Here is a 72,089-nt window from a genome sequence, read left to right on the forward strand (position 1 = left end):
TTGTTCAACTGCAATAAAGTGTGTTTTATATTTCCTTGCTTTTGGTCCCTTAATGGTTGTGTGTCTCAGCCACAAATCTCAACAAAAGCTTACAGTACAGACAGCCCCCCACTCCAGACTGTTGGAGTCATCAGAAATCTCTGTACCTTCATAGACAACTCTGTATCCTTTGACTACCACATAGCAACAGTAGTCAGGAAATCCTTCCCACTAGCCGAATTAATAACTAAAGGTATTTTATGTATGATAAAGAAGTTGTTTCTCTGCACTCTACCCTGATCAAATAAATTATAGAATGTAATGTCCCATTTAGTTTTTATTTATCTAAGCATATCACATAGTTAGAAAATCCCAAGATATTCCTAACTAAAATGACCACTTGACTTCCTCTAACACCACAGGCTTGAAGTTCCATCATTATATTCTGTTTCTTATACATTCCTGCAGGGCAATTTTATGTCTAACATTATGTGCTGTTTAACATCTAGCTGCCTTTGATCTTCTACAGCTCCACAAAACAAATAGCATTGCAAACACTTGAAATAAATATTTGAATCTCCATAAACAATAAATAATAAGCACTTAAGTGACATTTTTGTTATTTGAAGCTTCCCTCATCTCTGGAATAATTTTCTATTGCCTATAAAACAGAGTGATGCTCACGCTTTTGTCAAGGCTGACATTATACATATGTAAACAGGTTTAAGGTCCACTCCAAAGTAATATTACTTGCATTAGGTTAGAATTATAGGTTATGGACCAGAAGATGTACAGAATATTTAGTGCTGTGAACATCAAACCAAAGAGCGAATGCATTACTAGTATTAAAGGGAATATCTCTATTTGTTTATTCATCGCTGTTATTCAGTGGTTATGTTTCATGTTTCCTCCTCCATTTGAACTACAACTGTTGTCGGACGTATGAGCAAACAAACTACTAACCTGAAAAAGCATACGCTTCAAAATATATGCACATTACCTTAGACATTAACTGATTTCATTAGTCTACTTTCAAAATCATCCATAAGAATATAATCAGGTAGTCCGATACATGTTAGTGTGAAGATATACATCCCCCTGCTTCCCGATACATTTAGTTATATAATGGAAAACATTTAACTCACTTCAGACTGTAATATTGTATTCTTGTAAGATTTTTCTGTAAATGATTCAGACATGCTGTGGAAAATATATTGATCTAGTTCAAAGATGACCTTATGCTGAAGAGGCAAACTTTAATTTATAAATTAAAAGTGGATTTAATGAGTTCTCTTAGGTTAATTAAAATATGTCTAAGAAACGCATGATAAGTGCCTGTGAGCATACCATAGTAAAAACTGCTGCCAGTAGAAAAAGTCATTAAAATCTAATCTAAGATGTTATGCAACAAAAAAAGCCTGAAACACTTTCTTTTATTGAAGTTCATTCCCACATTCTAACCAATTTACCTAATAACATCTTTTTCATTGTGTAGAGAAAATTAGAAATTATTAGGTAAAACTCATACAGCGCTGTTTAGCCATGGTACCCAATCAGCTGTTTTGCTATTTCTGGCAGGATTCAACAAACCTTACATGGTTTATTGAAACCATGTGCTCATTGCTCTGCAATGCGCACATGATAGTGTGCTGATTTGTATTCAGTAAGCATCACTACATGATGTGTGGAGCTGCGGAAATAGAGTAATCCTCTTGGCATGCTAATTACTGCATAAGCAGTTGTATTGTATGCTAATCAACCAATCCAAGATGGTGGAGCTATTCAACAAGCTATAAAGCACTCATGCACACTTAGTGTAGCCTTTTGCCTTGTACTCTAAAACCTATTGGAATACACTGGAGGGAGAGAATGCTAGGGGCTGCTGCTGCTCTTCTACATGTGTATGTGCAGCAGGCTCAAGTCTATGCTGCTGCTGATAGACCTCAGGCAGGGAGGAGAAGGTCATGAACTGCATCAGGTAGAAATAGTAGAGCACTACAGGGTGGATAGAGACACACTCCAGTAACTCTGCAACCTCTGTCATCCTTTCCTGACAGCAAGGGCACACTGAGGGGAATGAATACTTGTGGAGACCAAGGTATGTGTAGCACTTAGCACTTAGGATATTGGCTACAGGAATCTTTCACTGACCCAAAGGGGACATGCAGGGGGTGTCTCAGGCATCAGTATCCAGGATCCTACACCAGTTCCTGAATGCTATGCTACAGCATACCAGTGACTATATATATATATATATATATATATATATATATATATATATACACACATACATGTATATTTACCCGCACCCCAGAGGACTGAAGTCCCAGGTGCCACAGACTGCACTCACATTGAGATCAAAGCACCACCGGAGGAACAGAGAAGGGTCTACATCAAGAAGAAAAGGGCTCTACTCCATTAACTGGCAAGTCATGGGTAATGCTAGGGGAATTATGCCGAATCTGTGTGCTGGCAACCTCGTCAGCAACCACGTGTCCCATATCTGGCACACCTCACAGTTATATCAGAGGTTTTCCAGGGGTGATGTGCCACAAGGCTATTTACTGGGGGATGCTGTATTTGTATCACACCTTGTAAGAACAATTAGAATATGCACTAGAGATTGCATGTCTAACAGTAAAGCAGAGATAAGGGAATGATTTCCAGATACACAGAGAAGACAGAGCTGCAGTTTTGCTAACATATTTTTAAATAATGTGTGAGAACTCATTCCACTAAATATGTTATGCACACATTTACAGTCAACTAAGAAAGTCCAGCTGTATGAACTGTTTAACACTGGCTATGAAATGTTAATTGCTTGTATGCATTATTTGACTGCTATTGTAAAGTTGTGCCTTTGGCAAGGAGAGATAACCCACTATAATAGTTTTGTATAAATGCAGTACTCTGATGGTTCAAATCCAGAGCTACATAATTTTTAAAGTTTGCTTTTCATTTTTTTTACTTTTTCCATGTACACAGTATGTGGCAGCACAAACATGGTTAGCTGCTTAAAATGTGAAAATTTAATTTCATTCACCTTACAAAATGCAAACATGCTTAGCAGCATTGCATAGAGGTCAGCACCAGCAATGGTAATGGCTGCAGAAATTCCACATGCAAGCTGACTGTCTCTGTGGCACATGGTGTAAATACTGTGAACTAACAAAGCAAGAAGGTTTAAGTCCCACAATAAATATTTTTAGTGAGGGGGTCATAATGAGTAGTCACACAATAAATATTGCATTTTCCATGTGCACATTTCTACCCGTGTGCAAACACCATTCACTACTTAATAAAAAAGTGAGACGTTTAATTTGGTTTGCTTTCCTTTTCACAAACAGGCTTAACAATGATACACAGCCATCAGCACCCTGGACAGCATTGAGTGTGGAAAATACATTTACTGTATAGCTGTCCCTGTGGGGTCTATATCACTTCATTGAAGTGACTAACCATTGAATCCCTACTCAACAATCTTAATCCATTGAAAGCTAAATCCATCGAACTTTAATTTATGCAAATTTTTCCCAGGAGAAAAACTAGTTGGCCATGATCAAGAATTTGCACTTTTCTCCACTGTAGTACGATCTTGTAGTTGGTATATTTAGTTAAGGGGGAGGGGAGGAGCAGCTCCCCACCTTGGTGGGTTTTAAATAATGTGTTTTTTGTAACGGTTGCTAGGTTGGCCCATAGTTTTTTTTTTCACTTGGGAAAATATTTGCATAAATGAACTTTCAACATATTTAGTTTTCGATGTTTTCGATGGATTGAGTGTGATGAATAGGGATTCGATGGTTAGTCATTTCAATGAAGTGATATAGGCCCATCCCTGTGGCACCAAGTATAATTGCAGCAAGTTCATGGTCCAAACACAGGTGAGCCATGGTACAAATCCAGCACAGTCCACTTTCTAGTAAGGGTGCCCCATTGTAATTCTAATTGATAACTCTTCAGCGTTATCTCATGTACATTTTGTATACATTGTATCTAGTTTGCACTCTTCAGCATTATCTCACGTACATTTTGTATACATTGTATCTAGTTTGCTCTCCCTGTTCTGTTATCTCACGTACATTTTGTATACATTGTATCTAGTTTGCTCTCCCTGTTCTGTTATCTCACATACATTTTGTATACATTGTATCTAGTTTGCACTCTTCAGCATTATCTCACGTACATTTTGTATACATTGTATCTAGTTTGCTCTCCCTGTTCTGTTATCTCACATACATTTTGTATACATTGTATCTAGTTTGCACTCTTCAGCGTTATCTCATGTACATTTTGTATGCATTGTATCTAGTTTGCACTCTTCAGCATTATCTCATGTACATTTTGTATACATTGTATCTAGTTTGCACTCTTCAGCGTTATCTCACGTACATTTTGTGTACATTGTATCTAGCTTGCTCTCCCTGTTCTATCTCACGTACATTTTGTATACATTGTATCTAGTTTGATCTCCCTGTTCTATCTCACATACATTTTGTATACATTGTATCTAGTTTGCACTCTTCAGCGTTATCTCACGTACATTTTGTATACATTGTATCTAGTTTGCTCTCCCTGTTCTGTTATCTCACGTACATTTTGTATACATTGTATCTAGATTGCTCTCCCTGTTCTGTTCTCATGTACATTTTGTATACATTGTATCTAGTTTGCTCTCCCTGTTCTGTTCTCATGTACATTTTGTATACATTGCATCTAGTATGCTCTCCCTGTTCTGTTATCTCACGTACATTTTGTATACATTGTATCTAGTTTGCTCTCCCTGTTCTCCTTTCCCTATCATTTTGTACCTGTTCTGCCATAACTACCCAAACAAGACACATTTTCTATACAACCACTGGAACATTTTCCTCTCAACATGACATATGCGAAGTTACCAATGTACCAGTTCATGTTTCTAATTTTATACTGTATCTGCACCCTCAATATTAACTGTAACTTACTTATCTTATGTATCTGCATCTTGAAGGGTACTTTAATTTGAATATTTAACGTTTACTATGTAATGTGGAGCTTTACCAATGTACCAGTTCATGTCTGAATCTTGAATGGTAAATTTAATCTGAAAATTTAATGTTTACTGTGTAATGTGGAGCTTTACCAATTTACCAGTTCATGTCTCTGATTTTATAATGTATCTACACCCTCTATATTAACTGTATTTTGCTTATCTTATGTATCTGCATCCTGAATTGTAACTTTAATCTGAAAATCTAATGTTTACTATGTAATGTTGGAGCTTTTCTCCCCGGGTCTCCACTGAGCCCAGTGGACCCCCCTCCCAGGTCATCAAACTGAAATAAAATAAAATAAAATAATTTTCCACAAAACTTTGACTATAAAGGCAATAGTACATGACAATAGCTATGTTGATTGACAGAACGCTATTATTACTGATTGCATGCACATACTTTTGTAGGTGTCTTATGCATTATGTGTGTAACTGGTTTAGCATGACAATGATGATTATGTCATAAAAATGTAGTTGCATATCTCTGACGGACACAGTAGTTTACTGAAAATCATCTACACCTCTCCCATAACCCATGTATAACTGCAAAACAGAAAGTGTTGTGAAGTACGTATCATAACTCCAAACTATTACTAAAGTTGTGCATGTCTATCCATTTCCATTATATTATCAAACATTAGTCCTGCATCACACCTGAGAATGCATGACCCAGGACCTTTTAATGTCACACACATACAAGCCTAATTGAAATACAGCATCAGTCACCATTTAAGCTGTATGGCTTTAATGACCATGGTAGACAAATATGTATTATGTGGCAATGAGGAATAATCACCTATGTGGAAATGTTCTCTTTTACACTGGTGTGCGTCCCACATTGTACAAATTACTTTTAACAGTGTGTGAATCCTCACAAAGTATGCGCCAAGTCATCCCACTGATCCCTCCAAAGTCATGTCTTAAAAGCCAGGTCATGTAGCATTTCAGTGTGTTAACCAGTGGACAAAGTGTGACCAGGTAAAGCAGTACAATGCCAAATGTCACATCATCATTGCTGTTTCATAAACTTCCTTCCTGTCTGTTTGACAAAATTTCTATTTGCTTACAATCTTGTAAATCTGATTAGCATGGTTGTGGGTGTTTGCACACAGGTCATAAAACACAATATAACAAATTAGCTGGAAAACATTGCAACTGTTGTTGGAGGACCTTTACAGACATGGCAGGAGATGAGAAGGATGGTGCCAAATTCAGGGCACAGAGGTGGCGTGTGCAAGAGTCAAAAATATCTGTTGCATTCCTCATGAAGCACTGCAGCTTTAGGCTGCTGCAGAGGGACTGTACCAGGTTTCAGTTTAAGGCTTAAGCTTGGAACAACCTAGCCAGGGCTGCCTATAGTGCACTGGCATTCCATGTACCGGGGAGCAATTTAGGCATCACTACAGTGATGTAAAGAAATGCAAGCAGGAAAAAGTCTACCAGTGGCTGGATGAGTTTCAAACTGCTGACACCCCCCTGTTGCGTAAATATACAGATCTAGCAAACTGAAATGATATAGAATGCTGTAGATAGCCAAGACTAGTATGCATAATGCTTTTCATGTCTCTTCTTTCAATTTCTATTTTACAGTTGCAGAGGAAATCTTGGCAAACAGAAGTCCACTGAATGACAGCTATCACTCAGTTCTGCAAAATCAGCCATCATATTGACTGCCTTATCAAATGTGTTGTCTGCAAAGCAGAAAAGGCCACATTCATCCTGCTTGAAGTTCAGGACATGTTTTGTATTAGGAGATGGACATGTATATGCAATGAGCACAACACCTATGTCTGTGCCACCTGGGTGTGTTGCACCTGAAGATGTAAAGCGTGCATTACTAGTGAGACATATGTTAACAGTCAAGTCCCAGTAAGTGTGTGACCATGTGATCTCTGAGTCACCATTGAACACGTGCCTGACACATTGCTAAGTACAATGTACAAATGGGAGACTGTCACAAGAAAACACAGCACAATCTTGCACTCTGACTCTATGAAATAAGCATTCATTTATTTCACAATGCAATCAGCCAAAAGAGAAAAAAAACTTAAGTTACTGGTATAAAATAAACATGTTTGCACTTGGGTTTTATGCCCTTTAAGAAGGTGAAAATCAAAAGCTAACCAGCATATTTACAGAGTAAGAAATGAATACATGTTAGGTCCAGTAATTAAGAATTGCTCAAGCAGTCTAAATTAATATATACTATTTCCTTTCAATACTGAATTAAAATGCACTCCAAATACTAACACTACATGAATTTTCATGCAAAGGAAAAAGAAAGTCTAATCTTCTTAATAGCTTTTCAGCATCGTACATATCCATCTGTATTTTAAATAAGGTGTTAAGCTGAACACCTCATTAAGCCCTGAAGGCTTTATTCAATTTATATGAAAACTAGAAAACATTTTTTCTGTGCTCCATAGGACTAATGTCACTCTTCTTTGAAGTGCATTGATGTAATGTAATGTATTTTGAGTCCATAAACTTAAGTGAAGAAACCTGACTACATTAGATTCTACAAATTTCAAACATTCTCAGTCTGCTCAAAAATTAAAAAATTCTGGCTTTTAATTTCTTTGTAAAGTTTTGAACATCATACCCAAGACATTCAAAGAATAAAGTACATACACATTTGGGTGTTATCATGATTTATTCAGTTTACATGCTCAATATTCACTAGATGTAAAATTTCCATAGAGATATTTACATGTCTGTAGCAGTGTGCTTTAGCAATCAAAAAGGCAAAAGGCGTTTTAATCCCACAGTTCTATGATGCCTCAGCTGTTACTGTATAAGTCTATTTGAATGAGTCAAATCCTGCTAAGTTTTTGGAATTCACAAATGTAACCGAAGATGAATTATACAATAATGGTTGAAAACAAGAGTCAGTATGTAGAATTCTCTTGTTTCATAGATTATATTGCCCAGTACCTCTCAACCTTTTAGCATAAGGAATTCTGACAAAGCCTAAAATAACGGGATGACAAAGGCCCAAAAATAGGGACAAATTTTAAATATTGCTCTTATAAACTTAGGAAGTTGCTAGAATAACAGGATGTGTGTTAGGATGCATTTTCTAAAGGACTGGAAGTTTGAAACTGAAATGTATGTCACTATTACTAATGACATCAATCCTCAGTGATTTGTCAGACAATCACAAATTTTATGAGGAACAGACTAAAAATATGAGGTAAAAATACTGACATTATGTGAAAATTTGGACAGTTCAGACATATGTCCTGCCCATATCACCAACTGATTCCTTATACTTGACAGAGAAAACTTTTATTAACTTATTCTCTGCAAGTGTTTTTTTTAACTTGTTTTCAAAGATGTGTCAGAAAGTGACTAGTACACTTTAACATAGATCAGAGAAGTGGCACATTCAGTGTGTGGGACCCAAGCAGATAGAATTCTTTAGGGCAGTCCATGGTAATGTGTCCTTTTTCCCCAATTCACCTTCATTTAATAGGCCCATCCCTCATTCTTGGTACCTTAGAGGTCATAGTATTTATGACAGCAATGCTTATTTATTTCAATTGCTTATGCCAAGAAACAAAACTTCAAGTGAAGCTTTTCCAGCATATGTTCTAAATGAGAAACTTTAGGAAGAACGGAGACCATGTCTTGTCGGTTGGCACATTTCAGCAGTTGGCCCTGGATGTGGCAGCTTTGCTGACAATGATAGCAGATGAGTTGTGGTTGAGTGGCAAGGGATAATGGAGTTCATGTAGTGGAATTCCTGGTCTTCCAATACCAAGAGTTCTTATATAACAGTTTTTTAGGGGATTTAGTCACCTTTAAGGTAGCCTTCCTAGGATAGAGAGGTCATGATCAATCTGCCTTTTAGTTCATTCTGCTGTACAAAGGGGGAAACTGCTAATACAGAGAAGATACACTTAGCTGAATTGAGCCTGCTTGCAGGAACACATGGTCTCCAGGATCTTCTTAAGCATTGTTTGGTGGCCAGGCTTTTAAAAGGAAGACACAGGATGTTTGGTTTTCTTTCTGAGTCTCGTTGCCCTATTAGAAGATCTTTGATGGATGTGATTTGACAGGTGTACATCAGGTGGGGTTGGACCAACAAATTATTTTAGGCAGATACACACTTCCCTTACTTTGGCCACTTCATCCGTTCCTTACTTTGCAGAAGCTTTTCTTCCCTTGTAAGATGGATAGTTTTCTATCTTTTCTTTTCCAAGTTGTACTCAGGTGCATCCCTTAGACCTTGACAGGTGCTTAATGCAAGGCACTGTTCTTTCAGAGTTTGCCTTGCAAGGGTTATTCATCTCACTCATTCAGGACAGGGCATGGTTTGGACTTGTCCTTTGAAGGCAGATCTTTGTAATTAACTGAGAGGACTGGTAGATGATCCTCTAGGGCATACTTAGATAATTATTGCATCTCACCACATTCTTTTCTTCACGTTTATTTGTTTCTTCTGGACTACATGTGATGATACTTTGACACTCATTTGCACACCAGGTAACTAAAAGAGTCCAAGTCCAACCTTAAAGACTGAGTTTGGGTCTTCACCCACGTGTCACTTGGATTTTATGGAAAGAATTTGCCATCTTGAGCTGCGATTTTTTTTATAACCAGTGTTACGTCAGGTCTTTTATGAATTTAGACTGCCACATGTTCAGCAACAGCTCCTGACTGCTGTGTGTTTGCATATTGACCTGGCACAACTGTAATATCAGATGTTCATCATGATGACTACTGCTATGTTACCCTAAGCTGTATGGGATATATCTTGCACAGGATATAAGATATAGACAGCTTCCAAAGCTTCAGGGCACCTTCCATGTTCCCAAACTATTATGTAGCTCAGCTTGAGCTGACCAAAACTCAGGTTTGCATGCCAAGCTCTTCAGAGCTTTCCTACCACAGAGAAGAGTACTTCTCTGTGGGTTTTGAGTATCAACGGTCAGCTAATGCTGTTAAATTGCTGCAGATATGTTCTGTTTTGGGAAGGACCTTTAACTTTATATTTTTCATAAAGAAAACTTACTTTCTGAAAAAGAAGTACTTTTAAGCTAGGAAAAGTGCCTTTGTTGACTGTCTCATGACTTTTGTGTACTTTTAAACAGGAGCTGGTAAAATATTGTTAAAAATTGTTTAAAACTACTTTTTAGCTAGTGAAACTATAACTATTTTATTTTTTGGGGAAAGTGTTTAAAATGCCTTTTATTGTGTTTTTACTTGGAAAATTCTATTGTTTTCTCTTTTGCTACTTTCCTGTTTTTACTGATTATTGCTGCCAGCTTTCATGGTAAACAAGCACAATTTTCAGCCTGACCATTGAACAACATAATGGTTCCTCAGGTGGTCCTTCTTTCTGCCACAAAAAGATAAAAGATTGTTAAACAACCCACGTCACTACAGCATGCTGGAAATTTGCATCTACTAAAGGTGGTTGACTCTGATGTGCCCAAAGTTGGTTGCCTAGACCACTCAACTTTTTCTTCAGCTCCTTCTAATGTAGTCCATGCAGTCACAATGAACTGGAGGTTAGACATGTGCACTGCAGCTGCTGGGTTCCCTTAGTTGTGAAGGGAGAACCACTCTTGCTGTTACTAGAAGAAGAGTTATGAAATGTGACCCTGTTTAGCCAGAATGCTGTCCCCATCACTGGAGAAGTTGTTGCTGGTAATTCCAGGTCTGTTTCTTCAGAAATTCCTGTGAAAAGAGACAAGAGAACTAAACATTTGTTTTTTTTTCCTGTGTCAGTTATGCTAGACAAGAATAATTTAGTAGTCTTATCTCAAGGTGTTGTGTAGCCTCTTGACCCTTCTTATAATACTCTTTCTAGTAAAAACAAATAGGGATTCCTTATTCCCTAAAGAGGTTCAAGAAAATGAACTTGTACTGGAATGGGAAGGTAGAGATACACTTTTACTCCTGAAGTTTCTGATTCAGATTCTGATGATAGAGTGATATCTGATTATCTGTGTGAGGTATTCTCTTTCTCTGAGACTATTTCCAGGATGAATTAATTTTTTTCAATTGGGGAACACAAAAGTTTCTTAGTCCATCAAAAATATTATGATTTTTTACAGCTGGAATTTCTAGAATCTTCCCCTATTCCTCCAATTTTGTCAGCTTTGGAGGATATTTTGCCACTTCCTACAGTTTCCCTAACAGTCAGCCTGATGCCCCCCCCCCAAAAAAAAGCACATGGATTGTATAAATTTCCTTAGTCTTTCAAGTTTTTATACACCAATCCAAGACCTGACCCAGCAGGTATAGCTTTAGTGAATCCATCTACTGCTGAACACATTCTTAATTCTAATCCCTCTCCTGATAAGGATGGCAAAGATTTTGATAAGTCTGGGGAAAAGTGCACACTTCCCCAGCTTTAATTTTCAGAATTCTAAACTGCTAAACTCACATAATAAAGTTTATCCTGGCTAATTGTGAAAGTATGAGGAATGCTTTTGGCATCACTTTCATTTTGTGTGGAGAAATCTGCATATTGTCATTTAGTTTCTTCAGTTTCACAAGTCAGTACTCATTGCTTTAAATGTGTTTATGATTCTGTGAATACTACTTCCAGGGCTGTTGCCACTGGATCTGTTTTAAGAAGGTTTATCTGGCTGCATTTTCATAATCACAAAGAGGATATTAAAATTAAAATCTGAATCCTCCATTGGAAAGAGATTTTTTTCCCCTTTTTTCTGCAGAATTTATCAAGAAGTGTACTGAGAGGGATAAAAAGATACAGGGAATCTCCCAGATTTTTCAGCCCTACTTCTCTATGTTTTCGAATGGATTCTCTCCTGTCTCATTTATTCATCTAACTTTAATAAAAAGCAAAATAAACAGTCAGAGCAGAATGCTGGGAAGCAGCTGTTTAAAAAGCAATAGCAGGACCCCCCCAGAACAAAGTAAAGTCAAATAAGTCAGAATGATTATAAGATGGACCTTATCCCCCTCTCCCACCCTGGCAGTTCGTTCATCCTCCCAAAAAGTCAGAAGCTATTCCCATCTTTGACAACTTACTGTTTCAGACAGATAGGTCCTGAATGTAATCCATCTAGGTTACAGATGTCAATGGGAGGCTCTCCCTCCTTTCCAGAGGATTCTTCCTCATTCACCAGACCACTCTATTCTCTTTTCTCTTGTTTTACATCAAGTACTGTGTCACAGAATAAAAGAAGCTGTTTTGCCTTCTCTACTATGAGGAGGATTTTATTAAAGATTGGTTCTGATGGCAAAGAAGGAAGATTCTTAGAAACCAGTCTTGAATCTTTCCTTCCAGAACTAGTTTGTGATAGTACCCAAGTTCAAAATACTATCACTCCACAAACTGTTCCCTCTTATTCCTCATTTGAGTTTCTTAGTGATCCTACATGTAAATGATGCATATCATCACATTCCTATTCATCCAGATTTCAGGCATTTCTTAAGGTTTTGAGTTTCTGGATCAGATTATCAGTTCTCTGCCTTACCCTTTGGGCTATCCAAAGCTCCAAGAATATTCACTAAGTGTTTAACTCCTGCGATAGACCACTGCAGATTACAGGGTATCCACTTTTTTCAATATTTAGACAACTTGCTTACCTTTGCAGAGTCTTTTTCAAAGTGTCAGGAATCCCTCTCTTGTGTAATGGGCCTCCTATGCAGGCTGGGATACCAAGAGAATATTTCAAAGTTTTTTTTTCTGACCCCTCACAAGATTCTTTTTTTGGGTATTTGCTGGAAGCCTCAGCACAAACAGCTTTTCTTCCACAGGAAAAAAAAAAATTATCAGTGTGTAGATCTTTTATTGAGGTTTCTCATTCATACTTCAGTCTACGTGAGGGAATACCTCAGGAGTCTAGGCCTCACGTCAACCATAACTCTCATGATACCTCTTGTGAAACTCCACATGAGAAAGGTAGCTGTAATCTGTACGGTTCCAGCATCTATACCCACTGACTTTTTAAATTCCAGTCTTAGGATTTTTAAAATAGGATATCATGGTGGACACACCAACTTTCTCAGAATCCAGGTCTCCCATTCTCCCCTCCCACTCCAAAGCAGTCGGTTACAACAGGTACCTCATACTTTTCTTGGAGAGCAGTATCAATTGGCATAAAGGTACAAGGTCTTTGGGAAAAAAACAGGCCAAAACACGTAAACATAAAAGAGATGCGAGCTGTTATAAATATGTTCAACTCTCTGAACCATCTATGGTCTCTGGGACCTCTTCAAGTGTTTACAGACAACACCCCAGTGATGTGGTACATAAACAAACAAGGGGGAACCAGATCTTACTCCCTATGCAGACTAGCCATGTTAACATGGAATAGAGCTTTACAACATAATCTCACTCTACAGGCATCTTATTGCTGTCAGGGTAAAACTGGGTAGCAGACAAGCTGAGCAGGACCAGGGCAGATGCTCACCGATGGAAACTGAATGAGGGGGACTTCCAAGATTTGATTAATCTGTGGGAAACACCTTAGGTTGACCATTTTGCCTCATCTCTGAACAATCAACTGTCAAAATTCTTTTCCAAGACACCATACAAGAAGGTCTGGAAGGCAGATTTTTTTTCTTTTTCTTCGATAAGAATCTACCTGTATGCCTTTCTACCCTTTCCACTGATTTCCCGGGGACTTCAGAAGATTCAGAAAGATTGTCAAAGACTATTGTGGTGACTTCCTTTTGGCCAAGGCAACAATGCTTCTCCCTTCTTTTGGAATTGGTCAGGTGCAATTACCACAAGCTTCCTCACAGACTGGATTTACTCGCACAAGTTCAGTAGTGTTTGACAAATCTCAAACCCAAACAACTGCAACTGACTACCTGGATGATAAGAACTTAATACCTTTTTAGGCATCTTTTATCTCAGAATGTGCACTAGCTTTTAATGGAGGCAAGAAAGCCTCTTACTATAAAATCATATATTAGCAAATGGAAACGTTTTTTCAAGTTGGTGCCAAAAAAAAAAAAAAAAAAACAGCATCTATCCAGGGCTAGAGTTTCTTTTGTTTTTTATTTATTTGCAGTTTGTTAACCAGGAAAGTCCACTGGGCCATACAGAGCAGTTTTCAGTGGAGAACCAGGGAGAAATGCTTCTCAGTACAATAAAAAGCAAAATTATATACCTTGGTAATATACAATTATCAAACAATTTGGCTTACAAAGTAATAAACACATATAGCAATTCAGTGGCCAGACAAATACCAGTGACAGATTACAATATATATATATATATATATATATATATATATATATATATATATATATATATATATATATTTTTTTTTTTTTTTTTTGCAAACATAGCATAGAAGTGGTGAAAAAATATATAATTAAAACTAGATATTCAAGGAGGCTGTGTACAAGAACAGTTCCAGCTGGAAGATAGGTGAGTGTGTAGAGAAATTTTGAAGTGGGCAGGATTTTGGTTTGTTCTAACAGCTAATGGTAGACCATTCCAGTTTTTAGCTAAACAGTAAGAGAAGAGAAGTTGGCTGGGAGGCAGGTTTGGCTTGTGAACCTGAAGAAGTAGATGATTCTCAAAAATAAGAGGTCTATTTGGAGGTAGAAGGTGAATACAGAACTAAAGGCAGGACAATCAGAAGGTTTAAAGATAGGTTTGTGAGCAATAGTAAGTTGAAGATATTTGATTATTAGTAAGTTGAAGATATTTGAGGTAGTTTGGTAGTTCTAGCCACTTAAGGGAGTAAAGAGCAGTGCAGTGATGAGAGGAGTTTTTTGAATTTGTTGTGGATTTTGCAATTTTTTTTTATAACGTCTTGAACTTTGCTTTTAAAGAGGTTTGAAGGTTGGTAAATAGATGGGTGCCATACTTTAGAGAGGGGAGTAGGTAAGTGGAGGCAAGGGTTTGTTTGGTGGAGGGGCTAAGGAACTGGTTGTGCCTATAGAGCACTGCAAGTTTCTGATGAGTTTTTGGATGTTTTATTGTAGGTGAATATCAAATTTTAGATGTTCACCTATGGATGCTCCTAGATGTTTTCTGTGGTCTACAATTTCTATTTGTGCTTCAGTTTGGGAATAGATATTGAGCATGACTTTGTCCAACAGGGTTGATTTTTTAGGGGTGAAAAGCATGATCTTGGATTTATTCTGGTTAAGGGCTAGGTGGTTATTAAACATCCAGGATTCAGTGGTGGAAAAGGCTGTTTGACTTTTGAATTGGAGTTCAGAGATAGAGTCAGCTGTGCAGACAATGGTTGAGTCATCCACACATTGAATAAGGGCTCCATTGGTCATACATGTGTGGAAATTATTAATGAAAATATTGGAGAGGAGGAGACTAAGTATGGAGCTTTGAGGAACTCCAGTAGAGGTATTAGGATAAGAAGAAATGGAGTTTTGCCATTTGATAGCCTGTTGCCTGTAATTTAGATAATTTGAGAACCAGATGACAGTGGTGGGGGGGAAAGTCCAAATTTTGTGAGTTGTGATAGTAGCAAAGGGTGGGAAATTGCATCAAATGCCTTTGATAGAACTAAGACTATAGAGAATACTATTTTCCCAGTATCACAAGCTCTGTTAATGTATCCAAAAAAGATATGAGGGCAGTTGTAGTGCTGCAACCAAGTCTAAAACCATGTTGTGTAGAAGACACGAGGTGGTTATGAAGTAGACAGGGCATCAGTTGAGTGTGAATGCACTTTTCCAAAATCTTAGAGATAGGGGACAGGATAACAATAGAATGAAAGTTAGAGATATCTTTGTTTTTGCCTCCTCTGTAAAATGGGAGAACATAGGCTTTCTTTCATAATTTGGGCACATCAGATTCTTGAATGGATCTGTTAATAAGGATACTTATGGATCTGTTAATAAGGATACTTATAGGGAATGCAATGGCTAGAGTTGCTGCCTCACAGCAAGAATTCCCTGGTTTGATTCTCAGCTGGGGTGCCTTCTGTGCTGAGTCTGCATGTCCTCCCTGTGGTCGCGTGAGTTTCCTCCGGGTGCTCCGATTTCCTCCCACATCCCAAAGACATGCTGTAGGTAGATTGGCCACTCTAAATTGGCCCTAGGCCTGAGTGTGTGCATGTGTGTGCCTTCTGTGGAAGGTTGAGCACAGGGCTGGCAACTCGACACTGTAAAAAAAAACTCCACAGCCAATCATGAGCGGACAGGTGATCCGCTGTGGTGACCCATAACAAAGAAAAGCCAAAAGAAGAAGAAGAATAGGGAATGCAATGGCTTCAGCAGCAAACTTTAGAAATATGTGGATATATTGTCAGGTGTTTTAGAGCAGGTTTTGAGCTTAAGAAGTAGTCTAATAATAGTTGAGGTAAAAATGGGGTTAATAGTGAAATTAGGGGTAGAAGGGGTGTTGGGTTCAAGAGTGGATGAGGTGTTTGTAGAGATAGGGAAGGTGGAGAAAATTTTTGGTGGAGCAGTGTTACTTGTGCTGTGCCTGTCTTGAGGAAAGGTAGCAGTAATGTTGGCTACAGTGTTTATGAAGAATTATTTAAAGATACAGGCTATTTCATTAGGAGGTTTGTCTGGATGTGGACAAGGGCTGTTTTTTGTGCCAGGGTTCAGGAGAGATGTGATGGAATTCCAGGACTGTTTGAGGTTTTGATTATGGTTAGACTGCTCCCGGCATTCATGTATGGCAGTTTTTCATGCAGGAATAGTGTAGGAGCTCCTGCACAGAAAATAGCGGCCAAGCAATCCAAGAAAGTGGGGTTTTCATGTGCAGGAGCAGCCCTGCACTCTTCCTGCATGGAAAGCCATGCGGGATGCAAGTCACCTCATTGGCTGGTAAAAACCAAGCAAATTTTGCAATCCACGAAGCTGGCCTGACTCTGTGCAGGATCAGTGTCAGAGCAGAAATGTATTCAGTTAGTAACTGAATACATTTCTGCATCTGAGCAAATGGAGGCAGGACAGCTTGTGGAAAGCATGTATTACAGTCCAACACACATGCCTATGGCCAAATATAAGGCCAGTGACATTAATAATAGTTTATTTTTTATGAAATTAAACTTTTTTTTTGGCCAATCATAGCTGTTTAAGCTTAGGGCAGTGGCGCGCAAACGAGATTGTGCCGAAAATAAAAAAAATGAGAAAATTAAATTTTAAGATAATTCTGCATTTTGCCATTATAGTCAATGGCATGCAGAATGCAAACAATACGAGACAGCACTGGTTGTCAAGGGGAAAGAGTCCGTCTAAGTGCAGTAACTAAGGACTTGCACACTGGGGTATGCAAATGAGGGGAGTTATACTGAATCACAGATTTCCTCAAAGTGTCAGCTTGTACCTAACCATGTAGGTACAGCAATACAACAGTGCAAGTATAAGAGCTGAATGACTTTATAAGGGGGTGTGTAATGCTTGTTGTAAGCTCATTGGAGCTCTGTGGCCCATGTTTGCCCTTAGCTAAGCACAGCTAAGGAAGGGGGCGCGTCTTAGGCTGTATTGTCTTATTCCAAGAAATGCAGAGCGTGTTCGCATCCAGGGTGGGCCATTTCTGCTTAAAAGTGCTTACATTAGCTAAACAGGTGTGCGCGGTGTGCAACGGGCCTAAAAAAAAAAACCACAGGAAATAGCAGAACTGTTTACATTTGAGTACAGGGTATGCGCAGCGTGCCTCGGGGCTTAAATAGGGATGAAGTTGGAAGGGAAAACAAAAGTAGGAAGGCAATCAAGGAGAACTAGCATAGCTGGCAGGTGGAATGTATCAATCATTCAATTACACATGCAGCAGCCCAGCACACTAATATAAACTATGCAAACACTGTACAGATTGTTTTTTCCCACAAACTCTACACCACTGGTGTACACTGATGGGGGATTTTTAACTGTTAAAACTAACTAAAAATGTTAGAGGCTGCTGCTGCTTTACTCTATCAATATGTGCTAGAGACTGGGGGTGGTGAGGAGGAGAATGCTGACAACCAACCCACAGTGAGGATGAGGAGAAGAGTGTACAGACCCAGGGTAACCTACCAGGGCCTACATGAGCTGGAGATAGTGGAGTGCTATAGGGTGGACAGGGACATTCTACAACAAATCATTGAGCTGTGCTGGCCACGCCTTACACACAGAACTAATAGAGGGGAACCCACCCCAGTGGATGCCAAGGTATGTCTAGGCTTAGGAATACTAGCCACAGGTACCTTCCAAAGACCAACTGGGGATATCATGGGGGACTCACAGGCATCAGCATCCAGGATACTCCACCAGTTCCTAGATGCCATGCCATAACATGCCAATGAGCACATATATTTCCCCACCACCTGTGAGGCGCTGGCCACATGTATGCGTCTCTTACACCATATAACAGAATACCCTAAGGTAGTTGGTGGTATAGAATGCACGCACATCCACATCAAAGCACCACCCGGTAAATGGGGCAGAGTCTACATAAACCACAAGGGCTTCCCCTCCATCAACTGCCAGGTCATGTGCAATGCCTAGGGCATTATCAAGAATGTGTGTGCTGGCAGCCCTGGAAGCTATCATGACTCCCACATCTGGCATTGCTCACAGCTGTATCAAGCATTTGCTGGGGGGGACATCCCATATGGCCATCTAGTAGGGGATGCTGGCTATGCACTGGAGCCATGGCTGATGACACCCATCAGAAATGCATACACACCTGAACAAGAACACCATAATGAGGCACACTCACAAACCAGGATCATTGTAGAACATGTGTTTGGGATGCTGAAGTCACAGTTCCACTGCCTTGACATATCCGGTGGAGCCTTGCAGTACTCTCCAGCTACATGTACACAAATGTTCATAGTATGTGCCATGCTACACAATATGATCCTGCAGAAACAGCTGCAGCAGGAACAGCATGGGGCAGGGCCACACACCCCTCCACCATTGCCAAGGCCAGCACAGGCACAGAAGGACTCAGAGGAGGAACATCCTGAGCCTGCCCCTGTAGGCAGAAGGAGGCGTGCACAGTATGCCCAGGCCTTGGCAAAGAGGCAATGTATAGCACACACACTAACACTGTAGGGACCCTGGGACTGATACCTCTCTCCGACTTGCACATATAGTAAAAGGGATGCCAAACATGACACTACCTGAGCTTTACCATGTACAGGGAGTGTATTATGTGCATCTAACATAATCAGCCCTCCAGCAATGTCCTCAATACCGGCCCAATGACAAGGTAAGTCACCCTTCCTATCAATTACTGAATGGAGTAGTATGTTCTCATACTTGTATGTATAAAATAGATGCAAGGGTGGCTGAATGGGATAGCAGCAGACAGCTATATGGGACAGCAGGAAATTCATAACAAATACTGGTGTCAACATACTAGGCAGCACTACACAAGGTGACAACCCCCACTGCAGTAAATGTGATGGCCCAAAGAACTGTGGGTGTCAACAGGTCACACACACAGATGTCAATGAGGGTCACATACCCACCACCAGCCTCATCCAGCAGGACAGGTGTAGATGACCATAAAGAAAGGCTGGGCTAAGGCCCCCAAATGAGGGCAATGGTGAACAACCCCCCCCCATCAGAGCTACACAGATATACTACAACAGGTCTGGCAGTTGCATTCCAGTTCAGAAGGGTAAGAAGTCTGAAACTGAAATATATGCTATTAAGATCTAACATGTGTACTCTACTGATATGCCTCCTGTCTGCATGATTGGTTACAATACAATATGAAATGGAAGCCAACAGAGTAACTGATATACCAATACAGTCATTTAAAATGTTAAAGTCTACAGGTGTCCCCCCCCCGCCCCCGACAATCCCATGTAGAAATGCAGTAACAGATGGTCTGCAGCACTCTCAAATGGCCTACAGTCCTCTAGCAAAGGCCCATGCCTCACCCATAGTGCCAATGTATGGAATATCAGAGGGTCCCAACTAACAACCTAACAGTAAACAGAAAACAAATGCAAGACCATGTTGACAAATGCCAGTAGCATGCCTCCCCATGTCCTACTGCAAGGACTGTGGATCAGGCCATAAATACTACTGGAATAAAGGCTCAACTATAGGGATACCTCTGAGATATTGTTAACATAATGTTAGGTGGAGGAGAGAATAACAGACTGGGAGTGTAAAAGCATGAATTTCATGGTGTGTGTGAAGTCTGAAACTCTAATGTCCACCCATACTACTCACAACTGCAAACCCATGAATGAATAGCCACAAAACCGCTTGTAAACCACAATGTGAAGGTAAACTAACCAGATATATGAGTTCTGCCTCTGGGTAACATGGGTGTATCTGTACAGCTGATATGTATGGCCCCAGCAGGATATGGACATTCCTTGAAGTTGAGAAAAGCACAAGGAGGGGAACCCCAACCAGCACACTAACAAGGTGCTGGACCATTTACACAGAACCAGCAGTCTATTGTCTGTAGCTACCCCTCCACAATGGCAGGTGTGTGCCAGAATGTGTAGTCTATATGCCTCAGAATAATGGTCTCAGATTCATTCATCTTGTATTTCCTCGTAAATAACTGTGAGCAAAGAATGATAACTGTCAGTAGTTGATGACATGACACATCACAGTGTAAAACAGTACATACGTCAGAAAATCTATTCTACAACCAAACATGTCACACAAGCAGCACAGACAGCAATAGTTACAGTATGCCCCGTATGTTACGCCCATTGTGTCTCCATATTGGCAACCTATCTACAGATATCCTGCAGAAACAGTTTGTTAGGTGTAGCTGTAGCACACAAAACTCTGAACTGGATTGCAACACTCCCAGGAATAGATGCACACACTCAATATAGAAGGTCATACTGGGCATGCTCCTACACTTAAAGAAATGAAGCCCATGTCTCACAACACAGTGGACTACAGATATCGGTTATTTGCAGTTGTCTGTGTACACACACCAAATTGTACACCATTGATACTTCACACACACACACTGGATAGGAATACACACTCATATCTAAGGCCAACATAATGTAATATGTCAAACATACACACACAGAAACTTGGGGAAGAGAAAGACAGACAGTGACAGAGAGAATCCCATTATGAGACCTGTCCCACCTACTACACATCCCATTGGCCTATATCACATGATGTGCTTATGTCATTCACTGTAGAAATACCTTTAGTTAGCCCATGGCCCTATAGTGTCAGTGGTGCTTGTGATAACTGTGTAACACTACAGTACAAATAGGTATCCATGTTGCAGTTGTAATCTCAGTCCTGTCAAATGTAAAGTTGTCTGTGTGCTTCTAGATGAATGTGGTTGAGCCCATTCACACTCGCTAAATCTCATGTATCCCTCCTTCAGCACTGCTGCTGATGTCACTCACCTTCAAAGATACCTTTGGACAGCTCCCCACCATATAAGCTCCGTGGTACTTGTGATAACTGTGTAATACTATAGTGTAGCAAACTAGTTAGGTAGGACTAGCAACTGCATAAATGTGAGTGTTTGTGTTAGAGAGAGTGTTTGTGTCCTTGTAGAGACTTGATTTTTGTGGACATTCATACTTCCAACACTTTTCTTACCCCTCCTTTAGCACTGCTGCTGTCACTCACCTTAAAAGAAACCTTTGCACAACTCTCTAACATGTAAGCTCCATGGTGATAAATGCAGAACAATGTAGTAGCAATAACTACATAGATATGGGTTTGAATCTGTCCATAGCCCAAAGATTTTGGCCCTATTTACACCCAGTACACATCTCAGTGCCTGAATTTAGCAGTCATGATATCATCCACCTTAGAAGTACCTGTTGGCAACCCTAAACCATGTAAGGTCAGTGGTGCATGAGGTAAATGTGTAACATAATGGTCCAAAAAGATAGATAGAGATTTGAACCTCACCCCTGACAGATTTAAATGTGTGTGTAGGTTAACATATTTTTTGGAATCTCTGACCCACTACATGACCCAATGCCAGTATTTACAAGGGCTGGTGATGTTCCTCAACTTAGAAGTATCTTGGGACAACATCCATCCTATAAGCTCCATGGTGCATGCGATAAATGTGGTACACTGTAGTAGCAATACATAACTAGGTAGGGGTTTGAAACTCAGTACTGGCAAAACTGTGTGTGTGTCATCCATATTCTGTGTGGGGGGTCAGTAACAGGATCCATGGGGGGTGTTGCTAAATTATTATGTTGAGTCCACAATACAAGGCCAACAGTTGTCAAACACCATAGAGGTTGGTGAAGACAATCCACAGCCCTAAATGTGATAGTATGGATTAGTGAACAATATAGGAAACCCTTCTATTACCACTCTCCACCCATGTATCATACACAAACACACTTGGCAATAACCACTATAACTACATGCCTGTTGACCACAACAGTGACACTGACATCAGAAAGTACTTTGATGTGTTACATCTCCTGACTGAGTGTGTGTTATCCAGCAAGTAAAAAGACATGGCACCCTGTTCCAAACCCTCAGTAGCCCAATCAATATGTATAGTGGCCCATTTGCCATGTTCCCCACTGGACACCTGCAACAACTGTAGAATCTGAAACATAAACCACAAAGGGAATACCATGCCTTATACACATGCCCTGTATAGACAGATGCCACTAACTCTACTGAATACCTGTATCATACTGTCAATGTAGGTGCAATCACTACCTCAGTTACATAGCCAGGTCTCACCAAATGAGGTCAGGAATGCTACATCAGAAGATACCAATCATCCACACAACATGCACCAGACACCTCAAGCACACTTCCACATGTCAAAGAACATGCATGTGGGATATGTGCACAACCCAGACACTGTGGAATATAGAATCACATATATATATATGGAATATAGATCACATACATGGGAAGCAGTGCACATCACTGGCCACCCACAATAGAAACCTGGATAAGTGGATGGGGAATACAATACCCACCCCTGGGGACTACTCCAGTGACTATACTCCCGAGCCACACGTATTCCCTTGGGTTAGCCTTGTAGAACTTTCAGGCCCAACAACCTACTACACACCTATGAAGCAATGCACCTATGGACCTATGGATCTCAGTACTGGCAAGGTTTGTGTGTGTGTGTGTGTGTGTGTGTGTGTGTGTGTGTGTGTGTGTGTGTGTGTGTGTGTGTGTGTGTGTGTGTGTGTGTGTGTGTGTGTGTGTGTGTGTGTGTGTGTGTGTGAATAATAATCCCAGTGTGTTTGGTTGATGAATATCCCCTGTGGCTGTGTTTATTAGCAATTGGAGGTGTGTCCAAACCAGAACATGTACTATTCTCCATTCTACAACAGATGTTGTACATCAACATGTACCTATGTACAACCCTGAGCCCTATAATCTGTGAGGCATATGCGATCACTGTTTTACAGACTGGGAATTACCATGCACATATTGTACCCTGCCTATGATATGGCGGATGTTTCACTACACTGCCATACCCTGTGGCCTTGCTGCAGGGCTACATCTTGATGACACACAGATGCCTAGAATGGAAATGGGATACAGCATGTGAGAACACATTCACTCAGTACTTCACTTGTGTGGGGAGAGAGTAGTAAATCTGGCACTGAATGTGTTGCCAAAACTGTGGCCAATATCTGTTGTCTCAGGATAGGTATTGGCTTTGTGCAGTAACTCACAGCACTTGTGTTTAATGCTGTGGAGGTTGTTGATGTAACTATCAAGGCTGCTGTGACTTTTATCAATGTCTGCTGCATCTCTGCTGCCATAGATGCCTGTTGGGGACTCCATGAGGGATGCAAAGCTGTGTTTGCAGCTAATAAGGGAGTTCAACAATCATGGGACACCACCTTTCCCTGCAACAGTATCCGCCTTCTGATGTACACTTTAGTAATGGCGGGGGACCATTGCATTGTCTCCCAGTGTTTGGACTACAGGGTATGGGTTCTGTTGGCTCTGTCTAGTGCCATGCATTCACGTACCTGCTTGTACAGTGCCTATGTGCATGTTTCCACAGTCATGCAGCCACATCCCATTGCCATGGGGGCAGTGAAGACATCCACCCCTGTTTTCATGGCTGCAAAGTCAGCTTTGGAAAGTTTTTGCCAGGTGATTATCTTTGTGGCGGTGTGGCTAACATGTTGAGTTCCATGTTTATTACAGCCTGTGTGAATCTCACCATGCAGAGATTGACATCTGTGGATGAGCAACAGTCCCATATTTAAGTGGTCAACACCAGTCAAGGTTGTTGCATCCTCTGCCAAGGGTCAGTATGAGCTGGTCCACGGCAATGGAAATGATGAATCCCAGAAGTGTTTGGCCACTGTACTGGCAATTGGCTACATTCCCCAGGTGGTGGAGGGGTAGTTGAAGACTCGTACTATATCAGTGTTGGATTGGACCATCAGAGATGGCAGGGTGTTGAGGAATATGAATTGATAGTCTAGGGACATAGATGTGGACCCATAGCAGGCTATGGTCTGGACAGTACTATTACCCCAAGGCAGTTGTACCAGAAGTATCTACAATGCATTACAATGGGATATTAGTCTGGAGGTGTTCCTATCCATAATGAATATGGAGACAACACCACCTGTGGAAATGTGTTGTGGTCCATTTTTGGGGGCTGACAGCTATGGAATGCAGCATAGCCTGATACTGCAGGTCTGCTGTCTGCTGCTGTGAACCACCTCTCCATTATAGCAGACATGTGTCCTCCACTCCAGCAACTGCTATAAGTGACTGCATTCTGACAGTTAGATGCCCACTGTTGAGCAGCATGACCCTCAGATTGCATACATGTGTAGCTGCTATGGTGGTAATACCATTAGGAACACTGCCTAATAAGGCACCATAGGAGTGGCAATACATGTAGCCAGTACCTGGCAACCCATCGGAGACAGATGTAGGACATCCATGGCAAGTCATTGGGTTCTGTCAATCATGCCATCCCAAGCAGAGAGGTCCTGGATCCCCTAAGAATGACACATAACATGAAAGCCAATGTTGCAGTCAACCATCTGTTGATAGTATTGCAGCATCATTCTGGGTGACAGCGGTACACTGTCCAAGGCTACTGTCACACCTGCCTGAACCGCATAATCAGAGAGTTCAACCATGTCTCCTGTCATGTAGTCCAGGGAGGTATGTCCCAATTCATTCACACCCACATGGATACAGAGTGATACTCATAGTTGTTGTGGAGTGACATGACTGGCTGCATCATGTGTTAGATGCTAGCATGTGATTGATATCTGGCTGTTACCTGCTCCATATTCAACCTAGTGAGTGGGATGTGTGTAGCTCAGTATTGAGTTACCCATGATCACTGCATTGTGCAAGGTGGTTAACCTTAGGAGCTTAGTTTGGGGGCACACTGTGTAGGTTAAATATGTGTCCCTTGGCATGTGCCATGTCACAGTGTCTGAGTGGGTGTCTGCCTTACTGGTCTGTGCTGTTTGGGTAGATGTCCATTGAGTGCCTCTGGGAAGGTGGGTGTGTGGCTTTTCACTGTATGTCATGGCTGTCAAAGTGGGTGTCATGGTGAGATATGTGCTCCACATGGTGTGGTGCAGGTATTGATCTTATCCTCTTGACCTGCTAGTCTAGTCTTTGCTGGAGAGTGCATATGTGCACATTGGGTGATATATGGGTAACCCTCACAGGTCTGAGTGTTTGGAGTTTAGAGAGGAGGGTTGTCTGTGTACATGCAGCAGTTGCAACAGTGCCCCAGAATGGACATGTGCACCAGGTCAATTGGTGAAAGCACAGATAACCGCCCTTCAAACATGTGAGGAGGGGTGGACATAACTAGCAAGTACTGGGGTGACATCTGTGATGAACGAGTACTGCTGATGGCTCACAGGTGTGCCACACTTCATGATACAATAACCTGGTGATGTGCCAAGCCATAATGCTAGTTGAAGTGTAAGACAGAAAGAACTAGCATGACGTACTGGTGGAACACAAGGCAGACTGTCTGCCACCTGTAATACTTGCACGCGTAACACTATAGTAGACACACCTAGATACGTAAGAATTCTAATCCCAATACTGGCATGTGTGTGTGTGTGTGTGTGTGTGTGTGTGTGTGTGTGTGTGTGTGTGTGTGTGTGTGTGAATCATGTACTGTCTGGCTCATACCATTTCTGACCTGTGTACTACCCTTTACACTTCCCTTCACTCCAATTTAGTAGACCTGTTGATGTCATCCACCTTAGAAGTACCTTTGGAAGAGGTGGAAATGTATAAGCTCTGTTGCACATCTAACAACTATGTAGTACTATAGTAGGACTACCTAGATAGGCAGGAGTTCTAATCCCACTACTGGCAAGTGTGCGTTTATGTGTGTGTGAATCATGTACTGCCTGGTCGTACCATTTTTGACCTATGTACTACCCTTTACACTTCTCTTCACTCCAATTTAGTAGGCCTGTTGATGTCATCCACCTCAGAAGTACATTTGGTAGATTTGGATATGTATAAGCTATGTGGCATGTCTCATAACTGCAATGTACTATAGTAAGAATACCTAGATGGGCATGAATTCTAACCCCAATACTGGCAATTGTGTACATGCATGTGGATTATGTACTGTCTGGCCCATACCATTTTTGACCTGTGTACTACTCTTTACATTCCCATCACTCCAATTTAGTAGACCTGTTGATATCATCCACCTTAGAAGTATCTTTGGAAAAAGTGGAAATGTATAAGCTCTGTGGTGCATCTGATAAATGTGTAGGACTATAGTAGGAATACCTAGATAGGCAGGAGTTCTAATCCTAATGCTGGCAAATGTTTGTGTGTGTATATATATATGTGTGTGTGTGTGTGTGTGTGTGTGTGTGTGTGTGTGTGTGTGTGTGTGTGTGTGTGTGAGGATCATATCTTGTGCAGCTTATACCATTTTGATGTCTATACCATACATGACTGGTGACCACCTCCTGCTGCCATTACTTTATATAGTGTGGTAATGGCATCTGCCTCACATGCAGCAGGTTAAACCATTGTACAGTCCTCTGTACAGATGTGTCTGGAATATCCATATGTTTGAAACCTATATCTGGTCAGAGATGGTCTGTGTGCCATAATATTTTGCATGTATGTGATTTTATAGCCAAATAGGCCACAGTGAGTGTACTGACACATATGGCAGCATGAGGTATCATACCTGACTGAAACATCATGCTGATAGGATGTCTGCCACCCTCACAGGTGGCCTGCCTTGTAGGTGCAATACGTGAGTACAGATGCTTGGTTTTACAAGTGAACTGTACCTGTTATGGGTCACATTAAAGGCTGGAAGAGGTGTGGACTGCAATATTTAGTCCTAATTCGTATGTAAAAGGAACACCTTGCATCTTAAGAGGGGTGTGTACACAATTTATATCCACTGTATACCAGTAATGTGTCACACATGACCTTACTTTAGGCCATTTGTCCACCCCAATTTGCTGGCCTCTGTCCATACGTCTTGGCACTGACACGTTGTGAGGCATGCTACAGGAATGTTGAATTCACGTCAGATAGGCCCCAGTGATGACCACTGTGATGCAATACAGTTAACCCTGGCACAAGTGAACATGCACAGCAAGCAATATAGCTATTACATAAAGCAATATAGTTATTACAGATAATTGTGTGCATGGTAAATTGCATGCACTTCAAATGCCTGGGGTATTGGCAGGCAACAACAGAACAAAGTAATACTCACCAGCTTCAGGCTGCTGTCCCACATGCAAACCAAAGGGTCCTAGTTAGTTGTGAGTGGGAGCTATTGTCAGCAGACGCACATGTGGCCTTGGTATAGCATGGATGCAGCATGTCTGCACATCTACAGTACTAACTGCAATAATACACAATGTCCTGTCCTCGCTATAGATGTGTACCGCTGTGCATTTGACAACCCCATCCACAAATGCAATAGATACAATACAGATGCATGTATGTCTGATACATTAGTGTGCTAATCCCCACTGGGCCCTTATCTGCATGGTCCTCATCTAGTGTGTGTACAACCCACCTCCACAATGCTTCCCTCGGTGTCATGGCTTGTGCGGTCGGCATGTGGCACCAAGTTGGTGCAGCGCTCCTTGGTGAGTGTCAGTGGGGGCTGGATGGCTGAGCCCCCACCCTTGGCTAGCCTGTCTCTGGCTACAGCAGCAGCCCATTAATGAGCATGGCATATGAGGTTGGTGGCCCGATGCTGCACATGCACATAAGTTCTGTTGTGCAGGCCGGCATCATTTACCCTGTGGACCACACTGTTCCACAGGACAGTCCTCTCCCACACATCTCCTGCTCTCCGTCCACATGACAGGGCGTAATGTCCAATCACATATTGGGTGATGATGTCTGTTTCCCCAAAAGAGAATGCTGGTAGGCGAGCACTCTGCATGTTATCTGGAAGACATAAACAGGAAAAGGTCACAGGACCTCATATGGTTGTCAAAATACACATCGACAGTAGATATTACTTGCAAATAATCCAGACTACACCAGAACCCTTCAAGCAATCATGGCTATAGCAGCTTGCATTACATGCCTGTTGAATGATACATTAGTACGAGCTATCTTATTCCTCCCAATGTTGGACACTTGATTGCATAATCCTCTATCCTCCATTAATTTCTGTGTAGAGGGTTGACAGTGGTCACCTTCCATGTGGATGGTGTGTGTATGGTGGCAGGTCTGTGTTTGACTGTGGTGTGTGATGGAGCTCTGAGCACATGCCTGAGTTCATGTAAGAGGCAGACACTTATGTTATTATGCCCCATGTAGATATGCTGTTGTTGCCATCAGTAGGCAATATGTACATGCTCACCATTGCTGAGGGGAGGAGTGTGATTGATGTGCATATCTCCATGTATGACTGGGGTGGACAGGGTGGCGATGTTCTCATCTAATCTGTGTGATGCAGGTTGCCTATATCCATGGCATGTGTGTATGAGGTATTCTTTACCCCCAGTACAAGGTGAATTGTGTTGTTTCATCTGAGACTTACAACATATGTGGAAACATGGTTGCAATTGTCCTTGGTGGTGTGGATATGTCCGATTCATAGTCATAGTCAGCCTTACAGGATGTCACCTGTGAACCTACCTGCTTGCTCAGATATAGATGGACATGTTTCAGAGTTGTTGCCTGCACCTATGTGTCCCTGTACAGCCAATATAGCAACCTATTATGTGGTTTGTATATTGCTTCTGTCCACCAAAGGGGATTAATCTACCTTGGTGGAGGCTGGATATACAGGTCAGGTACTGCTGTGTCCATATAGCTACAATGGATATAAAGGGTACACGGCCCTGATACACTGCCTGGCATTTGTGAAACTGGAACATGACACTGTAATAACTCATTTCATAACAATTCCCACCTTTAGTGTGAACTATAGTCTGTACAGTCCAATTGAAAACTTAACAATCTGGTCTGTGAAAACATATGGAAATAATACTCAGTAAAATAAGCCAGTTGAATGAGTGTGCACACACTTAAACTTGTGTATACACCTCTTGAGATGGTTACAGCATTCATCCGTCTTGGTCTGGAGTCTAAAATCATGGCACATCTTCACTTGGCAATAGCTGCTCACCTTCCTAGAAACACATTTGATTGTATTTCAATGGAATTGGACAGGTTAGGGGTCACATTCAAGATTATTAAATGATCTTCTGTGGTCTGATTGTCATACAGCGTACACACCTGGCATTCCAGCAGGGGTGTGTATACTTGTGATATCCACTGTATATAGGTGTTGATATAGCTGGTAGTGGTAGGCATGGACAGAGGGTCATAACAGAGGTGGACACTTCTCTGATTAATACCTGATAATCATGCCTATTCCAGTACACACATCAGTGTCAGGGCAATGCAACCACCTGTAGCTACACACATATATGTCTGTTGTATGCACTGACACTGATATTGCACACATGTGCAACATGCACAACCTATTTACCTGACTGCTTGAAAACCATGTGATTAGTTTTGTGCCTTCCAGCTGAACATATACATACATACATGTGCTCAGGGTATACCTGGTACACTTTTCTGTTGAATGTTAGTATGGCACACTGTATTTACAGTCTTGTTGCTCAATCGTACTTCTCAACCTGTTACAGCAGTACATCTGGACAATGGCACATATAAATGAGTGTCAAAAGGGACATCAGTATTGATACTGTATTAATATAGCTGCATCATACATTAGTGCATTGATTGCACAGTAGGCTTTGACATCACTGTGATAACCTGGAAGATGTTCAACAGTCACAAGTAGGCTATTATGTTACAATGCTATTGCTCACAGACCTGCCAGTGGTTTGGCTGACATAACACAGGTATATGTGTATGGGACTACAGATATCAGTCACAAATGTGCTTATTTTCCAGCATAACATTGTACAGTTGAATGTTATTAATTCAATATATCACATGCAGTTCAACACACATGTCTGCAACAGTGCTCTGCTATGCACACACCCTCTACAGTTAGCTTAGCTTTACATGGCAAACATGTGTCATATTCATAATCACAGGTAACATGGATATTGAAAACATCCCATCAACTGGCCTAGCAGTGGCACAGTCACAACTGTTTGGCAGACATCTCTGCGGTTGTCATATATGAGCTGTCCTTTTCCAGGTTAGTCAGGCTCCTGAGCTGTGATCCCACCTCACAACCTCTCAGAGCATCACATCTGGACAATCCCTAGAATGATGGGGGGATAAATAGGGACAGACTTTAAATATGCCTGTTACAAACATTGGAAGTTCATAGAATGATACATTTAGCATTACAGTTAATATTCTTATGGATGTGGAGTCTTAAACTCAAGTGTTTGTCATTACCTGATGGCTTCAATCTTCAGCTATTTGCCAGAAAAGTACAGATCTCAGGAGGAACAGACAAAAATGCATGATGGTAAAATGTGGACATTCTGTGAGGATCTGTACAGTTGAAAGGTATGTATGTGATATCTCCCACTGCAGGGAGGGTCAGATGCTATTGCCATAGCAGCTGTTTAGCAGGACATTAGTACAGCATGTCTTATTGGGACATATATTCCTCCAAATCATATTTCCCATTATTACAGACCAAGTACTACATTCAATTACTTGCTTACATGTTCCATATATCTTTTTTCTCTTTTCCACTTTATGTTTCATTTGTTATTTCTCACTCTCTCTGTGCACTACAGCAATAGAGCTGGTTTGAATAGGTGGCAGCATGGCTTTTGTAGGCGATGCTCATGACCAAGTGATGACCTGTACACCTATTGGGTTTCTCCATTTGTTAAATGCATGCAGAGCAGCTGTGTAGTTCTTCCAATAGCCAATGTCATGGCAACACCCTCCTATAAATGAGTACCCCATGTGGGCATTGACCCATTCCCTTACTTTTGAGGATGACATTATGGAGTTGTGTGAGCTACTACATCTTACAACAAGACTTGTGGAGACAAGCCAACTAAATGGTGAGGAAGGTTCAGGACTTAGGAGCAGAATGTGAGTATTGCTGTTATATGTTTGGAATACTGCTAGTTTAACAGGGTTTGTCTGCATATGCTACTTCTGCATAGGTTTCAGTCTGACATATTTCTGTCTCTGCATAGCTCTTAAATGTAGGACCATCCACATGATGGCCACAAGTTAGCCTGCTATGTATGCGGTGTTCCCCAAACAGGTGTTGTCCTTGGCAAATCAGTAACATACTCTGGTGATTGCATTATGTAGATGGTAACATCCATTTGTTTTTCTGACTTTATATCCCTCAGAAAAGATATGTTGCAGCAAACTCTGTAACACTAACAACTTTCTCATTGTATAAAAGCAATATTTCATGTATGGTTGTGTATTTGGGCTTTTGTCCACCAATTATGTCAAGCTTTGGCCAGATGTCATACAGTAGTACGTGGATAGGTATACTGGTATATCATTATTTGGTGCTGTAATTCCTGCTGAGAGGAATGGCTGGAAAACATGTTGAAGTCTGTACATTCAAGAGGTAGGTGTATAGAGAATGCTCTTAGATGGCCTTGTAATATATTTTATGTGGGAGACAGTAACATGTTTTAAAACTAGACCATTAGAACATGTCAGATGTATTACTGATAAGAAATATGTCATTTTTATAGCTGTACATTTGAATAAATTACACCACAGGGACAGTAGTGGGTCTCAAGGTACTGTTTCTGAAAACATCTGTTCCTCAGTGTAATAAAACATTCATAAAAGGACAATTGTTATGTACAAACTTCAATGTATTAATATTAACTGTGATACTTTATCCCGTAGTGGGTTAAATGATGGGTGTAATTGGAGGCTGTATATTCAGTTATGTAATTAGGTGTTAATTGCTTCTTGAGATTAAGGCATGTATTTCTCGTGATGTTTAATCCTTGAAGGCTTTGGCTATTTGTTTTGCTAAAAGATTGTTGTATGTCTGGCCATTGTGTATGGCCTATCATGATTTTGTAGCAGTGTACAGTTCACTCCTTTATTTGGACTGTGGGGGGGGGGGCAGATGTGAGTGTCATGGCTGCTTTTGTATCCAAATGTGCATGCTGCCCCAGTTGTGGATGGTCTAAGTGGCATATATTTGTATGGGCATTTTGAGACATGTATGCATATATATATATATATATATATATATATATATATATATATATATATATATATACATATGTGTGTGTGTGTGTGTGTGTGTGAATGTTTATATGCGTATATATATATATATATATATATATATATATATATATATATATATATATGTGTGTGTGTGTGTGTGTGTGTGTGTGTGTGTGTACATATGCACATGTATATATATATATATATATATATATATATATATATATATATATATATATATATATATATCTCAGTATTTATTGTTAATATATCTATATATTACTGTACACATATATAGATCTCCCTACATATCGCACTCTTTCTCTATGTTTATTTCTATTCAGGTATATATATTTATAGATACCAATCCTTCCTAATTGCACACTTGTCTCTTCCCTATTGTAAACTGGCTATAAAGAATGGTATGCTTGAGAAAACATCCTCAAACAATACAGCTGTAGTGGCTTACTGATAAATTGCATAAACTGTGGTCTGCACGGTCCTGGGTTCAAGACCTGCCACTGCTGTTTATTTTGTTGCTAGGCAGAACAAGGATTATTGGATACAGAGTGGTTAAGGCAGTTTTTAGCAGCTTTGAGCATGTTTGCACAGGTTTGCAAGGCAGTAAGCGGTGCTAACGCACAGTTAAACAAAAAGGTGCTTCCACCATGTAAGCTTCACTTACCAGTGCACAAATCTGCTTAGCATTTACAGTTAAGCAATGCTTACACCTGCTAAGCATCGCTTAGCCCTGGTAACCAGTGATCACATTCCAGTCCAATAAAATAGCAGGATAATGACATCTTTAATAAGTGTATTTAATTTCCTGTATATATGATTACAATACCAAGTGGTGTGAGTATACTGTATGGGACACCTGGGTATACATGGATAATACCACAATCTTTTCTCTTTGGATTTGTTTCATATATGGGTAGTATCCCATGTTATATGCAGTTACACTTGCATGTTACACTAGCTATAGTGCACTGGTTGACAAAAATAGTTTAAGACATAAGGTATCATTACATTAGTACTTTTAACAGTGCTTATTCAAGTAAGAGTAGATTGCAGATTGTAGTACTAGAACTATACACCCCTGCAAGCAAAGCTGGACTCTGAGTACTGAGTATCTCATTCTAGGTGTTTGAGCTGTATGTTTATATGTATCCCCTATTGAATATTGATCTGATATGTTGATATTAACTGTAGACTACTATGTTCTTTGGACATGTCATTGAGGACTGCTGTCATGTAGTAATGGCATACCTTTCAGTTTCTGACATGTATCTTTCAAAACATTCATCCTAATGCATAACCTGTTGGCTATCTACTTTCTGTCTGTCTTCTGTACAGATGTGCAGATATCAGGTATTGCTACGGCCATACCACTATGTAGGTGCCCACATTGTATTGTGCTGTGGATCTGGACAATGCTGCTAATTCTGACATATGGGACATTCCGTAAGACGGGCCTTGCCCGATTTCCTTGCCTGTGTGAGGGACATTACAGAGGTGGTGGCCTGCAGATTCACATACACTGAGTGGCAATACGTCACAGAACAGGACATGTGGAAACAGCCAACCAACATGGGGGACATATCCCCAGAGTTGTGAACAGATTCTATGTCATCAGTGCTGTTATACACATGGTGGATTGATAGATTGACAAGGTTTGTGTGGACATGCATTTAGTGTGTGACATCACGACTCACAGTGATATGTCTGACATACCTCACCAGTGGCACGCTGTCCACAGACTGGTCACATGTCTGCCTGTCATATTTTGTGTGTTCAGACAGTTGTTGTCCTTGGTAAATCAGTTGTGAACTCTGGGGGATGCAGTCAGTAAATACTCACATCTATTGGTATTACCAATATCATATTCCTCATAAAGGCTGTTACAACAAACCTAGTGACATCTGGAACTGTCTCAATGTATGACAGCAGTATGTCCAATCTACCCTTGTGTTTGTGCCTCTGTTCCCACCTAGTGATATAGGGGTTGATGCCGAGTTTAGTGAGTGGGGAATAATATCAAAGGCTTTGGCCAGATCAATGTAGGCTGTATGTGTCACCTTGCCTTCATCCACAGCTCAGGTGACTGACAGCAAGAGGTTGACTAGGTTGAATGAGCAGGTATGATCTACCCTTCACAAAAGTAAACTGTGTGGGATCCTGAGTCTGCAGATTCCCATATTCCTGTTTATTAGGTGCATGATGATGCATTCCATAGCTTTGCATAACAGACTTGTCAGGCAGTTGGGGCAGTATCTCCCGGGGTCTGTAGTTCCACCTTGTTTGTGGAGAGGAGTGACTGTAGCAGTGCACAATTCAGTAGGGACAAAGCCTGAGGTGAGACTGTGCTTGAACAGGGCACACAGGTAAGGTGCCAGGTCACTCTGTAGTTCATGTAGAACACAGCCAAGGATATTCTCAGGTCCCATAGAAGCTGTACTCTTGGCCTGGGACAGTGGTGTTTTAACCTGTGCTGCAGTAATACTGGGTGCCTGGCAGTGCACTGGTATTGTGATTGGTCCTTTTGGGGGGGGGGGTAATGTTTGCACTCAAGATGCCAGCCAGTATATTGGCATTATTTGCTGTCTCAGACTGGGAGGTACCACTGTCTAGTAGCTCAGAACAATTCTTGGTATTGCCATGGAGATTCTTTACATAACTGTATAAGGCTTTGTGGTTGTCTTTACTATGTGCACCAAGTCTGTTCTCACAGCTAACTTTGTAATATTTGATGAGGGATCTCAACTATTCATTGAGGCTGATAAGGGTTTATTTCCTGTCTTGAGACTTCACCTTATTCCATATTTGTTCCCTCCTTCTGTTGTACAGTTTCTTTATGGCACGGGACCACCAGATCAGCTTCCTTCTTTTGGAGGTGAGGGTCCTGGTTGTATTGGGTAAGGCGGTATCCATGCATTTGTGTATGCGTTCATAGTGCATTGTTGTTTGATTCAGCTGTCATGCAACTAGCCTCCATTTTTATGGCTGCCATGAGGTTAGCCACCTTTGATTTTATGAGGCCATAGTTAGCTTTGGAAAGGCTTTTCATGGTGGTTACCTGTGCAGTGGAGATAGGACGGTTGTGGATTTCCAAACGTGATTACTTTGTGTTCAGATATAACAAGTGAAGTGTTAACTTTTGGTGTAGACCAACAGTCACCCATGTTAGGAAGGACCAGATCGATGTGATGGGCATGTGCATCGGTACATGAGTAGCTTTCCCAGTTAATGGTGGGGTAGTCGAAGTCAACCAGTATGATAGTGTTAGGTTGGACACTAATATACTCCAGAGTGTTTATGGACATGGAGTGAGAGTCTTGGGACATGTATGGGGACCTATAGCAGGCTACAACCTAAACCACTGTCTTATCCAATTTCAGCTACGCCTGCAGGATCTGTAATGCATAATGTTGGTCTACCACTCTGGAGGTGTGTGCATCATTTATGAATATGAAAATACCACCCCCTTAGGAGCTTCAGTCCATGTTCTGTAGCCAAAAGTTGTGGAATCAATTATAGGCTGGTACTGCAGGGTTGCTTCCTGATGTCTTCATCCAGGTCTCTGTTACAGCACAGATGCCATTGTTCCTCATTTTATGGAATACTTCCAGTGAGTGAGTTGCCAGATTTAGAATTCCAGTGTGCAGCAGCAGCATGACCCTCTGACTGCATGCCTTTGTAGCTGTCTGATATGTCTACATATTTATGTATACATATATTTATATACATAAGAGAAAGAAATTAATTATTTGGAGCAACTATTTCTGGAGAGGAGATATGGCAAAACTGTGTTTCAAACTATAAGGAATGAAACTGCTGATAACAGCAAAGGAATTCATTCTATCAGTGTAAAGCCAGCAATGAGTGCTACTGCAAAAAGGAACTTTAAACACAATGAAAAAGTACATTTTGTTACTAAGTATGCTAGTGATACTAGCAAGATTTGTGATATAATTAAGAATAACTGTCACTTCCTGATAACTGATAAACAGAAAATATTATAGGTAAAGTGCCCAGTTTTTCATATAAGAACAAGAGCAATTTAAAAAGGGTACTTTGTAATGATCGGCTAAAGAGTACTGTGCCCCCATTGAAGTTAGGAACATATCCTTGCAATAAGTGTAAAATGTGTCAATATGTTTCTTCTGTACAAGAATTTAAACACCTTGTTTTGTGCTTCATATTTCAGACTAGATTCTATGCTACTTGTAGAACAACTAGCTTAATATCTATGGCAGAGTGCACTGCGTGTGCGTGTTTCTATATGGGGAAGACACAGAAAAGACTTAGAATCTATCAGCATATGTATGATGTAAAAAATAAGAACAAATTAAATGCCTTAGCTAAGCACATAATAGAGTTCCCTTCACATAAGTTTAAGTTTAGAGTCTTACAAAATGTTAATAATGACAAGAGAGGGGGTAACTTGAACAACTTAATTGAAAGAATTGAATTAAAGTAGAAATTAAAGCTGCAAGCTCATGTATATCTTGGACTAAATAACTATGTCTGCATTAAACCTGAGCTGGAAGCTCGCTCACTTAAATAAGATGTAATACTGGCTGAAGACTTAATTGATGTATTTTAAGGGTTGAATTTATTTTTAGCGATGTATTTAATTAATTAATTGATAGTGCTTTTGATATAAAATATGCATGGATTTTTACTGTTTTACTGAAGACTTGAGAAAGCGTGACTTGTTCTACATGAAAGTGCTTGTATAAATAAACCTGTTTTAAGCCATGGTGGTCATCTGGATTTTTTTGATACATATGCATATATTTATATATACATGTATGTATTTATTAACCTTTCTATATATATGTATGTATGCATATATATGGATATGAATGTGGATGCATCTCTCTCTCTCTCTCTCTATATATATATATATATATATATATATATATATATATATATATATATATATATATAGATATAGATATTGATATAGATATAGACATAGATATAGATATTTATATGTATCATGTATATATTTGTCCACATATATGCATCTCTATACATATATACATGTATACATAGACTACCTGACTAATCTACGGACTCCTTTCCCTGCTGTTGGATGACTGTACTAACTGATATGTTTGGGATGTCATTACTATTTTGTAGGGCTCAGATGGTGTAATGGTACATTGCTTTGATCATAGTTTACAAGGCCCTGGGTCCAGGACTTGGTTGGCCTTATTATTTTGTTGCAAAGCAGAACAGTTCTGCTGCAGAGGAAGGGATAAGGGCAATAATTACAAAAGGTCTCTAGTTTGGGCCCCTTCACCCACATTTACACAGCCTTTGGTCAGATTTGTTGCAGTAAGAGGTTCAGAGTGTGGTTCCAATGTCCAAATGCACTACATGCATACATATATATGTTGTCCTGATCTGTGTCATCTGTCTTTTAGCACATTAACTGCTTTTATCTTTCATTAGCCTATCCATTGATTCCAGTGTGGGATGTGATGTGTCTTAGTGTGGCAGCATGGGTCCTGGCACACAAGACAATGACATGGTGATACAGTCAAGCCCAGAGTGTGGCAGTTATGTGTATCAGCTGTAACATCAGATGTGGAGGAAAACGTGTCCAGTCATTCTGACAATGCGTGGACATAAGATGGTGGACAGGATGAGGCCTGAGGACAACAGACCCAAGTTGAGACTGCTATTGATGTTGACTGTTCCCCACAGTACATTGATGCTGCCCATTGTAGTAGATGTAGACATGCAGCTGGTGTGCAGGCAAATGAACATTCCCAGCAACATCATGAACCTGACATCTGTGCACTTGCCCATGCTACAGATTGTGCTGTACACCAACTCGGTGTGCTGCATGAAGGACATGAGTGTAGACTCAATGAGGAAATTATGTCATTGGCTGCACAGAATGAAAGTATGTTATCTGTGGCATGGTCCATAGAATACCTGGCCATGACAGTATTACAGCAGTGCCATAGTATAAGCAGCATTCTATATTCCCTAGTTGTACTTAGTCACTTGCCACACAGGACAAGCAATCCCCCACTCAGCAGAACAACCCTTACCCATTAGGCATCACTGTTTTTGCTCTAATGTATATACACTTCCACTGCTGGCCCACATAGGCCCAGGAGTCACATCCAGAGAGCCAAGTTGCAGTCATGCTCCTTCCCTCAATGTATCTCCATATGCTGGCATCACCGCATCAGTCTCCTCTGTGGAACAACCTGGGCCAAGTGTTTCCATATGAGGTAGGGGCATATCGGGCTGCAGTGAGCTGTCACCATGGGCACCCTAGACTGTGTTAAAGTAACACTGATAGTTGGTCCACACTGCCTGGTAGTGTCAATCTCACCCTATGACTGCCGTGCAGAACACTGACAATGTTATCTATCTGTGTTCATTGATAAATCTGATGCCACGAGAGTCTGACAGTTTTACTAACCATCTGTGACTCCATTTATTATATTACATTAGTTTAGCCATATTTTACTTTGATATATTTTGCTTGTAATATTGACAGTAATTCTGCATTATGTCCAGAGTTGTTTTCTTGTTTGCATCTTTTTATAGTGGACAAATAGGAACGTGTTTCACAGATGGCTGTCCCTTATTGTCTGCCATGCACAAATATACCAGTGTGAGTCTGTATGCATACCTGTGTCATTTGTGCCCGGAGTTGATTATCACAGTTATGACAGATTTGTGTATGTTCATATTGTTATATTTTCTGATTATGCTGTTATGTCTTGAAGAATAACAGGTGTGCTGTACCTGTAAGAACCATTTCAAAGCTCTGTGTGTGTATATAAATACCGAGCATGTGTTAGCTTCACTGCCATTTTGAAGGTGCAGCCAGAGTGTTAATATCTATGTGCATGATAGTTAGTTTGTTTATAAGTTAAATTTACTTAACCTTGTTTATGATGTGTTTGCATACAATAAAGCTGCTTGAACAAGAGCCCACAATGCTTGCCTGTTGCATCCTGACCTGGAGAGCGATATGGTGTCAGAACCAGTATAGCAAAGACTATTCTTCAGAGCTATGAGGGGAGAGGTAATGGCAAAGGGAAACTAAAAGAACCAAGAGCAAAAAAGGGTGAGAAAATAGTCAAAGGTAAAGAAAATATATACAAATTATTTATTTATTAAAAGAGGTGAAATGGAGCATTACAAGGGTACAAAATGCATTATTAAGCAATTGAATAGCACAGAAACATTTATTAAGCAAACAAGAAGCATAAAAAAGCTCATTAACCAAACAGAATGTTTGAAACCGAGTTATTTGATAAAAACAAGCATCAGCAAAGTACATAAAGGAGTCAGAATTACATCAGAACTGTAAAACAAAGATGTAAACTGAGCATGTTTAGAGTTAAAATAAGCACAAGAAAGTATAATGGGCATGAAAAGAAATTAAATGAGCAAAAGGGCAGAAAGGGCATATTAAGAGATTCAGTGAGCAATACAGATATAATAGAAAGGGCAGAAAGGGCACATTGAGCATAAATAAAGTAAGGCAATTACATGTATTTTGGCAAATGACTGTGTTTTGGCATAAATTACTACTTCGCATTGATTGAAGCCTTGAATAGCATAACTAGAGTTGTTTGAAGTATCTTCAAATGTGTGTAAAATGCTTACAGTGTGTGCTTATGATTGTGCATTTATTCCAAGGAGTTTATTGCATGCAAAGTGCAACTATTTCGTGAAGTGTAGTCAAGTGCAGCCATTTAGAAAAGTCTCTTGTGTCTGTGTGTGTCTGTTCACAGAGTGCCACCATTCCAGAGTGTCTCTTGCACTGTAGAGTTATTTGGCAAAGTGCAGCCATTTTGGGGAAATTTCAGTGTGCTGTGTACTATTTATTCACAAAGTGCAGATATTTGAAGTTTTTCTCACTTTGAGCTTCTTCTTCCCAGTTCCTTTGCAAAGTGTAATTACTTCAAAACAGTTTATTCGCATATTGCAATTACTCCGAAATAAGTTATTTGCAAGTTACTTCAAGATAGTTTATTCACAAAGTACAGCTACTTTGAAATGTTTCTTCCCCTCAGCTTCTATTGCCCAGTTTATTCACACTGTGCAGTTCTTCAAAATGTTTTTTTTTAATGATGATAAATGACTTTGGCAGTAAAATGATGATAAATAACTTTGGCATTAAAGTAATTTCAAGAAAAATGGCTTGTACAGTAAAATAATTTCAAGGCAAGTGGCTTTTACAGTAAAGTGATTTCAGAGTTTTACAGTGCTCAGGAAAACTATTTTGAAAAGTTCAGTTATACAAAGGCTTGTTGTGCTATTATAAGCACTGACATAAATTTCAAGCGCATGTATATGTGTATGTACAAGTGTGTATGTTTGTGCATATTTGCAAGAGTCTTCACTGAGATATGTTAATATGGCAGAGGGATTTTGCAAGCCACAACCACTTGTGTTTGATCAGAATACTGCAGTGAATTGGAGAATATTTGAGCAAGAGTATGATTTTTTATACAAGCAGCTTATTCTGATAAAGATGTATGTACCAGGGCATACATTTTGTTAAATTTAACAGGGTTAGAAGCCATTGAAAGGGAGCATTCATTTGTATATGCACCAGCAGTGTATGAAGGTGAAGGAGAAACTCATCATGTTGTTGTGCAGGCTGAATCAGGGGAAGACCCCAAGTGTTTAAAGCATAAATTCAGAGAAATGTGTAAGTCCCAGACTAATGTTACACTAGAGGTTTGTTTTACATGAGAAATCAAAAGCAAGGGTAAACTTTTGCAGCTTATATTACTGACTTGACACACCTCATTACAAAAGGTTTCTCATCCAGAAAAAAAGAGGTCATTGTTCCCCTCTACTCATCACTCAGTAGACCCATTATAGAGTACAACGCCCTTTTTGGTATGTACCTCACAAGACATCTACAGCAACTGGAAAGGTCGCCGACATACCTTACAAAGAGGATTACTGGCCTCAAACAGATGCCCTATGCAGACCGTCTCAAAAAAACCCAGCTTTACTCCATCGCATATCGCCTACTCAGAGGTGATCTCTGCCTAACATACAAAGCTATGTCAAACCCAGAGCTGTTGGACATGCTCCACTTAATGACCTAAACCTTGTCACCACAATAAACAGAACATGCCGGAGGGATAGATTCCTGTCCCAAAGACTTCCCATACTCTGGAATAAACTACCTATTTATATCAAACAAAGCTCCTCATTAGCACTCTTCAAGAAAAATCTTGATGATTGGATGGGAAATAGGAAATTCACCCCAGGGATCACCTCTGTGGCTCTGCTTGACAGTGGCACAGGAAAATAATTTTCTTTGGTGGCAAAAGCCAGGGTACCTTTTTGGCTGGGGCTTGTATAAGCCCCAGGGCTGATAGCCTAGTACCTACATATAAAGCTAAAATGTGTAGGTTTGGTGATTTAAAAGTTGAGTTAATAAAGGACAGACTCATGTGTGGTATTAATGATGGTGCTGTGAGAAAGATTTTGCTTCATGACAGTGATTTAATACTGAGGAAACCCATTGAGATTTGTCATATCCATGAAGTTACAGAAAGACACACAATATGCTTGCTAGTGACGAGAGCATGGTTTCAGTAGGCTCCAAAGCTAATGTAGACAGCATGCAGCATGTTACTGGCAAAAACAGACCTAAGCACATGGCAGTAGCAGCCCATGCAGGACTTCCATGTAAAACCCGTAGCCTTCTAGCAAACTCCAAGACCAGTTCAGTTAAAGGGGCATGCTCAGTACAGAACCAATGTTACCCACTGCAAAACAAACAATGCTCAGTACAGTGCATAGGTGAATCAGTAAAACCCAAATCAAGCTTTATTGTTAACTGTTGCAATTGTGGTGCAAACCATGAGTCCAGTAGAGAAAAGTGCATAGCATTGGCCAGCAGTGTCATAAATGTAAGAAATGGAACCATTTTCAAAGATTTTGTAAATCTAGTAGACCTCACACAGTTACAAGGGTCACTCAAAAAAGCAAGTTGATCAACTAGATCTGCACCAGTCTGCTTTCTATGTAGATGCTGTGTCAGTAATTGGTGAAAAGCTTGATAAAGTAGATTTATTGGCAAGACATGAAGTGCTTTGTACTGTCTGGATCAATGGTAAATCCACTGGCTTAAAGTAGACACTAGTTCAAAGTGTAATGTTATGTCTGCAGATACTTTTACAGAGCTGGTGAACAACTAAATATGACTAGTTGTACAAAATATGTTGCCTATGGAGGTGAAAAAATTCAAACCAAAGTCTTAGTAGTGCCTTCATTTTAAGTGGCAAAGAACTTTTATAGCTTATTATTCTATGTGGTTCAAAGACCTGTGCAGTCACTATTGGCTCTCAGAGACAGTTTGAAAATGAATCTGCTTTCTTTTACCAAAGAAGTTCATCAGATAAGCACATCCCAATTCCAGCTTCACTAGCACTATTTTTACAGAGTATGCTGATGTTTTTGATGACAAGTTGGTCAAACTTCCAGTTGTGTATTCCATGAAATTAGACCAGGAATTTATTTATTTATTTATTTATTGACATTTGTTGACCGGGGAAGTCCACTGGGGTCAGAAACCCATTTTCAGTGGAAGCCCGGGGAGAAAAGCTCCACAGACATTGTAACGTTCCACACAAAATAAAGAGTTAATATAGTGATATGCATAAGTACATAGGATAGGTAAATTGTTACAAAGTGAATTTAGAACATTTAACTATTATTACACTGTAATGATACAGAGTAAAATATTATTTTTCAATTGCATAATGTAATCATAAGTGTAAAATACAATATTGTAAATTGGAAAATTAGTAATATAAAGAGGAAGGAGTTAATGCAGTAGAGGTTTTAGATGTAGGGTCTGAGTAGTTAATTGTGTAAGATTAAGGAGGCTTATAGAAGGACATAAATTTCAAGCACATGTATATTGTAGTACAAGTGCATATTGCAGCATTGTTCCTGTGATAAAGGCTCTCTCAGTGCAATCCAGATGATATTCTTGTTCCAGAATGTGCCTTGACTCCTGGTACAGTTCTGAGAGATGATTCCAGTGTTCTTAAGATTGAACAGTCAGCAGAGACAATCCCAGTTGCTAAACCAGATCCCAAATTTTATGTCACATGATATGGTCGCATTTCAAAGCCTAGTGTGAAATGCCCAGCAACTTCACATAGTTGTATATATGCATCTAGCGTTGTATAATTGCATGATGAAAATCATTTCTGTGTAAATTGCATATTTATTAATGTCAATGACAATATCTAACTCATTTTCTCAAAGAGGGAGGATGTAGAAAAACAGGTGTGTTGTACCTTTAAGAAACATTTCCAAGATCTGTGTGTGCATATAAATACAGAGCACATGTTAGCTTCAGTGCGATTTTGAAGGTGTTGCCAGAGTGTTAACATCTATGTGCATGATAGCTAGTTTGTTTATAAATAAAGTTACTTAACCTCATTTATGACGTGTTTGTATGCAATAAAGCTACTTGAACAAGAACCCACAATGTTTGCTATTGCATCCTGACCTGGCAAGTGACATGTCTGATGCACAGTGTGTACATCCACTGGGTAATTGCCATTAGATGCAATATGTGCTGCTGTACTGGGGCAACACTGAAAGATCAGTGTTTAATATATGTACTTCTGTATGTGTGGCTTGTCAGGACTCAGAGTTCTGTATCAGATGCTGCATTGTTGCCTGGGCCTGGATTTGTGGTCACACACACTGTCATTCACACCTGTGTTTTCTGCCCCTTGTGTCTTCCTGTTCCTCCCCTGATACCTGTGGGACATCATATTCAGACATCTGGAGGTCTTGGGGTAGTTTTCTCACACCTGCAGCTGAAAAACCACCATATGCTGTTGTTAGCATGTCATGTAGCATGGTGGGCACAGTTATCATCTGTTCTGCCTTCTCATGTGTGTATTGCAGTGCATGCTGGATGTGTCCAGACATCTGAACCTAGCTTCCAGTACACCAAACACCTACTCAATGGTATTTCATATTGCATGTGCCATATTATTTGCCTCCTGTGCAGGGTTTGATGCTTCACTGTGCAGGGTCATTAGCCACTACTCAAGTGAATAACCACCCTCCTGTTGTGGGAATTAAATAAATATGTTGTCAGCATGGATACTATTGGATAGAATGTCCTTAGCTTACATCCTAGCTGTGTTCCTGTGCCTACCTAATAGTATTCTCTCAGGTATTTCACCTTGCTAGAATGTGGCCATCATAACCACTTTCCTTCAATATGGCAGCATCATGGACATTTCCAGGGTGTTTTCCCATGATGATTGTCATGCTGCTATCTGCTGCCCACATAAACTAACATTTCTGGGATGGCCAGCCCTTTCGTTTTTTTGTTTCAATCTGCTTCTGGATGAACTGGGGTCTTGATAGGGATGTGGATACAATCTATTGCATTAAGTACATGTGGGAAGTTTTCAGGGTTATAGAACTGGTGCATAAAAGTTCTCTGTTCCATGGGGGGGGGGGTAGATGGAAAGTGCATGTAGTCATCTACCTTGTTGCACATATCTGCCAGGAATTGACAGGATACAACTGGCAACTGTATGTGACACTCCTACAGCATCCTCCATGTGTCCTTGGAATGTTCCAGATGCCAGTACACCTAGGCTGAGACACATTTTTGTTTCAAGAGAGATGGAGTTGCCTTGCAGTGTCTGCACAGACGTGTGGGGTACACATGTTGCACACAGCCTGCACCAGCTGCCCATCTAGGAGGTACTTGTCAATTATTTGTTGATCTGACAGTTGGCTTAGTTACTGCCTTGCACTCAATCTAGCTGGCTGCCTTTTGGGGTGCACAGCTCCATCCTCCTCCTTGGCTTGCATTGCTGCAGCCTGTCGCAGATTGTTCATGGCAGGTAGCATTTTTGTTTTATTTTTTGGCATTTTTATTATGGATTCTGCCATATTATGTATTAATAACATCTGTTCCTTGTGATGTGGTATGGTATAGTCTGAGGATTTTGGAAACAGAGCTGGCATGGCAGTTTGTCACTTTTAAGATGTCTTGGGCATGCACTATGTGTTTTGGAATCCAACAGGTGTGCATAGAATCTGTAGTTATCCCACACTGAAGTTAAGTACTCCGAGTGCTTGCAACATGTCTTCTGAAACTGCATCCATAACTGGTGCTCTGAGGTCTTTCTTCAGCATGCTGCTCTGCTCTATCCACAAATAGCCTTTGGAACTCATTCCAATATGTTATGTTGCATGAGCTGTTGGAGAGCTTTTAAAGGATTTCTGCCCTTTGCTCCTCTGTGGTGCAAACACAGAGTCAGTATATATAATTTAAGGAGGTTTGTGGGCCTTGTCCACCTTCAAGATACATTTTTGTGTGTTTTATAGATTTTTTCATATCACTGTTTTATGTATTTAATTTTTGTTAAATGGTGATTTGAAAAACAGTGGCTCAATCACATGTAGGTAAACCATTTTTATGACATGTTTTGCAGTTTTCCTGTTAAATATATATATATATATATATATATATATATATATATATATATATATATATATATATACATGTTTTATACACACACAAGTACATACATACAAATAAATGCATGTATATCTCTCCCTCTCAATTCTCTATTGTATCCTTTAGTGTTGATGTGTATACACACCAAACTACATGTAACTAAAAAATAATGTTTATTGTCAAAATCTTGAAGCCCACAATCTTGAAACCCTTGATCCTCAAGCTATAATTTTCAGAGACCAAAATGCTGAAGACCACAGTATCCAAATCCTGGACAAGAACCTTTGCAGGACCCATGTTAGCTGTCATTCCTGGGTCTATACCCTTCAGGGCCCATGTTAGCATTCGTTCCTGAGTCCATAGTGGTAGAGGGATTTGGTATTTGAGATTTTTAGAGATTGTGGTCTTCAGCAATTTGGTCTTTCTATATCATGATCTCAGAGTTATGGATTTCAAGACTGTGGAATTCAAGATTATGATAGTAAACCAATAAATGAACATTGACATTAATGGATACAGAAAAAAAATCATAAATCTATAATCATCCCCCCAAAAATGAAAACAAATGTTTTTCTTTTCTGGCCATTAAAAGATTTTCTAAAACATTAAGAGCATCTAGAGATATAGGGATGAATTCAGAAAAGGCTGCTGCCAGTGGCAAGCCCTAACATGGGCTACTAATGTTCAGTGTGTCCCTTTCATATCCAGAAAGGGTCACCTCAGTGATACTTTAACTTCTCTAGGATCACCACAGTAGGCCTTGTCCTTATCTGAGCTATATATCAATGTGATCATCCAAAGGATTAGCCTATGTTAACTAGCCATGGGCTCTTCTCCAGAAATCCCCATGATAAGGCATTTACTCAGCCAGCTGCATAAGTTAACTTGGCTGACCAAGTTAATGAACTCATCCAAAATTTTACTTAAACCTATTTTTTACAATCAGTGAGTTCACACTAGAGATAAGTGCCAGGGCATTTATCAGACAGGTACTGATGGTATGCGAGTGTGTTTGTGTGTGGCTGCATGTATTAGTGTAGGCATAAGGATGAGTGTTCTTTGGTGTGTGTGTGTGTGTGTGTGTGTGTGTGTGTGTGTGTGTGTGTGTGTGTGTGTGTCTGTGGCTGTGTGGCTGTATGTCTGCCTGGATGAATGCAGTAGGGAGGGTTAGTTAAGGAACAGGTAGGGTAGATATTTGTGTATGTCTGTATGGGTGAATGAGTGATTGTGTCCATGAGTGTGATCAGGTGATGGGGGCTGTGTGGCTGTGTGTGTGTGTGTGTGTGTGTGTGTGTGTGTGTGTGTGTGTTTGAATGTGTGTGTAAGATCTGTCATACCACTACACTTCCTAAACTACCAAGCACATCCTGCAATATTGAAGGGTCACTAGACATTAGAAATTCTCTCACTCACTTTAAAAGTTAAATAAAAGAACAGTTATGAGAACAAGAGACTTATGGGAGGACGAGACACCAGGGATTTGATATATTATCCTAAGCCACTTAAAAAGTTAATAGAACAAAATGTTTTGCAGCACAAACAATGTAAGATGTATGCGGGGTGACAATAGACATTGGGGGACTCATTAGATATTAGCCTAACTAATTTAAAAAAGTAAGGAATATGAAAAAAAATAACATCTAACAATGTATCCTTGGCAGAGAGAGAGAGACCTCCTAACCTCAGTAGGGCATAATTCCTCTGTGCTAGCGCTAGATATTAAGGATACCCTTTAAATGCCACATAAGTCACTAACAAAATCATAAAGGGTAAAAAGCTTCAAACTCATTATCCTTGTCCTATGAAGCATTGTATTATCAGTGCTTTAGTCAGATGTACTACAGAGCAGCTCTTGCATTAGTAGGTATTTTCTAAATCATAATATGTGTGAAGCTCTCATAGTCGGTATTATTGACTGACTGTGATGCTCCATGAATTATGAGGGCAGAGAAAGTACAAGGCAAAATCAGGGATGTTCTGTCATAACTGTCAACAGCCATACTCAAGACTTCTAGGCAAAGCCAGAATGAACACTAGATCCGAAGCATAGTGGGCTCAAATTGTACCATGTGCCAGTACAAACCAGCATCTCACCCCCTTCAGCTCTTCAAGTGAAGAGGAAAAAAAATACTTCATTACATCAAGCCAATCTCTACACTTTAGAGATTGGCTTATTACATTTGCATTCACACACCCCTACTAGTTCTTTCATTCAAGACCAACAGCAAAAAAAAAAAAAAGAAAAAACAACACTACTGTCCCTTCTACTGGCACACCAACCAGGTGGCCAGATGCATGACACATCCCCCCCACCCCTGCATTTGGGCCCCATTTTAGTGCCTTGCCCCCGATCCTCCTTCCACTCTGCACATATAACTATATCTGTAAAAAAAGTTGCTTTTAAACTGTAGCACACTACTTGCAACAAATATAGCAAACAGTTGCTACAGTTTACTCCCTACCTGCATGGAGTGCTACAGTGTTCATGTATTGGTTTAAAAAAATAAGTCTTCTTTTCAACTGTAGTAAAACATTGCTACATTTTAAAGCATGTCTGCACAGAGTGCTATGGCACTCATGTCTTAGTTAAAAAAAAAAAATTTTTTCTATTAAACTTTAGCAAACTGCTTGCTACAAATGTAGCAAACAGTTGCTGCAGTTTAGACCACACATGAAGTGCTGCAGAGCACAAATTTCACCACAAAGCACAGTACTGCACTAAAGAGAGAGAGAGAGAGAGAGAGAAGGAGACAGAGATCAAGGTGAAGATGGCCAATTGTGCACCCAACCCTTCTTGCCTGGGGCAATTGCCCCTCTCACCCTGCTCTAGCTATGGTTCCAGACTAGATGACACAAAAGAGTTTTTTTTTAAATATTAGTCTGCATTACTTAAAAAGTTAATAGAGAAAGTATCACAAAATAGAAAAGAATGAAACTCTGTCTGTCATTATTAACTGAACTAAGAGGATACACCAGGGACATTCTACCAACTAAGGGACAGGTAAGAGATACGGTGGTGTGTGACTGAATGTGTGTTGATTTGTGTGGCAGAGAGGCGTGCCAGTGCCAATGTGATGCATAGACTGCCAGAGGTGATTACTGCAGGAAACTGTTGCTCATCACTAGTGGCAATACCACATCATTAAAAACATGCAAATTATCTGCTAATGAGGCCATTCCTCGTGAAGGCTAATGTATCTCTGGAACATATTTTTTGGAAGAATGGAAAAAAACCTCTTTTGGCTGCTGCTGTTAATGGCCATTGTGAGATTCTTTCTGAATCCCAAGGATACTTTGTCTGAATAGTGGTACTTTTAGGGAAAGAGTTTTTTGTTATGTACTGTGTAAGGTTGGGGTTAGGGGAAGCAGAAAGTTTAAGGATAGGTTTAACACACATATATAAGTAAGATGTACAGGGGTCATACATTCATACATATTCCTGTAAGTCATTTGTCTCTGAACACTTTATTTTGTATACCTGTGTGCAATACTGTACTCTGCCTAAATATTTTGTTTCTGAAAATACATTGCTTAGTTGCTTTTTATTATGGAAGTAGGTTTATTGAATTTGAAAAACTTAAGGTTACTAATTTACTTATTTATTTATTGAGAAGGGTGGCTACTGATTATTAGTGACTAGATATTGATAACTTCTAACTGAGACAGACTGATCAGGTAAGAACTACCATCAGTTTTTATATTTATTTTACTTATACTGGAGTTTGTTAGACTAATTCTAATTGATTGTAGTAAGACAGTAAACTACCAAGGTATGTGTGTGTGGGGGTGTTCATGCATGTGTCTTTGTGTTTGCGCGTGTGTGTGTGTGTGTGTGTGTGTGTGTGTGTGTGTGAATGCAATAGTTTGTTTAAATTATAGTTACTGTGGATAATCTGAAAGTGTAAGGCTTTAGTCTCAGAGCGGTACGGTTGAGGGCTTATGAAGTGAAGATCTCTAACTCTGCTTTGAGGCTGTTCATTGTGGAGCTTATTTTGATGTGGCTGACATAAACTGTAGCCCAAATCAGTGTTGCACTTTTGCTGCAACTTTCAGTGCCAGTCATGTTTATTTCTTTATAATGAGTTGTATTGATACATGAATATGTATTTACTTTAGTGTTTTACCCACATATTTATTGAGCTTGTGGAGCAGATTAGCAGACTGTAGACCCTGTTACTAACACCCATTTCATAAAATTAATTGAACTAGTGTCTGCTAATGCTGGAATGCAGCTGCTTAGGAATACTTTGATAACCAGTATAATAATTTTGTAATGCATTTAATATTGACATGTAAAAGATATACCGTATTTATTTAATTTTCTCATTAACGATTTAAGGACTACTTCCAACACAAAAAAGTGTAGAAACATATTATATGAATTTAGAGACATATGAATAAAAAATGTTTTATATATATATCCGGATATATATATATATATATATATATATATATATATATATATATACCTCAAGTTTGTGTTTGTTTGTATAATATATAATATATATCTAGGTGCAATATATATATATATATATACCATATATAGGTGACTTTAACTATATATATAGACACCTACAGGACTGCATGGATCAGGCAATCCCAAACAAAACTAAGACTCTCTGTACCAAGGCAAGGAGGAAGCTACTACAAGATTTGAAAGGTAAGACACCTTTGATCATTATAAGTAAAAACTAAGAGCTCTCATAAAATCATCCAAGGCAAATTTTGAGAGAAAAATCGCCAAGGACTCTAAAGAGAATCATAAGGCCTTCTTTAGCTATGTTAGAAACCTAGGAGGAAACTCCCAGATATGCTCAGAATTAGTTCAAAATGATGTGAAAATTACTGAACCTACACATTGCCAACATACTGGCTGACAGGTTCAGTGAGGATTGTAGCCCCCAAACATCTCCAGGTGAGAACTGCCTCACTAAGACAAAAACACAGCATCCATGGGACGGATGGTGTCCCCGGCTGTGTGCTTCATGAACTCAATGAGGAATTAAACCCACAGTTAGGACAGCTGTTTAATCTTAGCCTCACCTCAGGATACCAAGGAGTGGCGTGTGGTCCCTTGACAAGTTATCTGCAAAGCCATGGAGAGGATCATAATGGAACTCATAAATAAAGACATAGGGAACTTGCAGACTTTGGATCCAACTCAGTTTGGCTTTGTCAAAGGCAGATCCTGCCTCTTAAACTTGGTTGACTTTTTGAGACAGTCACCAAGGCCATTGATGAGGGAAAGGCAGTCCATACAGCCTACCTCGACCTGGCAAAGGCCATACATCACAAGATGGGTTGCAAACTGGCTAAGTGACAGAACCCACAGGGTCAGAGTTGCTGGCGCCATGTCAGACTCAAAGCCTGTCACAAGTGGTGTCCCACAGGGCTCAGTCCTGGGCCCACTCTTGTTTGGCATCTACTTTTCTAAAGTACAAGCAAACACAGGAGGATTATGGCTGACAAAGTTTGCAGATGACTGTAGTCGAAAACACATCTGACACAGATATCCGAAGGGCCTCAGAAATGGATAACTGGTGCCAGAGCCATGGCCTGAAGTTACGCCAAAAATGCATAGTCATACCCTTTGGGAAAAACAAGGCTACCCCTAGCTACCATATAGGTGGCAATCCACTGAGCACAGAAAAAGTCATCAGAGATCTGGGGACCCAGGTTGACAGTAGCCTTCGTTTGACACTCATGTTGCTAAAGTAGTTAGGAAAACCTTCTATATCACCCACCTGATCATGAAGGGATTCACATCTAGATCAAGGGAGGTCATCCCCTGTACTCATCACTTATTAGACCTATGATTGAGTACAATGCCCCATTCGAATGTATCTGACCAGACACCTGCTGCAGCTTGAAAGGCCCCAAAAAGTTCTCACCAAAAGGATAAAGGGTCTCAAAAATATGTCTTATGCTGCCCGACTGAAAGAACTCCAGCTCTATTCAGTCTCATACCGCTTGCTCAGAGGTGACCTGTGCCTGACATATAAGGCCATGTCAAACCCAGATTTGATGAATATGTTCATCACCCAGAGACTCCTATGCTGTGGAACAAAATCCCGGTACATGTGAGGCAGAGCACCTCTCTGGTCTTGTTCAAGAGGAATCTTGACCAATGGATGGGAGATTGCAGATATACCCCAGGGATTACTTCAGCCTCACTGCTTGACAGAGGCACAGCAAATGATAGGCATAGTTTTTATTCAACTAAAGGGGTGGAGCCACATAACTATGGGCTAGGCTTATGGGCAGATAGCCTAGTATGAACCTATGAACCTATGAACCTATGAAACCTATATATATATATATATATATATATATATATATTGTTTGTGTTTGTTTGTATAATATATAATATATATATATATATATATATATATATATATATATATATATATATATATATATATATATTCTGCAACTCAAGGGCAGTTGAGAGGCAGTATCTTACTCCCGGGCCAGGGCAAAAAAAAAATTAATTTCTGCAAACCAGATCTCCTTTTTAGACCATCCATAAACCCTCAGGATGTTAACCAATACTGTCACTCACCAGTGCCATTCAGCTTTCACATTTTCTGGGCTTTCTTGTTGCTCACACCCACTGTGATGTAAACAACCAATAACAAAGTATCACAGAGGCTCTGTGATTGGTTGTTTAGATTGTGTGTACAAACAACCAGAAAGACTGGAAAATTAAGAAATATGGGTGCTGCAGTTATGTCTGTTTAAGCACAATAAAATGTTGGAATCATGCCCTTTACAAGATTGGAGACTGAGATTGTGGTGGCAAGCGCAGGACCCTCCTTAGGTGCAGGCCCTATTAGATCAAATTGGCCTAATCTGCCTAAGGCTGGCTTTGCGTAGGATAGCAGTATTTTAGGTACAAAACACATTTCAATAAACAAAAGTCTCACACTGCTTGCTTTTGCAGAACAGTAAGCATTTTTATGGCAACCAAGTACTACTGCAACTGAAGTCTTGATGCAAAATTTGCTGTTAAATTATACCTTACCGTATAAGTTGAACTCTTCTCTCTGGTTTCAGTTCAAACAGGGACCGTAGCTGCACGATATTCAGAATGTAAACTCCTCAGTAACTGATGTATGTCTCTCACGGTCTGTAGATCTTCACACTCCTCTACAGTTAACTTCACACATTCTCTTTACTCCATAAATTCTGCCATTTTGCTGTAGCCTCAGCTTATACCAGCAGTTGCCTTCCTCTGTAATTATCTTGCCTACCAGGTAGCTGCTTAAAAGGACAGCTTTCTTAGAGGGTCAGCCACCTACAACACCCTATGTCCTAACACCCATGATAAATTGCTTAACTCCTAAAATGCTGCCTGAGCTGTATGTGTCTCGTGGTCCTAACTACATCTATTGGTACTACCCTCTACACTTTCATAATAATGTTGCTGCCCACGCATAAACATCCACACACACAACTCCTCCAAACACACACAAACACATTTCACAGTAATGTTGTTGCACACAGGAACACACACACACACACACACACACACACACACACACACACACACACACACACACACACACACACACACACATTTCAGGAAATATTGTTGCTCACACACAGTAATGTTGAACACACACACACATATACACGCAAACACACATACATTTCACAGTAGTGTTGTTTTACACACACACACACACACACACACACACACACACACACACACACACACACACACACACACACACACACTCATTATGTATGTAAATGTATGCGCATAATTTGCAGTGGTGTTGATGAGTACTATCAGTGAATGTGCCTAATTACTATGCTAAGTTTTCTGTTTCAAATGTGACATGCAGAAATCGCATTATCATCACATCACATGGATGCTGTACTCTGCCTCATTACAGCATCTGACTGTTCACTTCACATGGTACATGCACAAAATCAAATGACTCATGCTGTACTAGCTCTCAGCACATACCTTTTCTGCGATGAGCACTCCATATATACTGGTTGGTTACTATGCTGGATTTCATCTTTCCAATGAAATATGTATGTAGTGAACAGTAAAGATGAGCTTAGTCTCCATGATGGACAGAGCTGTAACTAGGGAAAAGGGAATGACTGCCTCAGTCACAAGCTTTCAGGGGGTGTCATCGACAAGTGATGATGGTGAAGTCTAGTCCTTGCTTCATAAATAAATAAATTGAATAAATGTATGAAGGCTGATACTGCATTTCTAGTCATGGCTGAAGTGCTGTGCCTGGTGATTTAATGGGGGCAGGCTGTTAGTTTACAGTTTCAAAAGAGAAGTTTTGTGGATTTACTTTTATTTTTATTTTTTTTTACTCATCAACTCTTTTTTGAGTTGAAGGGTGGCACTAATTCTAGGATATACACGGGGCCTGATGAGCTACCTACAGTTCCGATGATTATTATCCATTGCAGCTGTTTTGCATGTCCAGCCCAATGTACACAACCTGGACAATATATGTATAACTATAACTATATAATATATACCTTGGCTTGAGATAAGGTTCACTTTTGAAGTGACATCCTGACCTCATCTGCAAAATGGGAAAAGGGGTTGAGGATTGTGTGTGTGTGTGTGTGTGTGTGTGTGTGTGTGTGTGTGTGTGTGTGTGTGTGTGTGTGTGTGTATATATATATATATATATATATATATATATATATATATATATATATATATATATATATATATATATATATATATATATATATATATATATATATATATATATATATATATATATATATATATATATATATATATATATATATATATATATATATATATTATTCTGGCTGTTGAATGAAATGCTTTATATAGTTTTATGAATGACATGTTTTTATGTTTACATAATGAGTTTTGAGCTGCATTTTTTGGTGTGGCTTTAAGTGATCTAGTTAATTCCTAATTGTTTTTGCATGCCAATTGGCTGCTTTGCTGTTTAAAAGTACTACAGTTTGGATTTTTATTTGTCTGATGAAGCACTGCGAAAACGCTTACTGGTTGTTTTACTGTTTGTTTTAGGATTAAATTCTTGAATTTTACTGCTGTGTTCCACTGCCTCCTTTGACTGTAATATTGTATGATTTATTTTTTGGAGGACCGGATTACCTACAGCATAGTCTTTATTTTTTGTGGCCATATATATATGTCTGTGTATCTATAGATCTGTATACATACACACACACACACACACACACACACACACACACACACACACACACACACACACACACATGTGTGTGTGTGTGTGTGTGTGTGTGTGTGTGTGTGTGTGTGTGTGTGTGTGTGTGTGTGTGTGTGTGTGTGTGTGTGTTTGCTTTTTACAGTACCAATTTCACCAACTTTACTCCTTCCAGAATTTAGGACAGATCATGGTAAAAGCATGAGCTGTTTGATGTCCGGCATTGATTTCACATTCAACACCATCTAACATATAATAATTTTATGTAGTCTTTATTTCATTGCATGATATGGCAATAACAACGTTCTGTCATATGGCATGAGCAAACACACTTTTGCTTTATATAGCTTATGTGTTATCGGTTGCAAGTTTTCCTTTGCTAAATTGGCAAGCACTCATTTCTGCATGGATGCACTGCAGGCTTGATGTGCTTGTGCCTGTTGCATATCATGGCATGGCTTTCATTTGTCCTCTCTGATTAATTACAGTAGTGTGTTCAGCACATGCATTTTATGCATGAAAGCACGTACTATATTCTTCCACAGAGACCTTCAATTGCCTTCTGTTGATGTACATAACACATACATGTGGTGATCCTGTAATGTGGCTGTCACAACAGTAGTACATTGCATGGTCAACAGTAGTACATTGCATGGTCTGATAGTCGCAGCATTCGTGCATGTGCCATTGGTACTTGTTGTCAGTTATAAGAGCAGTAGTTTGTCACATTGTTTTCCATTATATCCATGCCATGATCATGTTAATGGACATATATAGTCTATGTGATGCAGCCATGCACATGTGCATGTCCACATAGTGTGGCAGCAGCCACAGCTATACTGCTACATGTGTCAGCTATGGAACATCATTTCATGTATGACTGTTGCCCACTGTACAGCAGAATTGAACATATCTTACTATGATGCATATGGAATATTTTTCCTATATAGTCATGCATTTGCTTCAGTTGTTGCACACTTGACATTCTGGATATGGTATATCTTTTTGTTCTGCTTCAGTTTTTCCAAACTATGCAAGCATCAGCATGATGAACACTATCATGGACAGTGTATGTGCCAATATGTGGTGCAGAAGTTTGTCAGCAGGTTGAAAAAGCTGCAGGAAGGATTGTATAGTCTCTTTAATTGGATGTAGACAGTGACCTCACTATCCAAACACACCATCGGTTAATGAGGTATACTTGGATTAAGGACACAGTGCTCCAACTAGCTGACAGAGTATTAGGCCTGCAGGATCTTTAGGGAGCTAAAGTGCAGGGCATGAGCATTATAACAGGTGACCATTAGATGCAAACATTTTGTTGGAACTGCCTGATACAAAGTGATAGGCAATGAACCATGCTTTTGTGGCAGAGCTTTACATTTGAAAATCATGGATAAGCTAATGCCCTGCACCAGGGGTCTCTTGACACTGGGATTTAGTCACACATTACAGTCATCTAATATTGTGTTATACCCTCATGGTCTAGGAAGGCCAGGTCATTTGATACTCTGTGCTCCATTTCTGCTGTGGATTACAGAGTCACTTCACTATCATCCAGACTTAGTCAGTATCACTGCTGTCATAAATGGTACCACCTATCACTAAATCTGAAGACTGGGCTGGCACTGGAGGGAAGTTAACCTCCACAGTCAACAAATATCATGGATCATTGGGGGGGGTTGAATTCCACTTCTACCAACAAAATGCGACAAAGGCACTATTTGCCATTAGATCTGAAAGACCAGAATTCCACTAGATGGTTTGAATCATACCAGTACCAACCAAGATACAGTACACCCCATGTATGCAATTGACAGAAACTATGGTCCTTGGATCTGTTCCTCTATCCCATAAAGTCTGATTGTTACAAGAGGAGTAGTTTCTTGAATCACACCATGAGCATCCAAAGAGTTAATATATAAAAAAAAAAACAGCATGCAAATGTGATTCAATAACTAATTCATCAGATGCAATCTGGCTTCAAAAGCTTAAAGGGAATGTGTACAGATGTCCTGGATATAGACTTACAATGACCACTTAAAGAGTTGAGTCTCTGACCTAGTATACAAGACTCCTTTCTCACTACTCTTTCTGACCACAGTGTTTTTTTGTGCCCTTTAAACATGGCAACTGCCTTTCAAATAAGTTATTCACATGCAAACACACACACACACACACACACACACACACACACACACACACACACACACACACACACACACACACACACACACACACACACACACTAGGGTTGCCATCTTTTAACAAGGGCAAAGTGGGACATGGGAGTGTGGTCAACAGCATAGGGGTGTGGCAAACATGGCACTGGCCACACCCCCACCATGACATCACCAGAGTTGTTAAAGGAGATGCAGTATTAGTTATGGATACAACATTGTGACATTACAGCATACTGAAAACTCAAACCATTTAAATTAAGTGAACTATTACTGCAAACACACACTAATCAGTTGTAACAATAAATAAACTTTAAAGGAATAAAAAACACACTACTCATTAAACAGACACTTGTTTATTTAAAAAGTTAAAAAATTCATAAACCAACCATTACTATTCAGAAAGAAAACTTAAAAAAATCTACATACAACATACAAGCCAAGTATAAAATTAGGACTTTTTATTGTCAATTAAAGCTAAAGCAAAGAAAAAACACAAAACTACATACCCTAGTACTACATAATGCACCCTAGCAAATTAATGCTAAACAAAGAAAAACACAAAATTACAAACTGCACCCTAGTACTTTATACTGCACACTAGTACACTAAATCACTTTTTTTTAAAGTGTATTTTGAATTTGATTTTATGGCTTGAAGAAGGGCCCGATTTGAAACAATATTTGAGTAAAAGTCACAACATTTCATCCGGTAATTTACACTCATCATTAGTTCAGCTTTTAACAAGTCCACACTATATCGGTTTCGCACATCTGTCCATTTACCTTTCACCAAAGAAAAAACTCTTTCTGCAAATGTGTTTGAGTTCGGTATAGATAAAACCCTAGCAATTACCAGATATAGTGTAGTCAGTTCAGGCCCTTCTTTGAAAAGCTTCAGCCACTTCTCTCCTGGGGTCAAGCTTGTGTTACATAACTGTTCTTGAGAGGGCCTAATTGCCAAGTAGTCCCTAAAAAGATAATTTTCATCTACATCCTGCAGACTCACGGCAGTGGTCACATTAAGCAAGTCACTGAAGGCAAAGGGCTCATTTAGAGATAATTTAGATAGTGTAAACAAGTAGTTGCTTTCAGTATAATCAAACCACTGCTCCAGGTATTTCACTGCTGTCTCCAAGAACACAATAAAGTCTCTTTTCAGTTTGTTAGCAGAAGTGCTGTCTAATGTGCTCATAAGTGCCCTAAGTTTCCCTCCAAAGAGAGCACCTTCAGCTCTTGCCTGCAGTTTTTGCTTCAGAGAGACCATTACACAAAACGTTTCCATGGCTGTAAGTGCTGATTTTTCTAATGTACTTATATGTTCATTAAAATCAACAAGAACAGCACAGAGAAAGTGCAAATAGTACTGGTGCAGTGTAGGCAATTCATTCTCATGTTCATTAGCTGAAAAGTACTGCCATATCTGCCAGGGGGTCTCCTCTTCTCCCTGAGAGAGGAAATAGGACTGGAGCACTGGGAGATTTTTCACTACTCATTCAATGACTGGGAGTAGTGACAGCCACCTTGTTGGCACATGTCTTAACAGACTCTCAAATTCCATGCAACAAAACTCAAAGAAGTCTTTCAAGTCTCTGGTCCTTGTGGCCGAACCTGAGAAGTGGCTGAAAAGTCTCATTACAAATGCTTCCATGTGGTATGGTAGTTGTGCTGCAGCTTTTTTGGCTGCATTGTGAATGATATGGGCAACACAGTTAGCCTTCTGGAGTGATGGGCACTTTTCTTTTAACCTGGTATACACACCAGATTTCTTCCCATAGTTCACACTGGCATTATCAGCCGCATAAACTGAAATGCTGTTCCAGGGCAAGGAGTGCCTTTCCATAATGTTGGAAATTTGCTGTGAAATAGCGTGTGCCGATTCATCAGGGTCTTCATAGAAGTCCAAAAGGCCATTCACCACCCCTTCTTCTTTAGAAAAATACCTCACAATAAGGGGAAATAATTTTATGTTCCCCTTGTTCGAAGCATCTGATGAAATTGCAAATGAAGTGCCTGGTTTTTGAAGGTCATGCAGGGGGCATTCCAATGAGTGTGGTCCCAAAACATTTTCGACTATGGCTTCAGCCTTGGTTCTGCCACTAGATAGTTTCTTTGCAGTGTCCGAGTCACTGTACAACTGGCTGGCCAACTTTACTGCACAGTCCAAACTGTTATAGGAAATATTGTGCTTAACAGCATGGAAAACCTCAGCGGCTTCTGCTGCAATGATCCTAAGTTCTGGTCCCTCAAGGTTTGTTTTCCTTGCCCATTTTGTCATCAGGTTAGCTTGAAGAATGGCAGTCTTATGTTGTTCAGTTGCCTCATGTCGTGCAACATCATTTCTTCCACCGTGGGTCACAAGAAATTCTCTCTTGCAGTACCTGCAGAATGCTTTGGCATCATTGCATCTCTCGATCCAGTCAAATTCTGTTTTCCAAACTTCCTGCCACTTGCACATTCTCTTGCTGCTGGTTGACTGTGATGAAGCTGCTGCTCTCTTCATGCTTGAATCTGTACTTACCTGATATGCAATATATTTACCAACACTGTGTTAGTAGGGTGCAGTAACATACTGCTGCACAGCACAAATGAACTGGCTTAAAAAACATTGGCACATGAAAGAACTGGCTTAAAAACATTGGCACATGAAAGAACTGTCTCAAAAAACATTGGCATGCGAAAGAACTGGCTCGAAAAACATTGGCATGTGAAAGAACTGGCTTGAAAAACATTGGCACATGAAAGAACTGGCTCAAAAAACATTGGCATGTGAAAGAACTGGCTTGAAAAACATTGGCACATGAAAGAACTGGCTTAAAAACATTGGCACATGAAAGAACTGGCTTGAAAAACACTGGCACATGAAAGAACTGGCTCGAAAAACATTGGCATGTGAAAGAACTGGCTTGAAAAACATTGGCATGCGAAAGAACTGGCTTGAAAAACATTGGCATGTGAAAGAACCGAGGAATGGAGCAGAAAAGAGTTATTACAAACAGTTTGAAAAAGGTCAAATAGTAAATGAGGTAATGTAGGGGGCATTTTGGCCATTGAAAACTAACATTAATACAGCTTGTAGAAAATGAAATGCATTACTTTTACCACTGAACATGCCCACCTCAGCCCACCCCTCAAGACAAAAAAAGTTAACCACGTTCACTGAACCAAAAAAACACTAAAATGAATGAGAATGCACAGTGGATACCATAGACCTGATTTAGCTTTTGACCACAGCAGTGAAATGTACAGCACTAATTTACACAGCGCAATGATCTATTAATGAACATGCCCAACAGCAGCACTGGTCGTAATCAGATTATAATGAAAACTGTACACAAGTATGTTGAAGACATCACTAAAACACAAAATACAAACTTTGCTACTTATAAACGCAAACTACCCTGTAAGAATGACATGGTTTAGCGCAATCTCAAATACATTGCATTAACTTCTGAGCATCCATCCACAAAAAAAAATAAACAGGAAAAAAGTCTGTAAACATTTTAACTTTTAAAAATACTTCTTGCAAGAGAAGCAATATATACATTGATACAGCAGACTCAAAACATAGCAATTAAGAGTAATTTACCCAGCACAGCAATGCAATAAACAGGCCCAAGTAAAAGCAACACACCCATATTCACATTACAAGCAAAGCAGTACATTTTAACCTTATTAAAAATGCATAATAAATTAAATGCACACATTTACAAGTATAAATGAAAACAATCTTGAAACAGCTTCGGCAAATTGGCAACATGTACCTACTAGAATAATAAATGAATATTCAGTAGGCTTATTACAAACTGCTAAAAGGAAATTGTTTGTTTGACTTTGGTCTTCCTGGCTACATGGACCCAATTCAGTTACTGTTTATATATATATATATATATATATATATATATATATATATATATATATATATAAATGTGTGTGTGTATATATACATTTTATGTACAATATGTTAAATATTATGCCCGTTTTATTGATGACCTTATTTTTGTGTGATGTGGGAGAAGAGAAGGTTGATGAATTTATTGAGACTATGCATTTGAATAGATTTAATTTGAAATTTGTGGGTATACAAAAGGGTAAACAAGTTTCTTTTCTGGATGTTGAATTGGATATTTCTAGATTACATGGACTTCATACTAAAGTCCATAGGAAATTTGATGTGAATATCCAATATTTGAAGGCTTCTAGCTGCCATCCACTCCACAGTATAGAAGCTTTGCCATATGGAGAAATGGTACGGATTTGTAGATTATGTAATGATACTGTAGAGTGTCAAGATGAGATATCTAAAACTAGTCAGATGTTTGAATCTAGGCGTTATAGTAAGTCCATCATTACTAGAACTGTTGCTAAGGCTCGTAATAGAGAAGGGGGAGGCTATTTTAATATCAATGGAGTTGGTGCTAAACTGAATGGATATCCGATCGATATTTATTTTGTTACTACATATAGTTGTTTTAGTTAGATACTTATCAGTTTGGTGAAATATTATTAGGCCTATATGCAATCATTTAGAGAGCCCCAGTCATGGTTACCAGATAGACTGAAATTTTCCTACAGAGTGGGAAAAAGCCTGAAGAATTTTTTAGTTAAAGGGAAATTTATTATGGCTCCTATTACTTTATATAATATAAGGTTGAGCTTAGGTACACAGGTATGTGGGAAATGCAAGACCTGTAAGCATATTGTTACTAGTTTTTGAAGAATTAATGGGTTAAGGTTTATAGTTACGGGCCATTTTAGATGTGATATGGATGGTATAGTTTATGCCCTAAAATGTCCTTGTGATAAGTTTTATATTGGGCAGTCTAAAAGGGCATTTAAAACCAGATTATTAGAGCATATATGAGACATAGAAAATGTCAAAGAGTCAAGTTCAGTGGTAGTACATTTCCAGAAGTACACCAATGTTCCTCAATGGGTTTACAGGGGGACTATTTTAGAAAAAATTGAATATGTTTCCACAGATGCTTGTTTTAGAAATAGACTTTTGTATAAAGAGGCTGTTTATATACCAAAATTTGATACTTTAATACCTAAAGGCATGAATGCTGAGCTTAATTGGAGTGTTCTCCTTTAATGGAAGTGTTCATTTTTTAATTTACATTTTAATCGTTTAATTGAGTGTATTATAAAAAGTGATTGTTTAATTTGGAGTTCATTCTCCTTGAAGGCATTTCAGCCGAGACATCAGAGAGAGAGAATAAAGATTTCTACTTTTATTGGTAGTCACTGGTTTGTGTTTTTTGTTATTACAAACTGCTACAAAGAAATTGTTTGTTTGGCTTTGGTCGTCCTGGACTACATGGACCCAATTCAGTTACTGGATTTGCTTTGATCACGACAACCACTTTTACTGGGTTCTGTCTTACAGAGATACTATATCTAACTATTCTAAGTTAGTAAAATGATTAAACAATGAAGAATTACAATCAGCAAACCTCCACTGATGAGGTCACAAAAATCTACCAAATAAAACTTAATTTTTCTTTTCTAAATATATACATCCCAGCTCAATGTTTTTTTCCCCTTAGAAATTAGCAACTAAAGAGACTTTTCCAGATCTGGACCCCACATATAATGGAACATTTCCCATCTGAATATTAATGGCTGCTTCTTTTGTAGACTCTTGCAATTGCATTTTATGGCCCTTTTCTCTCTGGATTCAAACCCTTGCATGACTTGATCACAAACAAAATGCAAAAGAAGCACACATAGTGCAGTCAAACCCTAAGAAGCACAATGTCTTTAAACTAGCTTAAGTAATACATGCACAACAAGTGTACCTTCCAAGTAAAACCTCCTGTATTGAACAACCAGGCTGCTGAGTGTTGAAAGGGCAAGACTGGAGTTATAGCAAGACACTGCCTTAAACCAGTATGAGTATTAAATTCACAACAGTGCTTTCCAAGAAAAAAACTTTTGTAGTGAAAAAAAAACAGGCTGGTGACTGTTGACAGAACATAGAGTTGTATCAACACATTGCCTTAAACCAATATGAGCATTAAATTCACAAGAACAGAACCTCCAAAAAAAAAAAAAAAACTTGTAGTGAAAAAAGCAGGGTGCTGAGTGCTGAAAGAACAATGCTGGAGTTGTATCAAGAACTTTACCTTATTTGGAATAAAAAAAACTTGGTTTAGTGCTTTCATCCCTGTAAGCAGTAATGGGACTACTTCAGCACCAAGATTAATTAAAAATGCACAGTTTCACTATCTGAAAAGACTGCAATGTGACACTGAAAGCCACCAATAAGATAGGGTACATTTATATGAATAATGGGTCTGTGTTAAAACTTCTAATTAAAACTTCCTCTGAGATCTGCTGCAGTCTGAACAAAACTTGTGAAGTAAGCCAGTAAAGCTTGTGCCAATGCAATGTTAAAAAGTCAAATATCTAACAATACAGTTAATTATATGATATATTCAAAAAATAAATAAGTGTAAAAAGTTCATGCAAAAAGTGGTACATGTTAAAAGATATATATATATATATATATATATATATATATATATATATATATATATATATATATATATATGAAATACAGAAGAGTAAAATGAATCTAAGAGGAAAAACATAACTAAAGTGCATATGTGTGATTGGTTTAAAAATAAGTAAATAAAAGTTTAAGACTGATGAAACTGACAGACTCCATGCACCGTTACAGTTATAATGCTTTCAGCCTTAGGGCAGGAGTAATAGAAATAGATTCATTAATTCCTGGGTAAGCTGAAGCATTCAACTTAATTTGCCAATACAACTCTCCTTTTTCAGAAGAACTTCCCAAGGACCCCCCGTTCATTTCTTGAAACAATTTCTAAAATGCCAAAATGGAATCTACAGAAGTTTTTGCAAGAAGTTTCAGAATGTTTATAAAGTGAACCACCTTTGTTTTGTCTCATCATATCATAATTATGTTCATAAATCCTCTTTTTAAGCAGTGTCTCAGTTTTTATAATATAAAAACTTGAGCGAGAGAGACAGCATGTGAATTAGATTACACCTTTAGTAAGACAGTTGCCATATACAAGTTCAACTTTAAAGCATGCATCACATTTTCTAGTACTTTCTACTAGAAAATGTAGTGCATGCTTCCAATGTTCATACATGTTTAGAGCAAGAAACCATAGTGTTGGACAACTATTGTAATTCTAAAGCTGAACTTGTATATGGCAATTGTCTTACTAGAAGTGTAATCTACATAGCTGGTTGTCTCTCTTGCTCAAGTTTTTATGTTGGAAAAACTGAGAGACAGCTTAAAAAGTGGATTTGTGAACACAATTATGATATGATGAGACAAAACAAAAGTAGTTCACTTTATAAACATTCTAATTCTAGCACACACATCCATAGATTTCACTTTGGCATTTTAGAAATTGTTTCAATAAATGAATGAAGGGGGTTCTTGGGAAGATCTTTGGAAAAATAGAGAGTTGTACTCGCAAATTAGGTTTAAAGCACATGCCACACAGACGTTTAACAGAAGTCAGGACAGAACTCAAGAATGTTGTGCAAATGAGGCAAAGATCATAAATCTGCAAACCCGTGCTGCCCAGTTTTCTTACTGATGAGAATGGTGTTATGTGTTATTAAGTTTAACATTCTTATACTGATTACTGGTACATTATCTTTTTTAATTCAATATAACAAAAATATCAAATACATTACCTTTATTTATTTACTATTTGGTAACTAGGTAGGCGGACTTCTTCAGTGATCCTTTATAGAATAATATTGCAGTTTAATGTAAAAAGGGCTGAAATTATGTAATTAGTGAACATTAATGACTGCAGTGGTGGTGCTGCGGTAGCGTTGCCACCTCACAGTTAGACATTGCCCATTCGATTCTCAGTTAGAGCATCTTCTGTGTGGCGACATGCATGAATAGGCATTCCTTCATTGAAGGTTGTGCGTTAGGCCCGGCAAGCCAGCACGTAAAACTCTACTGCCAATCATTAGCGGACCGGAGTTCCGCTGTGGCGACCCCTAACCGGGAAAAGCCGAAAGAAGACATGATATATTAATGAAACACTCCTGCCTCCTGAAACTGAGCAGACAATACAAGAATTGTATCATAGAAAAGAACACATTAGAAAGAAATGTCACCAACATTCAGAGACTTACTGGCAGTTCTTACCATTTAAAGTGATTTCTGTTAATCAAAACACACAGTTTGTGGTAATCGAATTTCCTTCACTTCAGCAGCACTTTTTTATTCAAGGATAGAAATGAATTTACATTTCAGACACAGTATTAAATGAAACAAATTACACTTATGCTGTATTTTGTTATTTTCAGTAATTATTTTCCCATATCATATTTTAACAAGCACATAAAATAAAATAGCTTAAAGTATTGGTTAAGAGGAAGATAACCCTTAATTTTCAAACTACCAATAATGGCTTAGCTAGATAATCTTTGACAATTCAGTTGCTAGATCATCAACTATAATTTGTAACCCATGATGTTAAATGATGGGGTTACTCGTTTCCTGTTACTTTTCTCTGAAGTTTTGGGAATTTGAGGCACTTTGAAAAGGACACCTGCTAACATTAATACTTGTGGAATGAGCTTCACTGTTAGATATTAAATTCAAAGGCCAGATTTCAATCACAGTTATATTTATACATTTTTATATAACAGAATGTGAATAATGGTTTGAGTATCCATAACAGAAAAATACATTTTTTAGTAAGTAAAAATAAACTTTTCCTTTTTCAAATGATTTGGTAGGGAAGGAATGCTCATTTTCAGAGAACTTTGCTGTCCTTCATTTTAAATTAAAATGTTTTCCTGATTTTTATGGAACAAATTAAAGCTAAGTATATATGTTATAGTATCCAGGCAGAACTACAAAGTAAAATCCAAGATGCCTTGCTTTAGTTGCTGAAAGTAAAATGGAAATGTTTCTGATCAAACACATATTTTTTAGATAAAATAAAATTGACAGCATGCACACTCATTGTGTGTAGGTGAATGTTTCTTGTAGTGAAACAAGCTTACATGCCGAATTGCAGTATATATTTTCTGTCACTGTATTCATTTTCTTGCATTGATCCTATATGTTTTTGCTTTCTGGATAATATGCATTACTAAACATGCTCATTAAGGATAAATAATATCAGTGGTATGGCACTGTTATTTGGATAAGTGTTGAGGAGAGCATTCTTCCACACTGCCAGTACTTGGGGGTCCTGAAGATTCCTAATTTTGAGTTGCTCATGGGATAAGATGGTGAGATGAGCATTCCGACACCCTGCTCATACGTGGTTGTTCTAATGTTACTGTTTGCTCTATCCTTATTTAAACTGGGTGAAATTCATTCCTTGTTATCATATGGCTTGCAATAAGTATAGGTTGCACAGGCTATGATGGTGTTGTCATTTGTGTTGCCCTGGGCTTTGGGTGACAAACCTTAGTGACAGGAAATAACTGCAGTTGGAAGAGAACACTATTTCCCTACTGGTATTAATGACTGGATTAAATAAATAAACTACATATGCATTTCTAAACATGCTCATTAAGGATTAATAATGTGCAGTTTATTTATTTAATCTAGTCATTAATACCAGTAGGGAAATATTCTACAACTTTATTGAGTAACTAATTCACAAATGTTCAGCTGGATAAAAACAATCAGTGAAGTATTCAGCTTGACAAGATAATTTATTTCATCTTTTTCTGCAATGTGACAAATCCTCCACAACACAGCACCATATGAGGAACTTGGTGCCCCAAGATATTCTTGTTTATATATACCAACTTCATGGTTACACAATTATAAATAAATGAGAAAAATGAAAAAAAAAAAGCCGTTCACTGTCAATCCACAAGTATGTAATGAATAATCAAATGTCACAGTATGTATATATATATATTTTTTTACTATTGAAATTCTTTGAAACAGCAGCCATGGCGAAAATGAATACATCGGCAACCATAGTTTGATATATTCGAAATAGCAGGAGGTGACATCAGCCACCCATGCTATGCACCTTAACATATTATTGCACTCTACAGTCAACAGTATGTTAATTGTACTATTTTGCAGGGGCCTATGCCCCCCCCCTGCAAATTAAATATACCAACTCCGAGATTGCACTGCAGTGAGGAAATGGGTTAATTCCCTGTTCCTCACTGAACCGTGATCTCCATTCACAATGCCAAACTCAGGTACTCGAACTACACTATCCATTTTCTGTAGTGTAGTCAATTTATTTTGGTTCGGTATTCTGCCTATTTGAAAAGTGCCTTTCGACCATATGCCAGTCGAGCACAGGCACTTCGGACATTTAATAGTAAATATATATATATATATATATATATATATATATATATATATATAGCTTGTGTGTGTTTGTGTATGTGTATGTACACACACACACACACACACACACACACACACACACACACATATATATATATATATATATATATATATATATTTTTTTTTTTGTATGGCGGCTAGCCCATCTGCAGTGCCCCATACAGAAAACTGTGCCATCATCACACCCCACAACATCTTATATGTCATCTCTTGGATTGCACAACAGTGGATAAAGAGCATATTTCTAATAACTACTGTACCACAATTTGTACACAACTTCTTGCCATTTTTGATACCTTTTGCTTTCAGTCATTTAGGGTGGAGTACAGGATGCTCGACAAGCTATTGTCTCATAGTACACCGGCAGTGATTTCTTTTGAATAACAGTTATTGGAAGGTAGAGCTCAGCGAATTAAACTCATCTTATTTATTTGATTAAGTTTGTTTACCAGGGTCATCATTGCTCAACATGGAACAATTTCAGGTACAGGCCTGGTGAATACAATCACAAATATTTATAAAATGTGTGAAGCAGGAAATAATTATAATGCAACGCAAACTTTTTTTTTTTCATAATTTTTCCATATGTAGGAAATATGGCTATGGGCTACAACTCTAAGGCATTTTCAGGCTTTTGTTGGTTCAGCAGAGGTCTAATTAGAACTATTGTCTGGATGTGAGGTACTGTGTGTTTGACTAGGTAGAGATTCCAAAGTTGATATACATAGATGGAAAGAAAGTCTTTACAAAGGTGAATGAACCAGGGATCACTGTTATCTGTCCAGATCAGAGAATGGGGTGTGGATTTGGCACAGGAAGGGATCAATATCTTTGGCACTAATTGGTTTAAAGTACAAAGGGATGAATGATGGGAAGGGAAGAGGATATGTGATATGAGGGGATGGGGAGGGTGAGTTGTAGTAGGTCTGAGTGGGCCTTGAGAACACTATGTAGTACTGAGACAGGGATTGTTTTGTGTAATATGCATCCTCTTAAAAGATTAAATTCCTTCCACTTATGTTTTGTTTTTGCATATTAGGGAGACATGCTTGGTTTAATGATATAAGGGGTTTGTCATGAAAGGTTTCTTTGGGAGATAAACTGCTCATGACTGATTGGAGTGTGATTGTTCTTCAACGGTTGCCAAGAGAAATCCCTTACCTGGAGAGCTGTAGCTAGTGATTTCAGTACCTTGTTGCACTGTTGGCTTCTAATATGTCACATCTTATGAGGAAGCATGCACATGCTACTGCAGTTCTGTGCTATCCCTGCCACAGACCATAGCAAACCCTAAAACTGCAGGTCAGTAGAGTGCACATCACTAAAGCTCATGATAATGCAGCTCCAGATGACCGCTAGAGAATGTGATCCTTAAACCTGCTACCAAATTTTGTGACTTTCGAGTCAACCTCCAATGATTCCGACCTGTATGTAGTTTTATGTCACTCTGTCACTGTGCCCATCTCCCCTGTGCAAATGGTGATGATGATAACTGAGCCCCAAATCATCTCATTGTCTGTGCAGGTAAGGTAATGTTTGATGCAGGATGGTGACTGCCCTGATCATCCAACAGTTTGTTATCCAACCTCATAATCCATGTAGGTCAGGTAATGTTGATGCAGGATGGTGACTGTCCTGATCACCTCATAATCTGTGGAGGTAAGGTAATGTTTGATGCAGGATGATGACTATCCTGTCACCTCATAATGCAGGTCAGGTGATGTTTGATGCAGGATGGTGACTGCTCTGATCACCTCATAGTCTGTGCAGGTAAGGCAATGTTTGATGCAGGAAGGTGACTGCTCTGATCACCTCATAATCTGTGCAGGTAAGGTAATGTTTGATGCAGGATGGTGACTGCTCTGATCATCTCATATTCTGTGCAGGTAAGGCAATGTTTGATGCAGGAAGGTGACTGCTTTGATCTCCTCATATTCCGTGCAGGTAATGAAATGTTTGATGCAGGATGGTGACTGCCCAGATCATCTCATAATCTGTGCAGGTATTGTAATGTTTGATTATTGTCTTGCATAATCTGGGTGTGATAATGCATGAATTATTTTATTATGTATTGTCAGTACCGTAGCTTATAGACCTTTTACCATTGCACATTCTCTGCTCAGTATATGATACCACCATTGCTTGTCCTACCTCTGACTGCACACCATTCTCTGCTACTGCTCCAAAAGGTATGATGGGTCCTGATAGAATATTTCCCTTCTGATACAGATGTTCCACACATACCTGTCAACATTTTAACACAAGAAATTTAGACAAAGCCTAAAATAATGGGTGGAAAAATCCCCAAAACTAGGAAGAAATTGTCTTATAAACTTGCTAGAATGACAACATTTGAGTTAGTATGCCTTTTCTGGAGGATATGATGTGTGATACTGAAATGCATGTCATTATATAGTGATTTCAGTCTTCAGTGATTTGCCAGAAAAACACAAAAATCTAGACAATTGAGAGATATAGTTTCACAGAGCTGTGTTATTCAAAATAGTATATACTTAAAATATTTAACCGCAAATCTGTGGTGACTACTGTAGTGTCACAAAACGCACATCCAGAGTGTGGAAGTGCCCCTTTAGCTGCCCAAAAATGTATTGCACCATGTTTTGTGTTTCTACACGTGCAGTGTAAATGGTGTCTCTGCCATGGCTTGGAGTTGTACATGGGATTCAACATTATTCGTGGCTCTAAAATAAATCTGGCATCACCTGCAGCACCCAACAGTAACACCATTAAATCTGTGCTGCTACCTAATTGCATGGAAACTTTATACAGTGGCATCTGTATCTGCTTATGTGTGCATGTTCCTACTAGATAACCTTTTAGGAAGCCCCCTGCACACACACACAAACTGTGGGTATAGGTCAGATATAGGTCACAGGTATAAATTAATGGAACTGCCTGGGTGCTACACAGAAGCATTATAAATGATACCATGAACACTGCAAACTGCCAAGCAGATGAGAGTGTTAAAGTCTTTTCTGTGGATGTATACAACACTTTCTGGACCAAACGGGGCTGTAATGGTAATGTCTTTGCAATCAATGGGTCATAGGATCTCATGGAAGTTGGGTATGCTATAAATCATGTCCATAATGGAAGTTCTCTCTTGCACAGTCCTTGGAAACCATATATGTTCCTCCACCTGCTGCCACATAATGTCCCCTGTAGGTCACTGAAAGGTCCTAGTAGCTAAGATGGTTAAAGCTACACAAACCTTAGTGTCCATTGGGATGGGCAGTTCAGACATCCCCCTTCATACGTATTTCGATTAATTCATCTATAATAGTTTTGACTGATATTAAAAAAAAATAATAATATATCTAAAAGTGATTTCACTGACAGAGGACTTTTCATCTTTTTTCACTGTTATGCAACCATACAGCTGATATATATTTAAGCTCAGGGGGTGTAGGTGTAACCCTCCAGGTGTAGGTATGTAGAAGGGCTTCCCCCTGCAAAATGTAATGCTCAGAAGTTCAGTGAAAGTAGTTTCAGTAAATGTTTTTTACTTTGCTGCATTTGCCAAAACTAATTTTGATGAGTTGACATAATTCCTTTGATTCTGTTTGTGGTCATCACCATTTAACAAATGAATATATGGTCTCCCTTGTCGCATACATCTCATCCATGATCTGCTAGTCAATCACATACAGGTAGGCTAGGAAATGACTGCAGCATCTGCTTTGACATGGAGAGCCACAGTATGCATGCAGTCCACAGCACTAACACCTGCTGCTGATTTATAACTGCTGCTGTCAAAAGCATTGTAAAGTCCAGTACAGTGTCACTACTTGGCATTCAGAGTACATCTATGCACAACTCTATATTCCTATTTTATACATCTCTGAATCAGTCCTGCATGGTTGATGATGGCATTTGCATAATCACCATATCTCATTTGCACTGAGATCTTCATTTCACAACCATTATGCAGTGAAAACATACGCTGCAGACTGCATTGTTTTTTATCCTAGCGTGGCGTGGCTGCTTGTGTCTCTGGGGTCTCCTTCTCACAACATGTCATCACCACCCATGCTAATGTGCTCAGTGCTGTGTGCTAAATGTCTGAATAGTGACTTCAGAGTGATAATTTTACATTGGGACTTATGTCTTAGTACCTGTGCTTTACAGCCTGCTTCATTCACTTGGGAAATTTTGTATGGTGGCTGTAATTATTTTTTTCTTTGTTGCTTTTTAGGTATTAGTTATGTTATTTCTTTAGCTGATTTTATGTTTACATTTTTAATTTACTTGTGGCCTTATGGTAGCATGGCCTGATTTGTTTTTGAATTGTTTTCATGCATTATTTATTT

The sequence above is a fragment of the Protopterus annectens genome, chromosome 15.part0 (assembly GCF_019279795.1).
Source record: "Protopterus annectens isolate FY-2018-M chromosome 15.part0, PAN1.0, whole genome shotgun sequence".
Taxonomy (NCBI): domain Eukaryota; kingdom Metazoa; phylum Chordata; order Ceratodontiformes; family Protopteridae; genus Protopterus; species Protopterus annectens.